General features: G+C 45.3%; 2 protein-coding genes and 1 long non-coding RNA gene across 3 annotated transcripts; 2 read left to right on the forward strand and 1 right to left on the reverse strand.

The window, feature by feature from the left end:
• Positions 1-8,274: 8,274 nt before the first annotated feature.
• TSSK6 (testis specific serine kinase 6) lies at positions 8,275-9,295 on the reverse strand. The gene has a single exon (XM_027678138.1). The coding sequence runs from the start codon at positions 9,180-9,182 to the stop codon at positions 8,349-8,351; it is 834 nt and encodes a 277-aa protein (XP_027533939.1). The 5' UTR covers positions 9,183-9,295; the 3' UTR covers positions 8,275-8,348.
• Positions 9,296-9,381: 86 nt separating this feature from the next.
• LOC113965158 lies at positions 9,382-45,135 on the forward strand. The gene is made up of 7 exons (XR_003533460.1): positions 9,382-10,015; positions 12,987-13,080; positions 16,854-16,956; positions 33,107-33,197; positions 34,082-34,162; positions 41,824-41,954; positions 43,099-45,135. It is a non-coding gene; the product is annotated as an uncharacterized LOC113965158 (long non-coding RNA).
• Positions 45,136-50,900: 5,765 nt separating this feature from the next.
• On the forward strand, positions 50,901-59,253 carry NABP1 (nucleic acid binding protein 1). The gene is made up of 6 exons (XM_027678139.1): positions 50,901-51,239; positions 51,347-51,485; positions 54,538-54,609; positions 56,034-56,106; positions 56,374-56,440; positions 57,265-59,253. Exons 1-6 carry the CDS (start codon positions 51,149-51,151, stop codon positions 57,450-57,452), a joined length of 630 nt encoding a protein of 209 aa, XP_027533940.1. The 5' UTR covers positions 50,901-51,148; the 3' UTR covers positions 57,453-59,253.
• The last annotated feature ends 11,463 nt before the right edge of the window (positions 59,254-70,716 follow it).

Consider the following 70,716-nt stretch of genomic DNA (forward strand, 5'->3'; position numbering starts at 1 on the left):
GAACATTTTTCCTGAACTGTGGCTCACAAGACACTGAACACTGAGATCTTCACCACAACAGACCATCCTGACCAGCAGCAGTCTTCTCCTGACCATGCCTAGCCTGTGCCATCATCGATTCCTTTCCCATGTTGTCCGCTTGCAGCACTTCAGTGCACAATGCTGAGCTTCCTTCCTCAGTGCTTGTGGAACCAGGGGGCAGCCACTGTGCCAGTGCTCTCTGTGTTGTCCCTGAAGCAGAAGCCTCGAGGCCAGCGAGTGTCCCAGGAGCGCTTGGTGAGGTCAGGTCCCTCCTGTGCACTTCATAGTTTAATGAGTGGAAGTGTGGTTTTTGGTGGTGAGGAGAGATTTCATCCAAGCTGCTTATGCTGCAGTAATGAATTGCAAATCTGGTGGCAGAGATGATAAAAGCCATGGGTAATGACATGTTTAGCATGCCCACAGTGAGACTGTGTGTGCTTTGCTAGTTGGCAAACCGTATGCTGGTTTTTGTATTTCTCTGTTACTGGAATGAGCTATAGATCCTGTGCTGTTCTAGCATAAATTGCAGATCTGCAGGGATGTATAGTGACTTAAAATTTTCTTGCCAATAGATTTAGGGGAAGATCTTGCCAACCTGGGCTCAACTTGAGAGATGCATTGTGGCGATCCTTTTGTGGGTGATTATTTTGACCACATCTGAATATAGTGATTTGTTTCATCTGACCATTCATTCTGGAGACCAGCAATACTTCAACTTCCAGCAGAGTTCATAACTGAGGTAGTCAGCATTTTAATGTGTGGATTTGGTTAAAGTCATGATCCTATGTGCCAAAGTCTCCTCTGATTCTTTTCACTCAATATGAAATTCCACATACCCACCAACCTGCTTACTCAAACCTCTGCTGCTCCCCTGCTGTCAGGAAGGTCACCAGCTGATGCCCTCTCTGACTGCTGTGGGGCTGTGTAGTCTTGTTGGTGAAGCATCTGGGGTGCAGCTTTTCCTTCCCCACGGTAAAATCTGAGGCTTGCAGCAAATTTGGGGGTAGAGTAAAACCAAAGAAACGGAGAAGGGTGCAGTGAAAAACACAAAAGTTTTAGGAGTGTTATAGCCAAAATATGAAAGGCTCCAGTTTCATAATGAAATTAAGTTTGTGCTGAGCTGTTGGTCTGAAGTTTAGATGCTGCATGATGTGTTGAGAATAGCATTTGCAATAGATTTAATCTGCTGACAGACTGGTGCTCTGTCCCAAAACCACCAGCACAGTTCTCTCCATGAATGTCTCCCACCAGGCACTGCCTGAAATAGTTTAACAAAAGACAAAAAAATGGTGTTGCTTTTTCTTCTATGAAGATGAAATGGAATAGATGGTGGCTGCAGGAAAGGCTACAGTCACTACTGTGAGTTTTCTCCGGGGACTGTCCTAGACAGTTGCCTGCCCTGAGTGATGCATTTCCCTCATATCTTTATAGTTAGCCATGCTGCTGAGTCAGAAACTATTGCATGTTCAGCTCAACATGCACCTAAATGACTGTCCTGCTTACCCAGACTGGCTGAGCTCTGCCACCCTCTGTGCCACCACTGCTGTTCTGCCAGCTGCCACATCATTCCCCATCCTTCCCCAAGCCTGAGAAGCTCAGGAAGTCGGTCTTGGCCTGGGCCATTTGGCTGCATGATGGTGCTCTCTTCACCAGTAGTAGTTTCCTTCCACTCTGACACAGTGGTTTGTAGATCTGTTGTTTGTGGGGACTTGTTTTTGACATTTCTCCCCCTATTTGTAAGAATATGTTTATCTGAAGGCTGTTGTGTTTTATGTGAAGGTTACTAGTTGGTCCAATCCTCCTCATGGGTCCTTCCTCCAACAATTCCCTGGCTCCATCACTGGTAAATAATTAGAGCTCTCACTATTGAAAAAGATAATTGGCTGTGTAATGCACACAAGGCAAAATTGCTTTCCTCGAGATTTATTCATCAATTACAACTTGTCCTGGATGGTGCAGTTTGAACCATTTTCTGGAGAGGGAGAAATATGTCAAATAGAGAGGAAGCTGTTGCTATAATAAATGACTGGGTGCATATGTGCATGACTGTGTGTTTTAGATCTTCCATAATGGGTATCCTATTAACATGCTAATGAACATGCAAACAAGGAGCCAAGGATTATCATTATTTTTGAGACAATAATGTGTAATTTGGGATTTTTTGCTTGTAATTAATGAGAGTGCTGTCTGGTCTGTTGGTGTCCTCTGGGCTGGTTGTTGCTCTGCCTGGAGGAGGTAGCAGCCCATGTGCTGTGCAAATCCTGCCTCTCCTCTTTCCAAACTCCCTTTTGCCTCCACCCACCAGGTCCTCCCATGTACTGGTGGTGGAACTCCAGCATCTTACCAGCCTTTGGATGGGGGATGCTGATGTCTGAGTTAATGCTATAGCCAAGTCAGCTGCAGTAAATGCTCCAGATGTATTTTTAATTAAGGTTTTAATGGAAATGGTGCATTTCTCTGAAGAATGTAATGACATGACAGTGCTGTGCAGAGTATTATGAAAAAATGATGCTGCCACGTACACTTCCAGTGGGTCAGTACAGTACATGGAGAATAAGCAAAGTGATCATATAGAGGAGGAACAGTCAGGGATCTTAAGGGCTTGGAGGTGCTCAGATCCCTCAGCTACTATTTACTTTAGACTAGTTTAGTAGGATTTGAGAGCTCTCAGCATCCGGTGACATCCGACCCCTCTGTAAATACACTCTTTGAGGGTGCAAAGTGTCTCTCACTTATGAGGTGAGACCTTCTGAGGCAGAGATGATCCATAACACCTGTACACAGGGCCTGTCCCAATAGGGCCCCTGTGATGTTTAGGTGCTACCTGAATATAATGAGCATCTGTCAACTGAGAGGAAAAAATAACACCATGAATGTCTTTCAAGGAATCTGGTGGCTGCTGCTGTGGCTGATAATAATGTGAGAAGGAATGAAGGTGCACAGACACCCCACCCATCCTTGTGTAGCTCTTTAACTTCAAAGAGAAACAGCTAACAACCATGCTCACTCCTGTGCTCTGTCTTTTTAGGTCCTTATGTCATGTTGCCTCACATAAGAGCAGCCAGTAATAATCAAAACATAATGGGCAGATGCAGGCACTGCTTGCTGTCCCACATTTTCATGGGTCCAGTGTGGAGGATCAATTGTCGGATTGGGAAAGATACAAGAAGTGGAGAGAGTTGTATGGAAATTGAATGGACTATGAACTTTGAACACACCGAATGGACTCTCACATCACGGACTGACTGTTATATTTCCCAGTTATACTGTGTTATTTGTTCCTACTGTTATACCCCTGTTTGTCACTGGTTCTTATGAAAATTTTAATGTACCCTCCATGTTAGCCCTTCTTCCCCCTCAGGTTTTCCCGCCTTAAGTTGTTTATCTCCTTGTTCTCCTCTGCTTTCCCGCTCCTCTGTTACTGATTGGCCAAGGTTTGCCGCAGTGCAGAGTGAGCTCTCATTGGCCCTTTCCCCTAGATACTCCAAGGTTACACCTACCTCTCCCTTACCCTCCAATCATTGTTTTCCCTGGGTTGTCAATCCCATGCTCCTCCCCAGCTCTGAATCCTCCCCTCAGACCTACCCTATTTAAGTCCCTGTTGTCCCTTAATAAATTGGCATTGCTTCACCGACCTTCAACTGTGTCCTGACCCTCATTCGCAGTGCCGCGTCCCCATTCCCTTGACCCCTCGGGCCGTGGCAGTCCAGAAAATACAGTTATTTATAACCCTTGCTGTCAAAATCACGGAGAAGTCCGTGTATCTGAGAGAGAAAGAACAGTTGTCACCTTGTAGCACAAAAAATTGTGTGTTTGGGATCACGGGACAATTTGGTGGGGGGTGGGATGTCAAAGATCTCCAGCCCAACATCCTGCTCAAGGCAGGGTCAGCCCTAAGATCAGACCAGGCTGCCTGGGACTTTGTCCCCTTGGAAATCAAGGATGGAGATGCCATAGCTTCTCTGGGCAACCTAGGCTTGCCTTACAATCCTGTGGTGTGAATGCAACCCTGACTGTTGAAAAGGGCTGTTAAATGCAGTTAAGAAATTTGGATCCCTTATTCAGAGCATGGAAAAAAGCTCCAGCCATCTATATTTGTAGTCTATTTCCTTTCACCTATTTATGAGATAAAATGAAATTGATTTAGAAGCAGTTTTGGGAGAGGGAATTCATGTATCTTTGCAGGCTATCAAGTATTGTTGAATTTATTATCGCTTCAAGACAGTCATGATCTGCCCAGAAGATGAGGAGACAGGGAAGTTTTGAACTGTAATGTAAAATGAAAGCCCCTTTGGGTGAGGTAAGCCCCTTAGCCTGCTCAGTGAAACATGGGGAGAATAATATTTACCCCTTGTTATGAGTGGGAGGATTGATGTTTGCTAGGTGCTGTGAAAATGAAAATATTCACAGAAAGCTTCTTGTCTGTAGGGAAGATCATGTGCACAAAGAACCTATTTCTTCAGCAGACAAGTAGGTGTAGAGACTTGGAGAGTGAGGGACAATGAAAAGAGAAGATGAGGAGATCTCAGACTGAAGAAGGGTTGAGATGCACACAAAATCATGGAGACCCATAACTTGGTGCAGCATGGTCTGGAAAGAGAGAAGAGGACTCCAGGTCACTGGGTAAGAGGCTGCTAGCACCGAAGGCTGCAATTATGGAAAGGGTAATGTATTCAAGCAGGGCGAGGTATATTTATTTGCTAAATTGCCTGTTGAAAGCTTTGCCTCCCCAGTGGGGCAGGGTCACTCAGGTACGTCTCCCGCCCAACCTGCCAGTGCTGGCTGGGCCGAGGGTAATTGAAGCAGGTCGTTAGCTGCCAACCGGGCAGCCTGCCTTGGCTGGAGGCACAGACCGAGAGCCCTGGGAGAGCCAGCCCCAGTTAGTGCAGGAATACGTGAGGTGTTTGATTACCCAGCAGTATTTTCCCACAATTCATGAATATACTTATCTCCAGAGTTTTGTAACGTGTCGACTTTTAAGTAGCTGAGTCCTAAAGCTTATCGGACACATCAGCCATGACCTAAAATCTTGAAAGCAAATTTTGCTTAGCTGAAAAGGGAGCTTTAATGTCAGCATGCAGTGAATTACCTCCCTTCCTTTCATTTGCCTAAAATAAGGGCTATATTTCAGGAAAAGTGATGCAGAATTTGAACATAGGAGCAGTGGGAGGAAATCTATACTAAAGGTCTGAAAGACGTTTTTGAATTTATTAACGCTCTTCTGAAATTAAATGGGGTAAAATTGCTTCAAGATGCTTAGAAAATATCTCAAGAAAATACTTACCACTCTATTCTGCTGAAGGTCCTTTTAAGAGTCCCTCTAACTAACTTCAAGACACACATCTAAAAATCTGGAAGGTTTTCCAGTGAGCCTGTTGGTGACATAGGGCACAATGACAGTCAACAAGAGGGCTGTGGATGGGGTAATGCTCGCACCCTGTGGTGAGCTGACAGAAGCTAGGTGGTGGCACATCACACAGCTGCCTCGTACAGACCCTGAACAATTATCTTCTTATCCTTGGAGAAGGATTAAATAAAATATAGTTATTGTGTGTCTTGCATGATCATCAGGTCCCCCGCTGAAAGTTATTTATTCAGGACTGGTATCAGACAGGACCCTCCATTTTCAGATCACACTGCACCACTACGTTCCAAACAGCCTAGGGAGGAGAGAGCCACAGTGTAGAATGAGTCTGGTGGGACTGATCGGGATATTGATAACCCAGCGTGGCTGTTTATGCCTCTGACACATGCTCGTTCAAAGTTCAAGGGCTCTCCCATAGATGCAGGGCACTGTGCTTTGTGGATGGGATAATGGGGCTCATCTGCCAGGAGTCGGGGAAGGGGCACTTCTGTTGACTGTGCACCTCCTGGGAAGGTTAAAAAGCATTTCTAGTCTCCTGAGGAGGAAATAAAGCTGGGAGAGCAGCAGGCTTAGCACATACACAGCCCTCGGGAGTCCCTCCAGTGCAGAGAGAGGAGGGGAGGGGAAGTATGCTGGTAGAGCACTCCCCTGGCCCCACTGCTGGTGGCACAGCCTCTGCCTCATCCTGCTCAATGCCTCTGGTCCTGCCCTCCTCCAAAACTGATATCCCATTGGTGCAAATTAGATAAGAATTGGTTCAGCGTCTTTAATTGTGATTTTTATTTTTGATTTGCATAATTAGACTTGTAATGGACTATTTTCACAGCCTCGGGACTGCTCTGAGGTCGTTAGTGCTGGCCCTGTGAGATTACCATCTGCCTGGAGAGGGCGAGGGCTGCGGGGCAGCCTGATGAGCCTCCCGTGGTTCCTTCAAACCACTCACCACTTGAACCCCAGCTGCTTTCCCAAGCCACCCAAGGGGGTACATCCTTGCAAAACATTAGTCATCTGCCCCAGCTTGTGTCCTCAACAAATGCAATCATTTAGGAGAATGCGGGTGCTGGGGGAAGATTAATAGGGTTTGGGTTTTAGAATGACTCCTTTTGTATTAGCTTTGTCTTTAATGATAGAAAATTAAAAGAAAGGAAAGGAAAGGCAATACAGTAGCACCAGGTTTGTGCTTTCCAGGTTGTAAGGAGGTACTTGGAGGCAAGCAAGGGCTGGAGTGAGGCAGTAGACAGAGATGGACAGGTACTTTGATGTCCTAGGGCATGGATTGGGAGCTCTCCCAAAGGAAGTTGGTGGCTTTGGAGAGGGGTGAGACTGACAGAGCTGCTGGAAGGCAAATAGGAAAAGGAGAGTTGAGCCTTGCTGAAAATTTTACTACCCTGAAATCCACCTCCTTGCTCCCTACATCCTTATGACTTCTCCCCTTCTTTTCCAACCCCAGCATCTTCCTGATCCTTCCCAAGCCTGTTTCCCCAGCCATGTATGGCCCCGTTACTCTGTCTACTTTGGACTTTGCTGCTGCTATGAAGTTTTATTTTGCAGCTGCAAGGAGAAGAACAAAATAAATCGTTCTGAGGGTGGCAACATTCCCTGTAGCCCATGTGCTGAAAAGCCTTGGGCTGGCTCTGCTGCCATAGCTTGTTCTCTTTAAACTGCTGCTTTGGAGAGACACAAGATGTTTGCTTTGCAAAAGGTGTTTCTGTCTCTTCCAGCAGAACCATGTGCACATGTTCCTGTCAGACATGGTGTTGCCACAGACCCTGCTGCCAGGGCTGTGCTGTGTCAGCTCACAAGGCACCAGCAACATGAACACCATCGAACCACCCAACTGGATATTTCCCGTTTTGACTTCAGTTCCAGGGGAAGCTAGATTGGAGATTGTTTAAAAGGAGGTTTGAAGTGTCTCATGAAAGCACATTTCAGATGCCACCTCCTACCTGTAACTAACCCTTTGAAAATGGGACTTGCCAGTAGGGACCCATAGTAGATTTTGGGAGTTGCATTAAGACTAATTGGTAAATCTCAACATTGAAGCTGGACAGCAGGTGTTAGCAAAGCGGTTCTCCTTTACACCTTTATCACTTTCCCATTTCAGGTTCCCGATGGCCAGCGGCATTTCTCATCAAATATCTTTTGGCAGACATTTCAAATGTTGGTAAGAATCAATATGCGAATGATGTTCAATGTAAGGTGCGGATCTTCAAACCCACACCAAAATTTTTGGCTGGGTAACGCTGTCCAGTTTCCTGCAAAGATGCTAGTGTGAATTTGGGCTGTGAATATCACTGTGAGGCTGAAACGGTAGCACACAAAAAATGTGACATTTTCTCTGCAGTAGTGATTTGCAGGACCACTACTTCTCTGCTCTTGCCTGCTCAAATCCATTTTGGTGGTGAACAAGGCTGAGGACAGGCCGAGACCCCTGTGAGAGCAGCTCTCCTCCCTGTGCACACGGCAGCAGTGGGTGGCGAGCACCAGAGAGGGGTGGCTCTGCCAGAGTCTTGCTATTTGTTATGTGTGATAGGGGGCTCTGCCAGAGTCTTGGTATTCATTACATGCATTAGGGGGCAGGCACCATAATGGGCTGCACTGCTGCACCTTTCCACCTGCCCTGGCTCTCTGTGGGAGAGCCCTGACCTGCCTGACGGGGGGTGCAGGCCCCTGCTGTGGTCAGGCAGCGACTGCTGGTGTCAGCACCCCATGGTTTGCTCTGACCACCAGCTCAGCATGGCTGTTCTGTCTTGAAACCCAGCCTGCAGCAGGCTCACACACCTGTTTTGGGAAGGGATCTGACCACCTCCTGAGAGCACATGGCCTTGCTAGTGCTTGAAGTTCAATCAGGCACCCCGTGCCTCAAAATAATCCATAGACTGCAGAAATGCTTTTTCACAACAGCGTTTATTGCACCAAAGTGTTACTGCTCCTCCAGAACCTTCATGGAGGGCTCTCTCCTTCAGATGTCTCCATTCAGCCAGCGGTTCTTGGCCACCTGCCCTGCGCCGGGTCGGCAAGCCGGGATGAACTGGAGCAGTTGGGCAATGAGGGCTTGGCAGGGCTCTGGCAGTGGGGGCAGCTCCTCTGGGTACAGCACCCCTTTCTTCTGCAGCTGAGGCATGCTCTGGATGTTGGTATCATCAAAGGGAACGTGGCCGACCACCATCATGTAGAGCATCACCCCCAAGCTCCACATGTCGTACTTCTTGGCATCGTAGGGGATGCCCATCAGCACTTCTGGGGAAGCGAAGGCCGCTGTCCCACAGAACGTGGTGCTCAGGTCCGGGTAGCCGTGGATCTCCTTGCTAAAGCCAAAGTCACTGATCTTGGCACGGCGGCCGTCGGCGGTGAGCAGCACATTCTCACACTTGAGATCCCGGTGCACCAAGTTGCGGTCGTGCAGGTAGCGCACAGCCCTCACAACCTGCACAAAGATGTCCCGGGCCTTGGGCACGCAGGGCAGCTTTCCCAGGTGCTCCACCAGCTGCAGCAGGGTAGTGTCCATGGCCTCCATCACGATGTAGAGTTTCCTATTGCAGACCTCGATGAGCTCGAAGACGTGCACAATGTTGGGGTGCTGGATCTTGCGCACGATGGAGAGCTCCCGAGGCAGAAACTTGTACACGACGGCTCGGGATGCTCGTTGCCGATCCACCACCTTGACGGCTAAGGGGCCCTTGTGTCTGCTGGAGGTGGCTGCTTTCACCTTGGAGAAGCTGCCCTCCCCTAATGTTTGACCCAGCCTATAGCCCAGCTCATTAAGTAGCCTTTCTCCTCCATCGTTTCTTGGCATGATTTGCGATCCCGATGGGCTTGGTCAGAGCTCATGTCTTGCTCCAGAATTTGAAAGCTGTGATGTCTGGTGCATGGCAGCTCTCGACCTTCGCCTATGGCAACCATTGGTTCCACGGATGCCTCTGTGGGTTCCAAGCCCCTCCCAGGCATTGTGATGGGGTGGAATGTTGCACAGCAACACCTTTGAGACGTGACATGAGCGTCTGGTTGGTCCCCTCTGCTCATGAGGTGCCCACACACATGTTGGGGGAGAACTCTGCTGGGGATGGATACTTCAGAGTTTTTACTCTTTCAGCCTCTTCACTTGAGTTCTAAACATAGGGCTGTGTGGATGAAGAGAGTTTAATTGTTAGTTTTCTGGGATGAGGGACCCATTTGGGGACCTGTACCATTTTTCTGCAGGTTATTAATTACATTAAAATCCAAACTACACAGAGTGGTAAAAAGGAGTGACTTCTACTGGCACTAACTGCGAACTACCTTGGCTGGCTATAAATAATGACTTTTTTATGGTGATGGTGCATGGAGCTATTACTAGGTAGGCTTTCTGACCTTGTGTGATGTGGACAGGGAACTTTAAATGCATCTTTCAGAAGAAAGAGCTTTTCAGTCTCTTGAACTTGGAATTTCTCTCCATCTATTTTTATCAAAATTATATTTTTGAGACAGAGAAAAGGAGATTTTAAAAGCTTTTAGTCAGTTTTACTTGTCATAAGGTGGCTGTCAAATTGAGCAGAGGGCAGCTTGGCTGGGCTACAACATCCACTCCAGAGAAAAGTATCCCTCCCATCGCACGCTGCATCTCAGGCCAGTGTTGACTCCTTCCTACAGGTGCCGCACCGTTGGTTTTCACATATAGTTGTCTCTGTTTTGTGCTGGTTTTTTTAAGCTACTCAAGGATCCTGCCTTTCCTGCAGTGCTCACATGTCCTTTCCAGCTGTACAAAGAAGCCTAGGACCACAAAACCCCTGTCTTCCTATATACCAACCCAAATGCTATTTTTAATTTTTGAATATATGTTTCACTTTTCAAGCTGGTTTTAAAGAAGAATAGTAATCAGCTGAAGATGGAAGAAAATCTTTCTTCTAAGTCCATCTTGTCAGTATTCTGAAGTGACTTGAGGAAATTAAATTATCTAAAAGCCACAAACACAGGTCTATGTGTGCTGTGGGGGTACTTTGCTCTGATGCTAAGAGAAAGTAATGTAACCACTATGTCGAGTTTTACCTTCCTAGAAGTTGTGGGTCCAAACCAAACCACTTTCCCACTTCAGAAGCTATTTCTACATGCCACTTGGGAGTATGGGTATTCAACATGCTGTGGAAGTGTGGTTGCCAGGCATGTACCACCAGGCATGGACCATCAGGCTCTACCATCAGACATGCCATCAGAAGGCCAGGCAAGCAGCATGTACATTACATAATGGAAGATTTGCTCTTGTGCAGGAGCTACCCTGCTACCCTGCCTGGTAGCATTCCAGGTGAGACTGAACAGGGCTCTGAGGAACCTGATCCAGTTGAAGGTGTCTCTGCTCACTGCGGGAGGGTTGGGCTGGAGACCTTTAACTGTCCCTTCCAACCCCAACTATTCTATGACTCTATGCTGGCCACTGAAGAACACTCTCAGTCCATTCTTATCTCCCCTGAAGAGAGCGTGGGCCCATTTGACAGCAAGGACCTTGCCTGGGGCTGATGTCTTTGTGGAGGTTGAGTGGAGAGAATCCCACACGCATGCAGAAGTGCAGGACAATTTACCCAGCCAATGCTCCTTTTCTGTTTGGGCCTTCAAATAAATGCCCCCAGATTTCTTATTTCCGAAGCGGATCAGAAAGAAGCCATTTCCAGAAGTTCCTGTTCAGAAACTGTGGTTACTTAAACACAGAACAATCCCACCTAGCAATCAGTAGGCCAGATGCAGAGAGCTGGATTTTGCTGGATATGCGTGATTTCCTGACATATTTAGCCCTTGAGTCATAACCACAGTGATTTCAGCAGAGGCCTGAGCTGGACTTTTTGGAGGAGCTGGAAACTTTGAGATGGCTAAATATAACTAAACCAACCTGAGCATTTTTACAAGGGAAAATGCTAAGACCAGGTGGCCCTTCCTCACTATCAGAGCACCCCTGGAAAATGCCATTGCATGTTTCAGTGAATAGAAAGATGTGTTTGCAAATGTCTATAGGGGCTTGGATGATGCTCAGTATGTCTTTTAAAATAGGAACGGGCAGTCACATTAAAGGCATGTTCCCAAAGCTTACAGGTAATCCTTGCTTATGGGAAACTCCTTTGAAGCCCCTATAGTAACATAATCAGAAGAGGGAGTGCCCACACTGCCATGGCAAAACTGAAGTGGCAGCTGCAGACCAGGTTGCAATGGTAAGGAGTAATGTGGAGCTCTGCACTTCTGATAATTCTCCATCTGCTTGAGGGAGCAGGTCACTTTTGGGAAGTTTTCTGCAAGCTTGGCTGAGGTGGGCAGTTTCGGTCTCAGCAAGCCCTTCTCTGAGCCCAGAAAAAGCCTTGTGCAGTTAGATGGAGCTGGAGCATCCTGGCGGCTGAAGGGCTTGAAGGAGACATGAAAGAAAGCCCTGGTTTCCCAGGAAGGAAGCAGCTATCGTAGCAAACGCTCCCCCTCCTGTACGCTCCTGGCTGAAGCTCTGTGAGCTGTCTTGGCTGCAAGCATCACTGCTTGCACTGTGCTCCTGCCCCAGAGCTGACAGCATGGCCTGGGACTGATGCAAACAGCTCCAAGGACAGACAGCAAGAGGCATGGATGAGAGGTTTTGGTTTGGTAGGGAACTGTCAGGCTGAGGGGGAGGAAAGACAGCTGAGCTCAGCTTTCTGTGCTGTACTTAGATCTCAGAGAAACAGATTTTTGCCTTGTTGGCTGCTGGCTCAACATTTGTTGGTATAAAAATGCACCAAAAAAATCTTTTTTGCTTTCAGTCCTTGTACCTCAAGCACTGCTAACTGTGATATAAATATTTAGGTCACACCAGTATACTTTAGTAGTGTACTCAGTACCAACATATATAAAAGGATGCTGAGCTTCTGCTCTTTCTAGTGCATTTTTTGCATCAAAGCTGTGTTTGTAGAACTTATTTGTTCCATTGCTCTTGTTAATGAGAGCAATTAGAAGTCAGGCAGCAATTACTGGTAAATGTGGTATGTGAGCAGGAGGAGCTGCTGGTCAGCAGATGCCTGCCATTGATCCGATGACAGACTGACACCTCTCGGGCAGGGATTTCACATGTGAGTGGACACTGTTGAGTGTAATATAGGTCCTGCTGGCACAAGTGTACCAAAATACAACTCCTGGGAATGCAGATGTCCTAGAAGCCAAAACAATACGTATTTTTATACCTTATGCCATGAGGTTGTAAGTTACAATGTGTAGAACAACCTCTGCACTTGCATAGAGCCCTTGAGATTTCTTTAAATACCTCTGTTTCCATACAAGCAGAAATATTTTGCCCAAGGGTTTTAATGTTCAAGACTGGTCAACGAATTCCTAAGTGCCCACTTTGTGGCCAGTCCATGACCAGGCCTTATTGCTTAGCACCCTGTGAACGTGGGAATGGGCAAACTGCTGCACAAGAAGTAAAAATAATGTTAACATTTTTGCTTGACTAAGTCATTATGGATAGCACAAAGAACAACCACAGTTTTTCCCAGCAGATGCTGAAGATACCAAGATCTTTTGGCCAGCAATGGGTAAAGAAAACCTTAAACAAAAGTTTCTATGTTTTATCCTGTAGCTGATTTTATTACCTTTAAAAAATAAGATTGTTTTCCTTTCACAGAGAACGCTGGCCTGAAAAGAAGTGTGCTGCTCGCAGCACTATTTTCCTTCCATCTGGTTGCTGCAGGTGCATAAGGCTGGTGAAAATTTTGCAGGTGAGAATTATTCTGTAATCCCAGGGAGCTATACTACACCCTCTAGGTATCAGGACCAAAGGCAACAAGCCAAGGTGAGGCTAACTTGTAATGGGTACAGCCACTCATCAGCTAGGGCATAGCCAGTAAAGAAAATAAACTTGGCAAGTACTCTCATTTTTCTAGAGATGTTATTTGCCCCTTTCTTGCCAAGAACTCTTCACTGAGCTATTTAAAGGTAATTGATCGCTGGCCTGTGTGATATCTGAGCAGTTGGAAAATGGGGCAGATCCCATGAAAAGCCACTGAATCCATGCCACCTCAGGAGCTGAGTTGCTGTCATTGCCCTAGATCCTTTCCTGCAAAACCAAGCTGTGTGGTTATTTTAGACACTGATGTTGAACAGACCTGGGAATTCAAAGGTACAAACCTAACTGGAAAGCTTTGTCAGTGAGCATTGTGTGTGTATGTGTGTGTGTGTGCAATGGCAGCCTAAATTTGTGGCTCCTGACTGGCAGCAACAGCAGCACAGGCAAGGGAGAAAACCAAAGCTGCAGGTAGTCAGAAAGCTGTGCATGGTAAGGTGTTGCTTTTGCTTTTTCTTTTTTTCCCTCATGTTCCAGGGATTGGTATCTGTTTAAAATACTCGGGCTATGTTAAGGTTTTTATCCCTTTGGCAGATAAGGAGATTTGAGACCTCACATTCCCGGTGTTCAGAAGCAGCTGTGATTCCCACAGCTGCTTGCCGTCAGATCTTGCCCTTACCCTCTTTTCAAACAGAATAAACTAGTGAAGCTGGTCGTGGGACTAGTACAAAGTCTCCAAGAAATTCAGCAGGATGAGAGGAACATCATCAAACTCTGTGGATATTCACTTGATTAAACAAGGCTGTTCTGACACCAAAGAGAAACCTGAGCCTGGCATGCCTCATGTGTCAGAAACCTCTCTTCATGTAAACAAGAATTTAAACTGTGTGAGGGACATAAACTGGGTTTGTAAGCCATCAGAGGGAATAGTCGTGTGGCAGTAGGCCATACCACCAACTCTTGGAGCAGCTTGTGAGTGCCTTGTAGGTGCCAAATGAGATGAAAGATGGCAGGGCTAATGAGCTGGTCTGCAAACAGGATTTTGCAGCTGGCATCGTCAGGCTGCACCTGGCAGGAATCACAAACCTGAAGGCAATAAACTAGAGTGGAGTGGGAGACAAAAGGGGCTAAGCAGGCATTGGTAAGTGTGTTTCTGGAGGAGTAGGAAGGCTCTCCTGGCAAATTTGTCTTTGAGAAGCTTTGCACCAAAATTCTTATGGAAAGAGGAAGCAAAGTGAGATCATATGTCTCCATCCTTGTGGTAAGTGGAAAGTCATGCCTGGCTTGTCAGAGCTAAGGAAACCCAGCTGTGTAGGGAAGCAAGCTTTACTTTTTGGTGCTGGAATGCCTGCTGAGAGGAGAAGGCATGGCTGGGGAGAGAGGGAAGCAGAGAGGAGGACTTGGTCTCAGAGCTCACCACACCCTTTCCTGGCTGGATGTGTTGATCTCCCTGTGTCTTTGTTCAGATGGCTCCTTCCCACCACCTCCCTTCCGAAAGCTGGGAAGCTGTTTCTCTCTTGGCCCATGCTGCAGACACTTGGCTTGGCCTTCAAGTGGCTGATTCCTGAGTGCTTACCAGGGAGATCCTCCAGACATCCTCCCAAGCCAAAGGGAAGGGCTGAGCAGCACTGACAGGCTGCTGGGTTGAGAGAAGCACTAAGCTTGCTCTTACTGCCCCTCCTCAAGGCTGGGGAGAAAGTCCAGGGAGCTGCTGGGATCCTTCTTGGTGCTGGACAGCCAGTAAAGAGGGTGTGGGTAGGAACTGGGGCTCCATGCTGCACATCTCCTGAAAGCAGGGAATATCTCTTTGCTCTCCTTGTTGCTTCAGCATCCGCAAATCTCTTCCTATAGCTGAAAGATTACATGCCTGCCACTGCTGGTGACTTGCTTATCTGTGTTTGTGTGCCTGCTGTCTGTCCCCAGGCAGAGCTAGCTGGTGTTCCATCATGGCTGGCTGTCGGACAAGAAGGAGAGGGCTTCAGGTGAGGATTTATGCAAGGCAAAGCTTTCAAATCCACAGCAAATGCCTCTTGGAATTGGAAATGGGTGGTGATGAGGGTAGAGAGAAAAGTTGGGAAGTGAGAAGCTTTTCTTACCACATCAAGTAACGTCTGTTACATCCAAATACAATTTAGAAAAGCAGGTAAGCCTTTTGTGATTAACTATCCCAAATGAACAATACTTAAATTTCTTCCTGGGGAGAGCATTCTGTATTCAGGAAGAAATTTAGCTGTCTGGCACTTGTTGTAATTAATTTGTGGCCAATTAAGGACTGCAGAATTTGGCCTGTAATTAGGATATGACAGCCTACGGTACACAGGGTAAGTTGATGGCAAAGTGTTATAGCTGCGAAGCACGTGTTTAAATGCTTTTGAATGGTATAGATGTTACCAGAGGCTGATTTCACGAGGTGCTGTGGAGTCATGTTCTAAAACCTTTTCTGAAGGTGCTCAATCAGTCCCTGAGGTGGCTTGTCCCACAGGTCTGGTTAGTCCTGGGTGAGCCAGTCTTGTACCGAGAGACTGGCAGGACTTAGATGTGCAAACCAAAGAGCTTCAGAGCTGTCAAGTCTGATGAGAAAGTTCAGACTGAGCTTTGGAAGACAGTAAGGACAAATTCTAAAGGTACATTCTAAGTGGCAGAAGGAGGTAATCTTGGACCAGATAGTTGGTGTGTGCATATCAAAGAGGAATGGAGGCAGGCAGGCACTTTAGGAACAAGGCTGGAGGCAGCTGACAGGGTCTGCAGGTCTGTTTGCGGAACAGACTCCATCTGTTTACTCCATTCTGCACCTCCCTGCACAGGCTTTTATGGTATTTGAAGCTGAAACTGCCTGAGAAATCAAGCAAGAAAATAGCCATGACCCTGAGAGGAAAACCACCAAGGCAGACCGAGGCTTATCACATGCAGCTGTGAAGGGACGGGTGGTTTGGGTGGGCAGCGAGTATGGATCTGCTCGCACCAGTAGCAGCAGCTCCTGCTTTACATTTGCTGCTCTGCTTTCCAGCAAATGGAGTTTTTGCTGCTTTCCTGCTTGCACCTTTCTCTAAAAGGGAAATGAATGCATTGAAGGCAGAAGCCAGGCGTTCCCCTTGCTGTGCTGGCAGTGGCTGCAGAGCACGGAGAGGGGCTGGGAGGGAGGGATGGTGTGCCTTCACCCCAGTGCTGGGACAGTGGGGTGAAGTATATATAATATCCATGTATGTATATATATATATAATATCCATCTATATTTTATATATATATATAATATCCAAGTATATGTAATATCCATATAATAAGCCATGAAGTATATATAATATCACAGTGCCCAAGACAAGAGTAATACATAATGTCACAGTGCCCTCTTGGGGGCAGGTGTTCCTTGGAAATAGACCTTTATGATTTGTGTGCTGTGGATGTCATTGCTCACCACTGTTGTTTGTTCCTCATGCTGCCTGGCTAAATCATGGAAATTCCCACTGAACTCTACTCCTCTTTAAGAAGAGTTCAGAGTTTTGGCCTTGGGTTTTTATTTTTCTGTTATTTCTCTGCTGCTGATCTGCACATTAAAATGACTGGGGTGAGGAGCTCCTGAGTGAAGATGGCAGTCTGCCCTCAGAAATGAAACCTGCCTTGTTTAAACGCTGTCAGATGAACTCGGCCCCAGCAAGAAACAAATTGTTTTAACAATAGATTTGATTAGCTAGTGTTTGTATTCCTTCACAGTGTGCTCGAGTCCTGGTGCACCTGCTGCTAGACCTGTCTGAAAGCCCTGGCATCACCTGCACAGGAGTGTGAAGAATGACTGAAGCGTTAAATAAGGACATGGGTAAGTGTGGCAATTCCCCGCTGACTGACGGAACAGCCTGGAGAGGAGGGGACTGTGGCCAGTCTCTCTTCCCCTCTAGCTTTTGCAGTAGAATCTTTTGTTAAATGTTAAAGAGGAATAAAATGTAAATAAAAACACAAATTCCAGTAAATATTTGGGATGATCCTATGGGACCGTAGCTATATCACAGCTAATATGGCTCTTGATGACCTACTGTTGCCATTAATGCTTTGAATGTAGGATACTTAAAACCAAATACTTTGCCTGTACAGGAGCCACTCTGACTCACACAAATCGGCCTCTTCCCTCAGGCACCTAGTGACAGGACAAGGGGAAATGGCCTCAAGTTGCACCAGGGGAGGTTCAATTTGGATATTAGGAAAAATTTCTTCACTGAAAGAGTTGTTGAGCATTGGAACAGGTTCCCCCGGGAAGTGGTGGAGTCACCATCCCTGGAAGTGTTCAAAAACTGAGTAGACGTGACACCTCAAAATATGGTTTAGTCGGCATGGTTGGTTTTGGTCAAAGGTTGGACTTGATGATCTTGTCTTTTTTGTAATACAGACCTATCATTTCCCTGATTCCTTGTGTTTGTGGGGTTATGAAAGAATCTCTGCTTTATGGAAGATATGAAATGACAAGCCTTTGCATTTGTGACAGTTTTTCCCCTATGTACACATACAAAGCTGCATGTGTGGGTTTGGGGGTTGGTTTTCTTTTGTTTTGTTTGGTGGTTTTGTTTGTTTTTTTTTTTTTTTTCTGAACAAATCTAGCTAGAAGCCTGCCTGTGGTGAGGATTCAGTTGAAATAGATGTGCCACCTGGCAGATGAGTCCATGACCCTAAAAGCTGGTTTCATTGAAAAGCCAGCCTCAAAGATTGATGCTGAGGACTTCCCTACCTTTTTTTCCTATTTCTAGATCTAGTTTACTTCACATCAGAAATAGAATTTTCCTAAATGCCACACCTGAAAACTTGTTCTGGTCCCTGCCAGTCAGTCTTTCGTGTTGCTGCTTCTCCCCTTGTCTCTTCTCATGTCATTATGTCCCTAAAGATAACACTTTTACAGGGCAGCCCTTGGACATCACCTAGCAATACCAGACAGCACAGTCAGTTGGAAATATGGAGCATGGGCAAAAAAATCATGGTGTGAGGAATGCTTATCCCACTAGGTGCAGTTGGGAAATGCTAAGATAGATCTCCTGTTTTCCTTGATCAGTAGCCCTTTGTTAGCTGGGAGCGGGGAGAAAACCTTGTATTTCTGAGCTCACCTTGCTTCATGTGCTGAAGCCTTTTTCCTTGCAAAGGCGACTCTTGGTCTCCCCAACTCCCTGCTTTCCTTCTAAGCTCTGACAAGGTAGGACACAGAATCTCTTATGTGCTGGCTTCATTTCCTTGGTTCTTCCTTGGCCTCAGTCTGTATAAAGGCATTGCCTGATTTCATTTTGCTGCTCAGTGGCCCTGTTTTAAGGGTTGTTTGATTGCTACTTACTGGATCCTGCTCTCAGATTGGTTTAAATTCAGCAAGATCTAACTGCGTGGCCTGAGCTGGTTTGTGCCAGGCAGGACTACAGCTGAGTATTTTAGGAAAGTATCTGTATTTTAGGAAAGTATCCTTTTTGTGGACAAGGGAAGAGGAGGAAAAACCTACTATTTGAGAGGCTATGATAGTCTTGCAGGGTATGGCCTTGGCACATGGACAAATGATAGCTTCTGCCAGGGACGTGGCTTAAATCTGCTCAGTTCTGGACAGCCTGAGAGCCCATGAGGAGTAGAGTCCAGCCATGCCCTGCAGACAGTGGTTCCAGGGTGAGTGAGGCAGGATGTCCTCCTGCAGCCACTGCCAGGGCACTCAGAGAGCAAAGCAGGGAGGTTGCTGCTGCTCATGCTGTCTCTGCCTCTGGCATGCAGGAGCAGGCTTTGAATTTTAAGCAGAGAAAAACCTCTCTTGTGCAACTGTTTTCTTCCCTCAGAGTTGGTTTATTTATACAGCTTTCAGAATTTTTGTTGTTTTTTTTTTTTTGAGGAAAGAAGTGGATTCAAACCCCCTTTTGCTGTCTCATCAAGCCTGTATCAGCAGGTTGCAAAGGTAGCAAGGTGAGCAGGAGTGCAGTGATGGCATCTCTGGGCTCTTAGGCTCTGCTAGAATTCTGGCAGTGGTGGGAATCAGGCACAGTTGGTTTGTCAAGACAGTAAATGTTTTATTCCTCCCAGATGTTTGTGTGGCAGGTAGGTGTGATAGAGAGGCATCAGTGTGATCATTAAGGTGATATTGTCTCCTTGCATGCTCTTCTTTCTCCAAGTCTCACTCCAGTGTCCTGAATGCATGGGGGGCACGGAGAAGAAACAAGGTAGGGTTTCACCAGTAGCTGTCAGAAGCAGAAATAAATGACTTCAAGTCATATAATGTCACTCAATTTGTACCTGCTTGTGCTGGCCATACCTTGTATTTACATGGTGCCACCAGAAACTATTTTTAAGTGTTAAAATTTAAATGAACACATGGTCCTGCAGGCTAAATCTGTTACCAGTGATAACATTTCCACTGTAGTTTGTTTTGTAGCACCTCAAGAAAAGCAAGTGATTGGAGTGATTTATTTTCAATCCCAAGGAAAAAAATAGCCTTAGAGCCTTTGTGAGCTCCAGAGGAAAAGCAACCACAGTGCTGGGCTGGCAATATCTGCAGTCAGGGAAGTGACTGATAACAACTTTCTCATCTTATCACTTCCCAGATAGGTTTTTGCTATAGGATGCAGACATGAAAGAGTCTCTAGGGTCCTTCTGCCCTACATGGGAACTGCAGCAACAATCCTGGCACAGCCTGAGAAACTGGTCGGCTCTTAGTCACTGTGTAAGAACTCTGTTGACTGATGAGGTTTGAGGGAGGCACAAGGACCCAGGGGGGTGGGGTGAGAACTGCCTGGGATTTGGAGGGGGTAGTATGTGATGTGAATTACACCCACAGCATGAAGGGTCCCCAGGCACCCCTGTGTTTCATTTCACCCAGGTAAGTGAGAAGTGAATTGTTATCCTATGCACACCTGGGTGTAGCTCGTACTTCTGGGACATGGGTCGTGACTGTGCCATGACAGGCTGGTTGGTCACAAAGGGAATGTGGCAGTAGCCATCCAGAGACTCTTCAGATCTTGGTCACTTACCAGTTCCTCGAGTGGCTTCCCATGGATATTGCACAGCAGCAATGACAAAATTAGACCACTGCTATAGACAGGTTACTTCCCTGTGTGACATGCATGTGAGAAGTTGCTTTGGCATCAGCTGAGAAAGCGTCTGAGGGCTAGGGAGCAAGTAGACACCACCTGTGACTAAGGCCTCCCCAAAAGGTGTAGTCAGACTTGGATTATGTGCAACCAGCTTTTCAAAAGAGAAGCACTTGATGATGGCTCTCTTCCCTCCTACCCTCTTCCTGGGTGTCTTACACTCCCAGGTGAAACGCATCATCCCTCTGTAGATTTTACAGCTCCAGTTTCTGAGGGGGAAAATTTGAAGGGGAGTTTCTAGGTCTGAATTACTGAGGAAAAAAATACCTGTTTAGGAGAGGAGGACTTTTTGTATCTCTTTTTCTAGTAGGAAAATGTTCTTTATACTTACAATGAGGGGAATTTCCCACCTAGCTGCTTTGTTTTCAGCTTGGATGTTCTTTTGTCTCCTTACTGGCAGACACAGCCTCTGGCAAGGGAGAAACTGCTGTTTCTCCAGCCCCTCTGAAGTTCTTCCTCACCTCTCAGAATACCAAACATATCTGATAGCTCAGACTTAACTGTAAGATGCCAATCAGGCAGTTTGTCCTCAGGCATGGGAAAAGGCCCTGAATTATGAAATCTTCAGTTATTCTGCAGCCAAAATTTGTGGATTCTCGCAGTGCTGCGGTGACCCCTAGGTGAAAAGTGTCCTCCTGGCAGTGGTCAGGAGAGCATAGCAAGCCACTGCTGGTGCTTTCCAGGCAGTGCATTTGCTCTCTGTAGCCCCTCTCCCCACTCTCTTTTAGAAGGATCTGGTTTTTAGGCACTCTTGCTGTATCTTCCTAACTCCAAAAATAGATGTCTCTGTCTAATTATACTTAATGCTTCTGGGTGCATAATTGCAGAAGCCAGGGGAGAGTGCAGTGTTTTGCTTCCTCATCTTTCTTATCCAGGACTTCATTAATGACAGCTGATTGTCCCATCACCATGTCCCGTGCATGCATGATTTACAGTCTCATCACAAATTGATCAACTTTTTCCTGCTCCTTTCCAGCTTCCTTGTGTTAACCATGGATAGATGATGGTGGCTGAGGCAGACATGGGAACAGGAGCAGCATGTCCTGCAGCTCCCTCTCCTGTGCCTGCCCCTTGAGACACATAATCATCTGCTAAAGCTGGGAGACTTGCTGGGCAAGGCGCTGGGTGGGCAGCAATTATACTTGCCCTGGTGCCTGCCTGCACACCTCCTGGAGGCACTCTTGCCACAGGGCCATTTCACAAGGCGTCCTTGAAGCCGTGAACCTCTTCTTTTCTTCTTGGATCAACCTCAAAGGGCATTTTACTTCCTTGCTTCCTAGCACAGAACTTGTGTGGGCACAATGGCATTTCCAACCCTCTGCCGTAAGTCTCGGAGGGACTTTTCAGTTGCTCAAATCCTCAGATAAAATATTCTGGGGAAACTCTGCTACATGTTTTCCCAGTCTCTGAGACGTGTGATGTGATTTTTGGGGTTGTTCCGTGCAGAGCCAGGAGTTGGACTCTGATCTTTGTGCATCCCTTTCAACTCAGGATATTGTGTGATTCTATGAGGTGGCTACTTTCAGAGACAGGGAAGGGCACAGGAAAGATTGCTTACCCAGCCTGGCTGTTCTTGCATGCATCCTGTGCTGAAGAAAAGAAAAAAATTAGCTGCTGGGTGTTGTCATGGTGTTGCCTCCTGCCTCCTGTTTCACTTTGCTCTGCGTGGGCAGATGTCACCTGTTTTCTTTCTAAGGTGACTGTCAGCAGTGTTGTGAGTCTCAGCTAATGCAGGAGACCCTAACGAGTGACACCTGATGTAAAACCAGTCCCCTGCAGCACTGCACCTGCCTGGGAAGCTGCATCTTAGACAGATTTTGCTTTACTGCTTCTGCCCATCACAAGCCCAAGTATTAAAAACTAGAGCTTTTGATTGAAACCTGCCAGAAATTCTTCTGGCAGTCACTTCTCAGTGACTGCCCAAGCCCTCCCTGGAGACAGATCTCCATCCAGTGTGGATGGAGGTTTGCAGAGGGGATCTGCAGAGGTCAGATGTACCTATCTGCTTCCCATGGAGCATTTCTCCCTGCACAGGGTCTCGAGCTGGGCAAAAATATTGCTGTTGCAGGAGATTTCTATTTGGTTGCCTATCCAAGGGCTCAGGGCAGCTTTTCTCTAAATAGTTAGCAAAGAGCACCTTTCCAGTTGTCTAGGGGGACATCCTAGCTGCTGCAGGATGGGCAAAGGGAGGACATCCCTGCGTGGCAGCAGAAAGGAAAGTTGGCTGGGCTGGGGCAGCAGCGAGGGCAGGGGAAGGTACTGTTGAGAAAGGAAGATGTTTGTGACCGTGCTTCATGCTGGGAGCCTGTGTGGAGGGTTATCATTTATCATCGGTCTTTAAGAGCTTGCTCTACATCCTTCCTTTGGGGAATCAGAGCCACTTTGTAATTCACCAATTTTGGCATTTATAGGATTTATTTTTCTGCCAAACTCTTGTAGGAAGGGGGAATCTGGGGCAGGTAGGTAGCTTTAGGAAGCATAAACCTCTTGAACTGAAAACAAGTTCTCTTTATCTCCTGTTCTAAATCTCTTACTTCTCCAATGACCTCTCTGACAGATCCCCAGGAAGCAAAATAAACATGGGGTTTGGACTGGTTTATTCTGCAGAACAACTACTTGCAAAATCAATGGTGTGTTGTTTTTCGTCTCCTTTGCTGAAGCCAGAAATAGGTCAGGCAGCAAACCAGCATTTCTGAGGCAGCCAGGAGTGACTGGTGTATGTAGGTGTGTTTCAGAGGTGGCCTCTCTCTGGGGTTAATGCTCTGCCTAAAATCCCCTCATCTCCCTTCTGCTAGGAGAAGGAGGAAGTGAATTGTCTGCAGCAGAGAAATGAAACCACTTAAGATTTCCTTGAACAAAGAGGGTAGGTTTTTCAATAGAAAATACATCTGGTACATCCTCCTACAAGGCAGTGTGTCCGTGACACTCAGCTCTGCTTGTTCGTGCCTGACGTCTGTGCTTGGGAGCCTCAGCCCTTCACTCAGCCCCCCTCTCATTAATGCTGTACCTTGCCTGCGGTTAGGCTGTGTAAGGCAGAAAATCTTCTTAATGGAAGTGAATAAAAGAGTCTTGCATTGTATGAAGCTATTCTGGATCACATATGGGGTTGTCAGGTCTATTCTAAGTCACGTTAAAGTTAATATGGTCACAGCAAGACAGCAATATTCACAGCATTTTAGGTCTACTCTTCAGTAAAGTTGTCCCACTTAATTTCCCTTGGAAAATCCTAGCCCTGGTGATTGGCTTTATTTTCTGCAGATCTTTCAGATCTTTGCTTGTCTCTTTTGACTGTCTGGCAGCATTTTCACTGACACAGGCTGTAACAAGCTGCTGCATGGGCTTTCACAAGCAGTCACTGCCTTGGAAAAAATAGGGGTCTTTGTTTTCCCATGTGCCATGTGTCCCCTGAGTGTGAAATCAACCCTTCAGAGCACACAGGGCATGAGGGTGACAGCCCACAGATCATTTCATATTGCTCTTAATTGTTGGGGCAGCAGAGGAACAGTAATTAGACACATGCAATGTTCTATTTCCTACCTATACTGTGGGGTTTTTAATATCAAACTGGCTTGCTTGAAAGGGTGAGTTCCTGGACCTCAAACCTGGAAGACACTGGGCAGCTGCCACTGACGTGCATGGGCTGACAGCTGCAAAAATGTCCCTCTCTCCACTTCAATTCATGTCAAATAGTGGAAGGAGCTTGAGGGTTTTCTCCACCCAAGGTCATAGGAAAGAATTTTATAAAAACAAACAAACCATCAGCCTGTTTTGGAAAATGCAAATGAGAAACCTGCTTTATCACAGCATCTGAATGGGAGCTGCTTGCAGAGGAAAGCTAAGCAAGTCAGAGATTGGAAATGGCTTTCCAGAGCTTTCACGCTGCTGCCACGTGGCTCTGTCACCAAGGACAGATGCTGTGACAGGCCCCTGAGAGTCCTTTCCTTGCCAGCTTCTTCACCAGCTCTTCAGAAGATACCAGAATAGCTCAGATAACACCTAGTGAGCTCGTGCTTCCTTCCACATGCAAGTCTCTTTCAACGTGTCCCATGTTGGCTCTGCAGCCTCTTGCACCCTAGTATGCAAATAGCTCCCTCCAGTTCAGAGAACACACAGCTAAGTTGAGCTTTCTCCAGTGTGACTTTGTAAATTCTCCTCTCTTTGAATTGTTGCATGACAGAGATCATGATCAAACACAGTGTCAGAGGGAAGCTCATTTGTTAGCTCCATTCATGTTTGGTGTGATCAGCGTAACATCACTTCCTCTCTGTGGAACCCATAGGCCGACTACATGCAAAGAAGAGAGCTTTTACCCATTCCTGTTGTTATTGACAGTCATTATAGCAGGCACAAGGAACAGGCAACAAGACTGAGATCCCATTGTGATACACAGTGCATGAACACTGAGTGTTACACTGGCCCTGCTTTGTATCAGGATCTAATTGTAGCCTGTCACAGTCAACAAACCATTTTTTTCTATAATGGAAACCACACTTGCTGTGTATTACACAGTATGCTAAAAGATATTGTGAGAGCAGAAGAAAAGAGCCCCTGACTTCTCATTTATGATGAATTTTGGTTAGTATGTATAATTTATCTATTCAATAAAGGGTAGTTATTCCCATATTGACCTACAGGATTTTAATAAAGGGTAACTGTGGCCTGACAACCTTCTTTAAACACCTACTTAAAAAGTAACAGATGTTAGGCTAGCATGAATAAAATTCTGTTAACAGGTTTGTTTTTTTTTTCATTTTGTGTACCTCCTTAGCCCACCCCAGCAGTGAAGGAGAGCTTCCATTTACATAATTATTAGAATTTCGATGATTAAAGTCCTTGCCCTGCCCAGCCTCAGTGTCTCGATGGTGTGTGATCTCCTCCTTTGCTGTTCTCTCAGTGCACACCTGATTGCCAGCATGCACAGGGCCCGGTTTTTCAGTCAGGGACTGTAAAACTAACACTGTTAACAAAGCCTGGAAAGGTGTGTGGGGTGAGAAACACATGATGGTGTTTCGTCCCTGGGCTTTGCCATGAAAACTTCTATACAAAGGGGTTTGCTCCTGTTTGTTGTTGCTAATTTGATATTTGTATCAGCACTGCAGTTTGTCCTTTATATCCTGGTGTTCTGCAGGGGGAACAAGAAAGGATGCTTCTTGTTTGTGAGCCTAAAGCCCAAGGAAAGAATCTGATGAGAAAGCTTTGATAACAGTGAAGTGGCTGGGGATGGGGGAAGGAAATGGGCAAATATTAGCAAGGAGGATATAGATGAGCATGGGAGTGCTCTGAAATGCCAAGATTTTGTGCGAGTTTGGAATTTGTTTGTTAACTGAATTAAGTGACTCTGAAGCACAAACACTTGGGCAAAAGCAGATCAGCAAAGAAGGCTCCGCATAACAGCAGCTTCCAGCAAAATCCAAACAACAAAAAACCCTGGGAGACCCAGACCTCATGTTCACCTTTCCTGTATTATCTGCAGCATCAGGGGACTCACTTGTAGCTTGATGCACCAAAGATTTGTGCTAGAGCTCCCTTGCTCAGACTGTGCTGCAAGGCAGGGTCAGTGATCAACCTGCTCTTCCCTTGGGACTTCATTTCTCTGAAGTCAAGGGGAGTCTGCATTACCATCAGCTTCACAGACTTTGGAGCAGGTTCTGAAGCTTGTCCTCAGCCAGCTGAACCCTACGCAAGTTCTAAAGCATAATATTTCACATTGGTTTCCTGTTTCCCAAGGCTGTGGACAGCTTTATGTGAAAGACAGAGCTCAGGGACCTGAGGCTGAGTCTGCTCCCAGAAGAGCAAAGGGGCTCAGAGCAGAGCCAGGGCTGCAGGAAGGGCAGCACTGGCTCCACATCCACCTGCCTGCCCCTCACCCTGTGCTAGACCCCGGTGGGGAGCTGGTAAACAAGGTCCTGTGATGCCTCTCACCTGAGTCAGAGCTAAGTGATTTCAGCAGCAGCAGCAGAGGTAGGAGCTTATCATCAGTGTCTCCTCAGGTGTCAACACCCAGAACAGAAGAAGGTGAGGGGATGATGCTGTTGGGCTGGTGTGGGCAAAATGTGGCAGACAGGGTATGTAAGCCGTGCTCTGTTCCATCCCCACAACTGCCCCTGGTCTACACTAGTTCCAGGTGAGCATTCCCTTCTCTCCCTGCTAGGGAACTGGTGCTAGCCTTTTACCTCTCCTGAGTTGGCTTTTAATTCATGTCTCACTGAGAACAAAAGAGTGATATGATGACATATCACTCCTAAGCATTGGCTATTGCTGTTTTCTATACAATTGTTTTTAAGGCAGTAATCATTTTATACAGAGCTAAATCCAGCTGAGTAGTGTTAAAAGGAAGACAGTATTTAATGCAAAAGCACAACCTCCGTAGAAAAGAGGGGGCAGGCTTACATTAGACATTAGGAAGAAATTCTTTACTGTGAAGGTGGTCAGACATTGGCACTGGTTGCCCAGAGAAGCTGTGGATGCCCCATCCCTGGAAGTGTTCAAGGCCAGGTTGGACAGGGCTTTGAGCAACATGGGCTTGAGCAAGGTGTCCCTGCCCATGGCAGGGGGGTTGGAACAAGATGATCTTTAAGGTCCCTTCCAACTCAAGTTGTGCTATGATTCTCTGAAAACAAAGACAGTGTAATGCAACAGACAGACAAGGGTTGTTCTAAATCAGCCTCTTTCCGCTCTGGCCCCATTGTCAGTCAAGATGCACAGGCTGTTCTCTGGCAAAACCAGGTGAAGTTAAACTGACTGAGAAGGATATGTGAATTTGACCATGTAGTGAGAATGACTTCATCCCTCTTGGATAGGCAGTGTGAAATGGGAGCTGAGGAGTGCACAGCTCTCACAAGGATAGCATTCGGAACACAGGTTGATGATTTAGGTGCTAATTGTTCTGGTCTTTAAAAGGAATGGCAGGACTGTTAGGAATCTAGTAGTCATTGCTCTAAGTCCTATCTGATTCAGCTTTGCTATCACTTGGAAGGGATGCTGGAGAACAGCATTTCCCAGGAAAGCTTGAAAGTTAGAAGGAGCCACTAAGGGAGCCTGTCCTATGAGGACAGGCTAAGAGAGTTGGGATTGTTCAGCCTGGAGAAGAGAAGGCCCTGTGGAGACCTCATTGTGGCCTTCTAGTACATAAAGGGGGCCTGTAAAGAAGGCTGGGAACAGACATTTTAGCAGGGCCTGTTGTGATAGAACAAGAGGTAATGGCTTTAAACTAAAAGAAGGCAGATTAAGACCCCATGATCTTGCCTCAGGTTTTGGTGGCAGTGAGATCTTTGTTCCATCCTGCAGCTTCTGCTTTGTTCAGGTCACTCTGGTGTCTGCTCCCTGTGACAGGTGAAGACCTTCAGTATGTTTAGCCCTAGTTTAATGCTTTCCTTGTAGCTATCTGATGAGCATTATTTACCTCTTGTGGGTGTACTTCACTGGTATATTTACATCAGTAGTACGGCTGTTCTGGAAATGGCTACTGTTTTTGCTGTTGGACGTAAAATACAAGAGCTACTGACCAAAAAAGCCCTTCTCCCCTTGCTCTGATTCTATCCTTTTGTGCTTTACAATTGCTGCAATATTTCTGTTATTTCAGATACATTTGAAAGTATAGTATTTTGGCACAGTTCAAATTGGAAGATTAATCCATCACTGGAAAACTCTGGCACGTTTTGCAGCCTGTGAAAACCTTTATGTGGATGTGCTTTGGGTCCCTGTCTCTGCATGAAGCTGGCTCCTGACACGCAAGTCCCTTCTCTGCAGCCCCAGGCTGCCAGGAGAGGGCAGGCAGCTGCCAGCAGCCCGCTGGAGGATGAGAAACCCTTCACACGCAGCTAAGAAATGTAAATCCGCAAAACAGATAAAAGCAGAAAAGCAGAATATCAAGTGACATTGCAGCACGTCCAATGCCTGCTCATCGAAATTACAGAAGCAGAAAAGTAACACAGATTTCCGGCATTTCCAGGAATGGACATGAACTAACAACCAATACCCAAATACCTGCCATGCTTAGGGATCTTTTAAAAAAATGGATTCAGCATCACAGCTTGAACCTCTCTTCACTTGTTTCTGAGTAATATTTCTTTGTTGGCTCCTGGAGATGACCTGCAGGCTCTCTAGGGTGCACAGACATCCAAAGACTGACAAAGAAAATGAGGTGGAGAATTATTTTTTTTCTCCTGACTTCTGAGATGAACAGGGGCAGGTGAGCCAGAACTTCTCGCAGGTGTCCGAGCAGACAGAGGGGTCGGGTTCTGCAGCCCTGGTATCGCTTCCTACAATCAGTCATGCTTCCCTTGCCCAGGTGCAGCCTGCCTGCTGCAGCAGAGATCTGGTAAAGACCCAGTGAGTCCTTCATGTCCCTGCTAGAGTTAAGGCTGTGGGGAGCAGTATGCTCAGCCCAGCAAGAGTTCTAAGTCCTGTTGCAGATTTTCTGTTTTCAGACTTGAGGCATGTTCTTATTAGGCTGATTTTTTAATCTACTCGAAGGTGTGATCGCAGTTGCAGATGAACACATGCACCTATTTGTGTACAGGCACTGTGAACACTGAGCCCCCAGACGTCAGGGTAGAGCTGCTGCAGATTCCTCTCGTGTGCCTTTGCAGCGAACCTCCGGTGGCCCTGTCTGCCTACCCCCGTATGTCTGCGTTAGCAGGGATCTGTTCATTGCATCCTGACATTTATATATTCAAGGAAAGACAGTTTTTGTCAAAACCTATCAGTGAATCTCCTTCTGAGGAACTAATACAGCAAATCCTACAAACTCAGTGTTTTCTTCTGTCTTTGACTTTCCATAGTTCAGTGGCTTATAATTACACACAGTGTGCTGCTACAGGGTTTTCTGTTTCACAGAGGATAGCTGCTAATAGCGCTTCAGTGTTTCCCCTTGCATGGCTTGGAATTTAATTAGAAATAAAGCTATAACCTTATATTAGAACAAGCTTGGTTAGCCAGCTAGATCCCCTACCTGCTGCAAGGCACTGACAGCCACCTGAGCACCTCCGGGTACGACGTCTTGCTGTGCCCACAGTTAGGATGAGAGTGCCTCTAGCCCCTGGCAGAGCTTTTGGGGGCTTGAAGTGACCTCAGAAACTGAGCAACATGTTGGTCCTTTGCAGCTGAGTCTTGTGTGCTCTGCTGCAGCCTGAGGCGAGCTCACTGTGTGATGAAAGAGGTGCATTGCCCCAAACAGGTATGATCCACTGCTCACCTGGAGTTACTGTCTCAGGACTTGTGCCACATTATGGGACTACAGGGTGTTCAGGTGGCAGAGCAGAGCAAGTTCTCCTGTATCTGCCTGCCAAAGATAGTAGAGGAGTGGTGTTAAAGGCAGAGATGCGTCACAGGAAATTGGGCTTCTCACTCTTACATCTCTCCTCTCGTGAAGACCTGAGTGAAAAGAGTGTAGTGTGCTGCAAGCTGTGAAGGACATCTGATGTGAATTACTGGCCACAGAGCAAGGAAAGGGGTTTGACAGGTGTCCAGAGTGGGACCCTGGTTGTGGGGTATACTAAATTTTTCTGCTGCCCTGTAGGTAGGTGGGTGTGTGCTTGTTACCAAGTCCAAACCTAAACAAGTCATCAAATGCCCTGGTTATGTGTAGAGAGTGGGAGGCAGAAGAAATTAGATGGGTTTTAGGATGCAGCAGGGCTTTTTAGGATGCACCATTAGAGAGTGGGTTTTTAGGAGCAACATTGGAAACTGAGGATCTGGCGGAGTGAGTGAGCAAGAGTGTTGTGCAAATCTACTTAACAATACAAAATAATAATGCTAAGACATTGTTTCAGTGCTTTGTGATAGAAAAAATCATTAGCTTACAGCACAAACAAATGAAAGATCACGGATGATTAAAATTGTAATTAAAGCACGGCAATGATACTGGCACCACAGACATCTCTGCAGACTATCTGAACAGTGCATTAAATAAAGTCAATCATTTCTTCATAATAATGGTATTTACAGTAACACAATAGGAATGCTAGGCATTTCACTGCAGGCAGCCTGGTGTTTAAAAATATACTTAAAGCATTAATATCCAGAAAGAATAAGTCTGTGCTGAAAAAATGGTTAACACTACAGTTCAGTTTTCAGATGCCAGGCTTTAGTATAATAATCAGTAGCAAAGGAAATTAAAATGAGGGAGGACGTTGAACAAGGGCTTTAAAGAGAGGATTTGCTATAGAGAGTTTAGAGCAGGATGATTTTGATTATGTTACTGTACTAGATAAAAGGAAGCTGGGGGATTCATAATTGTTAACGTTGCTAATCCACAAAAAAGAATTTAAAGATAAGATGATAGAATATTATTAGCAACTTCAGGCAAAGGTTTCTTATTTCTGGTCATTATTAGTCACCTTCTTTGGATCTAATTAAAAAAAAATCCAACAAGACATAGCTCAGTTTCTGCACACATTAGGAAAGGAAAGCTGAGAACTTCTTTTGCTGTCAAGGGCTAAACTCTCTTCTAACTGGATGACTTTTTGTGTATGTGTGAAAAAGGAGGCTTCAAAATTGGGCTACAAATGTGTTAGTAGCCCCCGGAAACTTTAATAGGTACTAGAAAAGAACCAGTGCCATGCCACGTACTGAGATATTGTGAGGAGATAATCAGGTGCTCCATTTCCCTTCCCTCTTTTGAGGATAAACAGGAGACACTGAAAGATACAAAAATCAAGAAGGGTTAAACCAACTAAAGGAATGCTTAAAATTTATCTGTGTAAATCCTTGCCAATAAATACTACTTTATTTAAGGGGTTGGAACAGTACAGGAGAGAGCATAAAGTGAAGTTCTCAGTTGTTGCCCTTGAATGGCACCAGCCCCATGTGTGTTTGCCTCTTCTCTATTTAAGAATTGCCTCTTCTGTTTGGTATTTTTCTAGAAGAACCTGTACCTTTTCTGTTTTGTTTTTTTGCTACTGCTTACTTACAATTTTGGGTTGTTAGTCTGCTCTGTGATGAGAGATCCCTTACTCCATCCAGTTACCTGATAGAAAAAACAAACACAACCCAACAGATTAAATTTTTAGATTTTTCATCTGCTTTTCATTCACAGGTATAGATCCAACTGATAGCGAGGCTGAGCTAGCAGAGCTTCATTGTTTGTTTGGCAAAACCTTGTCTCTGCTGTTCCAGTCTGCTGGGGCTCTTCCTGCTTTCCATGCTGGTCTCTGGGAGAGCCTCAGCACACAACCAAGACCACTGCAGGGCAGGGATGTGGAGTCAGCAGCCTCTTCCAAAAAAGTACCAGGGCCCCCCGAGGCTGATCCACACAACAGATGTGGAGCAATGCTGGGATCAGCCCACCTAGTCGGTTCCAGGAATAAATTCACCACAGTGGGTACTACCCATCTCTCAGCAGCAAGGCACAGAGTGAAGGAGCTGCTTTGCAGTGAGCCCTATCCAACAGTGCCATCAGTCAGCATGTCTGTGATACCCCATACAGAGGGAACAAGTGCTTTTTTTGACACCACAGGAAGGCTAAACTTCTTGATTTTGGGTGTATCAAACGTTGCTTTGGGCAGGTGGAGGGGCCAGGTGTTGATCTGCACTATACCAGTGGAATGTTGATTATGGTTGAGTCACTCCAAGCCAGAATGGCAGGAACAGACCAGGAACTGGTGAGGTTTTGGCCATGTTTTCAGGCATGTCTACTGGAAAATATAAACAAAGCCACAACTAGTAGGCTCTTTGTCTTGCATGACAAGTTATCAGAAAAATACTGGACAAGAAAAAGACAAGGACAAGGGACCTTAAGGAGATTCCTTACTGCCTATGTTTTGCTTGTGCCTTCAGAAGGCAGGCCTTCCTTGGGGAAAAGAAAAAATGCATTATAGAATTCAGCCGGTTTTGATACCCTTGAAATCTTTTACTTGGATTTTTTTAAAGACTAAAGTGATGGAAAAAAACAGGTATGGTGGTGTACACAGAAAATGGGGAAGATGCACTGTTTGGAGAGTGCTGTTCTCTATAGAGTAGCAGTGAAAGAAAATACAGGCAGGAAGAATCCTCAATTAAGATAGTATAAGGAAGCAAATATTTGAGGAACCAGTAAATCAACTAGATAAGAGCAGAATAAATGTAATTCAAAGACCAATTTCTTGTTGTAGTATGTTGCAAACATCAGAGCACAGCACTGCATTTGATGATGGGCTATACAGCACAAAGTTGGAAGAGAGGCAGTAGCTCTCTCTAAAGCTCACTGAAAGATAAATAAATCACAAAGGTTATTGTATCATACTGTCAGTGAGGTTTTTAATAAGTAGGTGCAATTATTTTAGGCATGAAGAAAATATAAAAAATATCTGCCCCCAAGGGCTGTTATTTTATCAACAAATATGCTGGCAGAGAAAGTCAAGCAGACATAAATATAATAGGATGGAAAACTATGTGCTGGGTAAAAGGTGTTTGCAATCCTGTTAGATGTGCCCAGTACAAAGAAGCACATCCCAGTGGAAGACTTTCATGGAAAAGGGGAAAAAAACCCAAGTTTTACATATGGCAATGAAAATGGGATACAAGGCATAAAACCAGGCACCAATAAATTCACACAAAATGTCAGACTTACTTGGCAATAGAAATATCCTTGGGATGATCTCTTAAGTTGATCAGTGCTGGGACAGGAGTCCCACTTGCAGACTGAGGGCCAGTTTAGAAAGCCTTTGCTCTTACTGGCGAGCATTTAATGCTCATCTGGGGTGACTAAAGGCTCCATCACTTCAATTTCAGACCACGACTGATGATTCAAAATGAATTTTTCACAAGTAATGTCTTCCTGAATAAGGACTGGAGTATTAGAAGCATTAGAAACTTTCCCTGTCAGCAATATGAGTACCAATAGAGGGGTAGTGGGTTAGCAAAGGAAAAATAACATTTATTTATCTGTTACAGAAAGTAAACTTAAAGCAACGGCAAAATGTCTAAAGCAAAGATGGTTAAATGTGTCAGATCAAGCTCTTACACTCAGATTCAAATGGTATAGGTAAGTGTGGGGGTAAATTACATGTGTGACTTGAATTTTAAAGTAGCCCTAGAGACTTAGGAACATGCCAGCCAAGTGCAGTCTAATGGAACACAGTAGAGGGCGGTCCATGCATCTGATTTACAGGGTGTACAGCAATTCCCAGTCTCACACCAAGCTTGTTCTCAACCTGTCAATGAAAACCCTTAATTCTCTTGGTTATCACAGTTCTCTGTCTTTGTACTTATTCCAGTTAGGTTTTAATTTGCAATTTTTAAAACCTGAGCATTGCATCTGGAGGGAGGAGATTTGTGGAGGCTTTTTTATTTTTATTTTTTTTTTAAGTTCTTGGGAGAGCAGTGCTAAGCTCTGTAGCTCTGTACTGAGGGTGCCACCACTGCCCACACCTGGACCAAACATTGCTGTTAATGTTGTTCAGGGCTAGTTTGCAGAGCCTGGCAGCAGCAGGCTTTTAAGCATGTGAGTTGAGCATACTCACAGTTTGAGGAAAAAAACCCTCCTCTGTCTATTCCTCAGAGAAGAAAACCAGCATGGTTACTGTAGTAACCATGATCTTATCTGCCAGCAGACACAGACTTCTGGACAGTCAGTACTGCAGTGGGGAAGTGCTGCACATGCATGACTGTAGCAAATAGGGCTTGGATAACATTTTCTAAGTCATCTAGGCTACCCCTTTGTCCCAGGGCAGGACTGGGTTTGCCTTCACCAGGCAGGTTCTTGTCTAACTTGTTTTTTTTTAAATCTCCAGTGATAAGGAAGGGAATGTTTTTCCTTATCACAGCTGTTGCCTGTTTCATTGCCCGTGGTGTGAAATGGATGGCATTTACATACAATTCTTATATTCACTGGTGTAATTGTAGCTCTTGTCTCTGATTGTTTAACAGATTGAACTAACGACCAGCCATTTGTGTAGTGAACTTTGTCCTCTTCCTTTAAAATTCTGGGAATTGGAATATGACCTGGAGGTGGTGAAGAGCAGAGCTGTCCTCTGACTTTCATGGCTGGAGAGCACCCAGGCAGATTCAGAATCAGCCTTTTTCTCTCTAGTCTATTGGACTGTATTCCTGATTTATAGAATTTATTCTCTCCAAAGCCTGAAGGTAGTATCAAATTGTTCTTCTTTGTGACTCAGTTCCTTCCTTTTGGATTTTAAATATGCTGTCATCAGTAAATAGTAAATCCAGGATAACAGCCGGGTTGTGAGAATATCTAGGTCTTCAGGAAGAAAGAAATCTCTACCTAAGTATTGCTGGCCAGGTGTAACATGTTTATCAGATTAAAGTCAGAGGCCATAATGTCAAAAGAAGAAAAGCAAATGGTTGTCTTAACGGAGTTGATACCAGCAGCATGAATGATTCACTCACTTGTTCCAACAGTTAAGCTTTCCTTTACTAGCACACTTTATTTTCAGCTAAGACAGTCCCCAGTCCATCACTCTGGTTGGAGTTGGATGGACAAGGAGGTTGGATGCAGATGCCACCCTACTGCATCCTGCAGCAGGACTGAGACAAGGACATTATTTAGCTGCTTCATAGTGCTTTTTTATCTTATAATTTGCTCCATTCAGGTGGTTATAAATGTTCACAGACCCTGAGCCTTTATTATATTGATAAAAAGTATGGAAAGGTTTTTTTTAAATTTCTTTAGCTCTTAAAGTTCTTTGGTCTTGCCGACTTCCACTCGGGTTTTTCCCAGGTAAGGTCTGTTGTGTTTGTTTTGCCTGGGCTGTGTTTTTGTTTCTTGAAGAACCAGTATAAAGTTTAAAGTGATGTGTGAACTTGTCCACTTGATCATAACACTTGTCTCTCCCCTGTCTTCTGCTCTGCTCCCTCTGCTTGGCTCTAGTTTCTGGACAGAAATGAGATCAGCCTCAAGGCTTGGTTCTTGAGCAACCTCCATGCTGAGCTTAAGGACTTTAATGGTTGCATGGATACTACTAAGAGCCCTAGCCCCCAGAAACTCTGCTTCTTTTCCCATACTGCCTATTTCTCTAGTCCTTACTGAAATTTTATGTCAGAAGCTAAGCTAATTCCTTTTTGAAGATGTGGAAATTTAATGATTGATCGTTGAGGGTAACTGAGTTTCTTCATGGACCCGTTTCCACTGGCAAAACCAAAAGCCATTTAACACCTAGGGCTTGCAGGCAGTGCTTGGAAGGGCCCAAAAATGATGGAAGCACCATCAGAAAGCACTGAAATGAAAGGCACTCATGAAAAGGCAGGTAGGGAAAACAGCTGAAGCTGTCATCCTTCAGAGGAGGGAGATTCCTAGGCCTCTGCAATGGAGAGGAAGGGATGGGTGTGGGAGAGAGGCAGGAGGTAAGGCCCAGGTCAGGCACCACAGTCCTAAAACAGCAGCCTTGACAAGGAAGTCCAAAACCAGGAAAGATGTTTGAGTTCAAAGCCCTTCAGCCTCGCACCAGACACCCCAGCAGGGTAGCCCTGTTATGCCTCTGCGCAGTTGGGAAAGACAGTCCTCTTCCCAAGGGAAAGAGTGGCCAGCCTTGACCAGCTGAAGCCTCTGCTCATGCTGTGGTGGGCCCTTTGCAAGGAGAGATCCCACCTGTGGATCTGAATCCCGTTTCGCTGCGTGATGTGATCACTGGGCTTAATTTAAGTTTTGACTGGTTGAGATTTGAGTGATTTGATCAGTACAATTCTCCAGAGACAAAAAAGAAAAAGCCATTATTTCCACTTCCTGATACATTTGACTTCGATAAAACAATGGATTAGTTATCACTAAGGTAAAGGCATCAGCTGACCACTGGTTTTGGCTGGAGTACTGTGTGTTTAAATGATAGCAGGGTTATGTGAGCACACAGCACCTTTTTGTTAAAGGTGCCTCCTACTTAATGAAGTGTTACATAAAAACTAAATTGTCCCCAGATAGTTTTAGTCCAGAGTATTTGGGTAATACACAGAGCAACAGCTTATTAAACTGGAAGAAGCTAACAGAAGTAATAATGATGAAAGGGATCCTTGATTCAAAATGCTATTGTGTGCCTTAGAACATTGACATTTGTGTCAATACCGTATTAGTGGTAATCAAATTTCTCATTGTCTGCTGCAATGTAACCAACTCCTTGGGTACAAAACTCCATTAATCATGGATGTGTGCTCTCTGTGTCTGTGACGGTGGGAAGATAAATTAGGTGGCATGCTGCAGATCTGCTGAAAGAGACGAGGGCATGCATTGAGTATAGAAGGAGAAGGATAAGCAAAATCTACTCCTAGATCTTTTTCCTTGACATTTTCCCCTTGCCGAGCCAAAGAACGGTTCAGAGATTGTTGTTTTACTCGCTATTCTGCATAATTTTGTATCATAGTTTTCGTTTCAGAGCAAATGAAAGCATATTTCTGTGCTTAAGGCAACAGAAATGGGGGTGGTATTTCTGTAACTGCAAATTGTACAGGCATTGTCACCATCTTAAAATGGGAGTAATATTACTACCTGTCATAGTAGTCTTGGTCCTGATAGAGACTGCAATGCTGTCGGCAGGCTCTGGAGACCTAAGTCTGCCGTAGCTCTGCCACAGACCTCTTGCTTGATGTTGGCAGGTCACTATTTCACTTTACCTCGTTTCCCCTACTGTTGCTGCAGGTAACAGTACCCCTGCATCCAGAAGGGACAGCATGAATAACACCTTGTTAATGTTCATGAGATAGATCCAGAAAAAGAACTTGGGGGTGTGTTTTTTTTATTTCTGAAGCCATACGAGATGAGGATGTGCTGCACATGGCAGGTGCCAGCTGGCTGGCTGGGGGTCTTAAAGGCTCTGCACCCTGTCTCTGGCTTTCTCATCATGGCTCTGTATATCTTTGGAAAGGCCACTTGCTGTGTGTGCAGTCACATAAGAGTAGCCCTGCTATGCCTCTGCCCAGCTGGGAAGGATGGTCCTATTCCCTAGGAAAGGGATGGCCAGGGAACACAAGCCTTGACCGGCTGCAGCCTTGACCCACGCTATGGGGGGCCCTTTGCAAGGAGTGATCCCACCTGTGGATCAGGTGTGCACTGCTGTGCATGCAGTCAGCAGGCTGCTCTCTAAACAGACATGCAGTTTTTCTGCAGCCAGGATTACAGGCATGGGGAAACTTGCCTTCACAGACCTTTCCCCCCATTAATGCCCCTGTCATTCTCTAGAACCTGTTCTTATCCCAACGATTTGTTTCCATACAGTTTGCCTGTGCTTCAGTCCCTCATGTTATGTGGGTTACCTGAAGGGGCTTCATGTTGGAGGAGGTGATTTCAGGTACTAGACCATTTCAATGGGTGGGGGTTACATGAGGGATCCATTTCACCTAGGAGTGATCATACTTTCCATACCTTCAGTTGCAAAGTGATGACAGTATTTCTTACTTTCTAACAAGTGGCTCTTGGTAATAGAAATGCCAAGTGTTACTGCAGTGTACAGTGTGCTGGGGCTCTGCTCTGTAAGGCAGTTTTGAAATCTTTGGTTGTCCATAGCAACCTGCAGGCACTGAAATATCAGCTTGCACATATGTGGGGGTTTGAAACGCTGCTGTGGCTGGAGGCTCCTAGGAAAAGGCTCTCTGCTTTATCCCTGTGTGGACTTTCTCCTCATTGCCCCTACCCACCCCACAGAGGTTGTAGCTCCTGCCAGCACAGCAGGTTTTACCAGGCTGCAGGTCCTCCCTGGGAGCTGTGCATTGTGCGTGGCCAGAGAGAAACCGGTACCAAGGCAACGTGTGCAGGGCAGTCCCAACCAGTGGCAGCCCCCGTGTTGCAAAGACACCAGTGCTCTGATGTCCACCACTACAGAGCATGTGACAGAGCTGGAGCCACCACAGAGGACCACTGAGTTCACTGGTGATTGATGTATTGTAAAAGGCAGACTTGTTTGTAGTTTAAATTAGGAAAGAGAGACCAGAGCCACTTCATCTCACACTCTCAGGCTGTGGTCTGGGCAAAACTCCCTGTGCCCCAACTAGCAGGAGGCAGGGCAGCATCCCAGGCTGTAGCCAAGTCATTGGTCCAAAGTAGTGGCCGTGTGACATGACTCAACATTACAGTGTTCTCCCTTTGCTGGAAATGTCTCAGATTTAACGGATTGGATCCCCCTGCACCTGTTGGTGACCTTGTCAAAGGATACACTCCTCCTGTGCTTTGGAAAACCCTTGTGCCAGCCAGCTAGTGCACACTTTGTCCTAGTGCAGGGTGTTGCGACAGCCCTGAAAGGGTCACTGCTACGTGTGCTTTGCCACTACCTGTCACTGCTTAATATTCCTCTCTGCTGGGAGCCAGAGCCTGGACCAACTGCTCAGCTTCACCAAGCAACTTTTGCAATATTAGAGTATGAAGACGTTTTCAGCAGCTTCTGTGCTTTTGGCAGCACCCAGTCCCTGCTGTAATTAGGCTTGGGTGTCCTCCAAAATGGCAAAAACTTCAAAGGCCCCAAGCCTAACCTTAGGGGAATGTAGGTGGGGCTGTGATCTCCAGGGAACGTCATCCTGGGAGTCTTTCAGCTCCAGTGGCCAGTTTACATACTCGAGACCTGACACAGCAAAAGAGAGACTTACAGTTTGATGGCTTCAGTCTTTTAATCCCTATTTCTACCAGCAATCCTTTTTCTACAAGTAGGCCCTACTTGTGTAAGTGGTTATCTTGGCTTCAGTGGAGTGTCTTTGACCTGGCTGTACTTAATGTAAACTAAGACTACCTTTGGCATCTGTGGAATCCTAAAAAACTAAAACAGCAGGACACAATTGAGGGTATTGGGCTTTACAGACCCAGGAGGTCACACTGAAGTTTACATTTACTGCTGGCAATTTCAGAGGTTCACTAGCACAGCCACAGCAGATGAATTTCCCTTCTAACTGCAGAATAAACACTGCACGTGGGGTAAATATTAAAGGAATTACTATAACAGGAAAGGAAAGGGAGGAGGGCTTCTTTGTCAAACAAAAAGGATGTCTGTTTACCTGCTGTCCCCAAGTAGCAGGCACTGCTCATTGGACTGTTTTGGAAGTCAAGAGATAAAGCCTTAAAAAGGGACAGCCAACGCACAAAGAAGAGAAGCGCTTTTACAGCTTTTCAAGTTTCGGGTAATTGTGGCCATTGCTGATTTTCATACCATGATGGCTTAACAGTTCTGTGCCTGTGATTGTGCAGCCCAATTCACATGGGAAATGCTTCTTGGAGCCTAATAAGCACTAAGGCGCACATCCTGCGTGCTGCCATGGCAACGGCAGGATGCAGGAGGGCTGGGAGGGCTGGCTGCCAGGAGCTCCTGCACCTTGGCAAGAGAACTGCCCTTTGGATGTCCAAAATGGTTTCATTACCAGCCGTGGAAACTATCTGGTGTCTAGTGACTGATTCTTCAAATGAGTGATACCTCCCTAAGCCGAATGAACCCTTCGGTTGCTGGCTTTAGGTGTGTGCTGGTCCATCTAGCACAGCTGTGTAGTGGGGGAGAGACAGTGCAGGGCAGAGGCCGGCAGCGTTCCTGCAAAACTGTCAGTCCTGATGAGGAAGCCCAGGGAAGCTTCACTGATGGTGTTCAATGTCAGACTGTGTTTTGGGGTTTTGTTTTCACCCTGCTTTCCCAGTTATTGCTGATGCCTGACCCTTTCACTGCTGCCAGGGCACATGCAGGGCAGCCTTCATGCCTTGCTGACCTTCTCTGGACAGGGCTGAGCAGCTCTGGGCTTGTGGCAGGAGGGTTGCTAACAACAAATTTTGTCCCATGGCAAACCCTGATGCTTTGACACTTATTTTCCCCCAAGGGAGGGACAAAGACAGTCGTTTTCCTTGCTGAAAAAGATCATGACTCTGCTGAGGCTGTGGCAGTGTCCATGGGAACTGGGAGCTTGGATACCCCATGTTTTCAATTCTCCTCCATGACCAAGACTTCCAGCAGGGCAGCAACTCCTGTGCTGTGTCCTGGCCAAGGAAACCACATGAAGCCCTGTCTCCAGTAAGGGGGACAGTGGAATGGAAAATTAAATGGGGGAACATGGTCCATATAGGAGAATGGGGGCATAAAATAATTTAACTGTAGTTCCTATGAAGTACTCAAGCAAGTTGGGTAGGAACCTGTTAATGCCAAGCTGAACCAAAATCAATTGTTTGTTGGGTTTTTTCTTTTTTATTCCATTTAACAAACTGAAGCAGTCTGATTAAATTCCCAAAGACCTGAAACTGTTTTGCCATATCTTTATCATGCTTTCGTAAAAATTAGTATTTCCCACTCTTAGGTCTTGATATGAAAGCAAGTGTTTTGCACCAGCCACCACTGCTGATTTCAGTTGTTCGACTTAGCAATGGAGTTCCTGACTGTTACAACTGTTGCTACTGGGATGAGGGGAGTGATGGTTGATACAAAGCCTGGGGCTTTTTATAAAGCTCTTAAGCTGGTCTGTGATTTGCACACCATGCCAAATCCACCCCATGAACTCAGAGGGTGGCTATCAAAATGATGATCTGAGTGCGTTACACTTCCCTCTGCCGAGAAGTTGGGTAACCTGTACCTGAGGAGCTCTCCCAGAAAGAGCCTGCATTGTCTTAATGCCAGCATGGAGTGGCTTGTGTGACATATGCTCCACGTGAGTTCTCTGCACCCTCCACAGGTGCATCATTTGGCTGAAAACAGACAAGAATTATTGCTAATTACGTGTTGCTCTGCTACCTGTTAATTAAGGGGAGCCGCAAAGTTGAGATATGTGTTCTCTGGGGTAGTGACCACCTGACTCACTGAATGCAGAGGTGGAGGATAAAAATTTGATCAGAGAGAGAACTTGGAATGGCTAATACAACAGTGGTTGGTTGGGGTTTTTAAACCTTCTTCAGGATTTAATGATATTCATGTTCAGAAATATAGCAACATTGATTTGCAGAAATGTATGTAAATGTCACAGTTGCCACCGCTAGGGAAGTGAACACACTGCAGCAGGAAAAGCTATTTCTTTTTATCTGGCTGGAAAAGCAACCTAGTTGTGTTGGCACAGATGCATTTTGGAAAATGAAACAGCAGGGAAGGAAATGACACCATGGTTCTACAGGTGTGCAGAAAGGCCATCAGGAGGGAGCTCCCTTGCTCAGCAGGCTTCAGAGAAGGCTGAGGGGAACTGCAGCAGTGGCTCTCACTGCTGGAAATTCAGCTGGGTTTCCTGAGGGTGAGCAGTTGTGGCAGGGGCTGTGCTGAGAAGGTTTCTGACAGGCTAAACAAACCTCTTGATCTCAATGTTATTGCCCGATAGTCCTTGTGCATTGCAGAGGGGCAGGGATGGTCAGATGCACATCTCTGGCCATGATTTCACCATAGTATCTAGGCTGACAAATGTCACGGGGAGTTTTCTTAATATAACGTGTCCATTGCCGAGTTTCGTTATAGTTCCAATATAAGGTTGGCTTTCAAAACCAGAAAGGTACCATCCAGCTTCTAAAATTAACATCTGGTTAAAGCCTGGCTTAAATGAATGCTTTAAAAACTCTTGTTATATCATGAGATAAAAATGAGCCTGAATATGGAAAACCTGTACAAAAATATTTGTGATGTGTTTCACTATGTAACTTCCTTGGCATCTGATGATAATCAGGATCTAACTTACTTATGGGGTTAGTGAACCACGTTATTGAGGTGTTCATGTCTCTCAATTCTGCATCACAGCAGCTGAAGCTCAGTCATAAGAGAGCGATGACTAAATGACAACGAGCAGATGATGTGTCTCCTAATGATCCTATGGGAAGTAAGCAAGCTGGACTAAACAGGAGACTTCCTGTGGACACACAGATGTCCCAGTAAGTACTTTCTCAGTCAGATTCTGTGTGTGAGTTCCTCTGGGAGGGAGAGGCAGATTGACTTTACCTGTAAAATGCACTGAGGATATCACAGGAAAATATTTTGCATCAGGGAACGAAGTACTACTCCTACTTCTGTCAGTGGTGAGATCATTTTGATAGTTTGCTGTTTGCTTCCTTTGGAAAGAAATAGCAGACACTGCAACACAGTTGGGGAAATGTAGATTTTATTCCCAAATCTATCAAGTCCCAAACTGAGAAGGTACCCACTTGCCTTAATATCTCCTCATCTGTTAACCACATAAAATATCCATTAATTTACAATCATTTCAAGAGGTTACATTAATATAGCATTGATAACATGCTTGGATTCTATCCAACAGAAGATGCTAAACACGTATGAGATACTATTAATTTCATCAGTAATGAAATATCTGTAATACAAAGTAATTTTCTTGTGTGCTGATTTCAGTATAGTCTAGCTTGCTTGGAGAACTTAATGAAACTGTGGCATCAATAGATAATACAACTGCAAACCGAATAACCTGGAGGAGTTTTTGGTCCTCCAGCTACATGAATTTTTATCTAAATTTGCTTGTTAAACTTAATTCCAATAATTAATTACCATTTTGCAGAAAATATATATTTATTAAGTATTATCTAATATCACTGTGCAGCAAAGACAACCCTTCAAAAAGCTTTAAATACAACCTCAACAAGAAATATACTTGGCAGCACCAGTGTAAAAAAAACTGCACCATGGTAAAAAAAAACACAAAAAAGCTAGTCCATACAAGAACCAAATGTTTAGCCCTACTTTACATAGTAACAGGAAAGGAATGGAGTGACTTGCTACACAACATGAAGGCATTACCTGATACTGTACTATTATTAAAACCTTTTATCGGTCAAGGAGACCCAGCAGAACAGAAACCATAGTTATTTCATGGTAAGACTAGTTTTACAATAGTGCACCCAGTTGGCAAACCTCTTTAAATAAAAGCAATGAAAGCATCTGAAGCCTTGGGATAACCATTTTCCCAGCAGTGAGGAATCATGTTCCTCTTTCCTAAAATGAAGCTGCATTCACTGAGACATTGGATACAGATTGTTTTGTGTGTTTTTTTGTTTTTCTTTTTTTTAGCCTGGGTAAAATTCTCTTTGAGCACGTGGTGCTTCTCCACTGGCACTGCCTTCCCAGAGGAGCTCCTGGAGACCTAAATCAGGCCTCTAAAGGTTAACCTGCGGGAAGGCGGAGGATGCCGGGAGGGAATGATCACCCAGCTGGTCTGAGGCTGGTGACGTGGGCTGGTAACCTGAGAGCCTGTTGCACAGCTTCTGTGCCTGGAGTTGCTGTGGGATCAGAAGGAGCTGCCTGGCTCTGCCCTGGTTTATGCAATGCCCAGTCCCCTCGGCCACACTGCCCTCCTGAGTGGGAGCCTTTTGGCTGTGTCTGAATTCAATGTGCAGCGCCTGCTTCCCACTAACTCACTGACTGCATGGTGCTATTCTGCCCTGCCCTGCCTGGATTATTCGGGAATATCTGGGAACATGTGTTCCTGAACTGCCTGTTATCAGCAAGTCCAAGAGCTGGGAAGCCCTAGGAAGCTTTCACTGTACTCCATTTATTTTTCCATTCCCTCCCACACACCCTACCACTACACCAGGCAACAACACAGGATGCCGTAAATGGTTCCTAAAAACATGTCATCGCTGTCAGTAAGGCTTTTTAAATTCCTGTTTTAAAATATCCCAAACTACAATTTGGTTTCAAACAGTACCTTCACAGAGGTGCTTATCCCACAGGATGACTTGGAGAACCCATCTGATTTCAAATAAATTCATGGCTTTAAGAAGGAACAATTTCCTTTGTTATCCCATCTGGGCAGGCATGTTGTTGTTATATATGGTCAGAAAATGGAAGTGAAAACGCAAAAGCTGTGGTACAAAACCTCTTCTTGTTGCCATTGGCACTTGAAATGTGCTGCATCGTCAGGTTTGATGTTCTGAAAGAACATTTTTTTTATCTGCTGATCCTTTTTTGGCCCAGGTGGATGATTCTTAGGTTCTTTCCTGATGTCTTAAATAGCAGTGATAATGTGCAGCCTATGGAAAGCTGCAGCAACTGTTAGGTACTCATTAGTCACTGACACAAAGCTTTGTACATCAGAATCTATCTACAGGTGCCACAGGGAGAAGGCAAGAAAGAAAAATGTGTCATACTCTGAGGTAAACAGCTTTATTCCCTATTAGTCTGCCAGAGGCTGAATTAGTAATTTATGAAGCACTTTGCCACGATGAGATTTGTTTAGTCCACTTAGGATTTGTTTTTCACTGTTAACACAGAGCTAAACAACTGAGACTGTGTCTACATGCTCTTCTGCAGATAGGAGCTTGCTCCGTGCCTGGTGCCTGCCAGCTACAAGCCACATCACCGGCAGCATGGCAGTGTTGTTTGCACAGCATGGAGGGTAGGGCTAATATTCCCACAGTTACTCATCTCTGCACCCCCACTTTTCCACCAGGTGCTGTAGCTGCTTTTGATTTGTTAGCAGAATGGCAGGCTCGCTGTCTGCCAAACAGGAATGTAGTGGTCACACATGGAGCACTGCCTGGGAGGCCAGGGGGAGGGCTGGTAATGGCCCTGAGCAGGGTGGGGCTCATCGCATCTTCATCCAGCTCTGTGTCAGTGTGGACAAAACGTGGTTCTTCTGCCTAGGGAATACATCTGTGGGAAGATAGGTTTTTTCCCATTTTTAACACACCCTATTTCTTATTAAGATTTGAGAAAGGTAAAAGTCCATACTGTTAAGACCACCAACAAACTTTCAGGAAAAAGCAGACACTGCCACAGGAAAAAAAAAAAAAGGAATATAGAAAAGAAACACAAATCCCTATTACAAAAAGTAAATCCAAACCAAATTAAATTTTTAAAGCCTCCTTCCTGGACATAAATCCCCTATTTTTCTTTTGAAGGTCAGCATTAGATGATGCAAGACCAACACTGAACTTCCAGGCCATTAGCCTCTTTGGAGCCAGGCAGCAGACAGGGTGATGTGGTATGTCTGCATACCTCCTCCAGGCACCGAAGAGGAGGTGAGAAGCAAAACCCTTCCTACAGTGGAAGGAGTTATGAGATCCTTCTCATCTCCAAGGGAATGTGCTGCTGCCACAGGGGTGCCAGGGGACAAACTCATGGACTAGCCTGCAGGAATCACTCCTGACAGAGACAGGGCTGGCAAAAGGAGAAGGCATTTGAAAGCAAAGCCTTTTGAAATGTTGCCTCCCCCGACTAAAACCGATAGGAAAGGGCTGGCCTTGCTGGTATTTGAAGGGTTTCTGAGCCACTTCAGACAACTCCCTGGTGCCAAATGCCCTGTGCAGAGTCACATGTGTGCGAAACAAGTGACTCAGCTCACTGGGGAAGGCAGAGGTCTGTGCAGAGCTCGGTTTACCACTGGAACTGCCTTAGTCCTCCGACTGGAAGCGTTTGTCTCTGGCATCAGCCAACCAACCATGGCAACGGGGTTAGTTTAAGGGATCACTTCACATTTTTGTTTGCGTAAAGCTGGTATCTCTTTTCCCTATGTGAGCAGAAGTTACTGAACTGGTTTTCCTGTGAAGAGAGTGGGAGTTATTCTGGCGCAGCTGCAGAGGGAAAGTGTTAATCCCCCCATCTGCCCTTGCTAAACTTTCTAAGTAAAGATTAGTTTGATGAAGGAGCAAGGCTAGGAGGTCTGGTTTTTTGCTACAGCACTCGCTAGAGATCCAAGAAATGGCAATTGTTGAGTGGTAGTGGGCTTTAAGCCATCAAATCTTTGAGACTTGTGCACAGGAAAAGACAAGGAGGCACTAGCTCCTATGCTCTCCATCTGTGTGGGGCAAAGTTAGATCCAAAGTCCTCTGGTCCAAGCCCAGATTCACAGCTGAGTAGGAAAGTTACCCTAGAACTACCCCACATCAGGGATTTCATATAAGTCATCTGGCTGATGTGTGTGGGATTCATCACAAGAGGGAAGTGAAGAACTTCCATGAACACCTTGCAGGACTGTGTTCTCAGATGAAAACATCTGCTAAAGTGTGCAAAGCCCAGGAAGAAAAGGCTACATTAGTGCTGCAGGACATGCTTGTGGCTCCTCTGGAAAGAATAAGAATGCTGCACATTCTGATTGTTTACTTTGCTTACTTGCCTTTTATTTTTTTTCCCCTGTGGTATTTACAGTGCCCTGGTACTCATTCAGCTTTCTTAGCTAACAGGTGGGGAAGCAGACAGACCTGCCTGAAATCCTGGCATCAGACACTTGGCAGTCCTTCCTGCTTCAGGCATCTTTCAGGTACATTGCCCTGAGGCAGGGGGGAAGCAGACAGCTTGGATCTGTGTTCCTGTGCCAGGACAGGACCCCAACAGAGTGGGGGATTCCCTACTGCATCTGTCCCACTGACTTCTGCAGGAAGTTCCTCTCAAACTTGTGTGGCTTTCCCAGGAGTCATCCATATTCCCCTGGGGCTGAAAATGGTGTGCTCAAGAGATGCTGAAGGCACCAAACCACTGTCTTCTAGGGTCTCCAGACTGCCAGACTGCCTGCCAGCTTGCTAAACAGGCACTGAAGTGCCATTAGGGAGCTGAAGTGTCATCAATGTTAAGAAACAGCTGACTGAACCTGTAGCTTAATTTAGGAGCTCGTCAGACATATGGTAATGGCCTGGTAAGGCTTGGTTAAAGGTGGCATTTGCAGGCTTCTGTACATTTTTAATCTCTGTGTACAATACAATATTGCACATTAGCTTTTGCTCTTGTTGGCAGATTTCTTGTGGGAAGATCTATTTCGGGACTTCAGTAGCACTGAATACAGAGCAACTGACAGAAATAGGGAGTTTGGACCAATGTCTCTGCTGGCATAACTCCATTAGAGCCAGAGGGTGAAATCGCAACCCTGTTGAGATGCATGGGACTTCTGCCAGGGTTGCGACTGCTGAGAACTCTTTTAACAACTCAACCCTGATTTTGCTTTGGAATGAAACCTCCCTGTGGATCTTAGCCTAGGAACACTTGCATCTTTCACACAGAAGAAAAATGTTCTGCAGCAAGCAAATGAACTTGGAAATGATTTTAACTTCATCAGTGGAACCCTTGCAGCAGACATTCATTGCGGGCTAAATTTGGCTTGTGTGGTAAGACACTGACTGAGTGGTACATAGACATTCATCTCCCTCAGAGACGGAAAGGCTCCTGCTTTGGCTGCAGTCACAGTTTATTGGACGTGCTCCCTGTTACTCCCATGAACTGCACAAGCAAAGTTCTGGTGCTCTCAGTGTGACCCATTCATGCAGTCAGTGCTTATCAACAATTATTTTAAGACCAGGAACCGTAGATACTGACAACGTATCTCTCTCTTCTCTTTACATTGTATATTGCTGTTCTGGCTTCTGGGCTTCTTTTTATGCCTACCCATTGCTTCAGGGTATTTGTGAGTCTGCTGGAAGGTCTTGGGGCTGAAGACAGACCTGCATCAAAGCCCTTTACTGTGTAATACTGACTATACCCCCAGCAAGGTCAGAAAGCTGGTGCTCCTATCACCCACAGCTGTGCCTTGATAGCCTTATGGATCTGAGGTTAAAAATGAAGCAGGAAAAAAGGTGCTGGAAAACCAAAATAAATTAATAAGAATTCTGGTTTCTTTATAGATTATAAAGAAGCAGCGTGGGGAAAACTGTTTTGCTTTGCAGGTCACCTTCACAGCAAACAGGAATCATTCAATCACTGCTGGATAATACTAAGGGCACTCTCAGAGGTTGGCAATTGGAATGATTAAAAAAATATGAGCAAGATTTTAAGTGTCTCTTTGTGAAACAAACAGAGCAAAATTGTTCATCAGTGGTGGAATAGGTACTGTAAACATTGTCTTAAATGAATCTGGAAGGAATTTGTAAGAGAGAAGATGACCAGCTCTGTCTTCCCAGCACAGTCCCAGCCCCTCACAGAGGGCAGTTTGTGACCTTGCCTTCCTATTACACACATCAAGCTTCCTGGAGCTCTGTGTCTCTTTTTGCATTTGAGAAAACAGGAAATATTTCACAGCATCACAGAATCGATGGAATTGGCTGGTGAGCGAGCACAAGTTGCCAAGGATGGTGTCCAGTTGGGTTTTGAGTATCTCCATGCAGGAAGAGTCCACAACCTCTCTGGGCAACTGGTTCATTTTTGGGCACTCTCACAGTAAAAAAAAAAATTTTTTTTTTTGTGTTTGGGTGGAAATCTGATGTGTTTTCATTTGTGCTTCTTATCCTGTCAGGGAACTCTACTGAAAAGACTCTGCCTCCCTTCTGTTGCCTGTGCTTGGGATGGACCTTCCCAGTGCTTGGAGGAGGTGATCTCTGAAAGCCAGGCATCTTTTCTGGACACCTATGGTCTCCGGGACAATATCAAAAGCAGATTTCTTGGTAGAAGTCTGCTGTTCAAAACCAGAGTTGTGGTCCTGCCTTTTGCGCCACTCTCCTGTCTTAGGGTCCTGAACTCCACCATCTCACGGTCACTGCACCCAGTGCTGACCCTGCTTTCATATCCCCAACCAGTTCCTCCTTGATTCTGAGGTCCAGGCGAGCACCTTTGCTTATTAGCTCCTCGATCAACCATGCCTGGGAGCTGTCAGAGCGCTCTTGAACTCCCCTACGTTGCTTGGGCCCTGCTGTATCATCATTTCTAATTTAAACCTCTTCCTACCAGCTTTAAAATGAACCTTAGTATAAAATAAATCCACCTCCTTCTGTACTCACTGTCAGCCCCTGTGCTCCCTGCTGCAGGCCTGGGGCAGCATTTGCAGGTATACTGACTGCGAGGTGGCTTGGAAGCCCAGATCTGGTATCCTTTGCATGTCTCGAGCTGCTCTGTTACACTGGCACTTGTCTTCCTGGACAGATGTTCACCTGAAAGCATCTTATCAGTGACACATGGCTAGAAGCGTGTCCTTGGTGAAGTGTTTTTTAGTATTTTTTTTGCTTTTGAGCTAACCACCCTCATGACTTCCTCTCTGCCCGAGGCTTGTCATAAGGTGAATATTCTTTTTTTAACTGTTTTTTTTCCTTGCAAAATGAAGGGTTCTCCTCGAGTCTCCGATGAGATTTGCAGTAGGATCCACCTTCTTTTTTTCTCTTCTCCTACTAACTCAGAATGCAAGAGCTGGGACTAGTTGTGGAGGTTTTCCATAGGGTTGCTCTTCATGAGGCAGAGCTGAATATGGGCTATGGCTGTCTTGTCCCAGATATTCTAGTACAAAGAATCAGGTGTTTTGCAAAAGCCTGGTGAGTGATCCTACTGTGATCCTACAGGGTCCTACTGTGCTGAGAACACAGGATACAAAATTATTCTTTCCCAATGTCTCTAAATAATTGGGCCAGACAAAAGGTAGAACTGAAGGCAGAAAAAACACGTATCTATGGAAAAATGCTACCAGTTCTAAAGAATAAAGTACTTTTGTCCAACCTTTGTCACTCCTGGAGCTTGGTTGGAACTGCTTCCCACGTGACTAAATTAATGGCATTAATGTTGATCACTGAATACAGTTGATCACTGAAAATTTTAGTGTTACCAGATTAAGGCTATAGAGCCAGCCAGGAGACAGGCCCTCAAGGGAGTCTGTCATCCCCCTCATCTGCACTGACTCAAGGATTTGGGATAGAAGCGGATTAAACTCTTGGGGGCTTCAAGAAAGCTCTCCTGTGGCTCACGTCTCCTTCCTTTCAGATTCCTGCAATCAGTGTGTTTTATTCTGAGCCCCGACTGGCACCCAGCAAAGCTGCTCTGCTGCCTACAAAGAAACATTGCACAACATTTGTTGGGCCAGAGCTCCAGCGTGGCGGAACGCATGGCCAGGCATTTCACAACTGCTGTCATCTATGGATTTCTGCTTACAGAAATAGAAAGGGAAAGCCCAGCTAGCTAAGTTTGGCTCTGAAAAGGAGAAGCAGAGTGCACACACACAGCTCTGCTACTTTTCCTAAGGGGGGAGAGCTGAATTACAGAACCATCTGGACGTCTCGGGACCCTTCTGCCACATATATCATAAGGTGGCTTGTCCACCACCTCGATGGCTTTCCACGTGGAAAAGCTGCCCTTCCCTCATGTTTTACCCTGCCTATAGCCATGCACAAGAGAGTTACATGTCTCTTCAGGAGGCTGCTGGCAGAGTTCAGAATACTTTAGGCAGCCTTTTTAGTGCCCATCAGAATTTAAGCTCACGTTTTTAGCATAGAAAAGTTTAAAGCCGGGCACTGCATAACCCCCAGGCTTTCCCTACATCCCCTGAGATTTGGTCCTAGGAGCAGAATAATGTGGCATTGGGTCCCAGGGGCAGAATGAGATGGTGCAGCCCTGCCAAGTCCCGAGGTACCACAGCCCTCCCACAGCCTCTTCTGCTTGGGGAAGACCAACACCAGACTTCCTAGGAACAACAACAAATAACTCATAAATATTATAATTTTTTTTCTCAGTGAAGAAGGACGGGAACAGCTGGGAAATCACCCTCCAGGAAACCTTTGTGACGAGGCCCCTCTCGGTGTCACCGCCGGGGCTTAAAATGGCGCGGAAAGGCAGCGAACCGCTCCTCAACTCCCCTCTGCCGCAGCGGGCGCGGTCCGGGCGTCGCGGGGATGCTCCCCGAAGGGCAGGCAGTGGGTGAGCGAGGGGTGAGGTGCGGCCGGGATGCCCGGGCAGGGAGGGCGCGCTGAGGGCGCGCAGCCGATGAGCCGGACCAGGCTCGGCGGCGGCAGCGCCCTTAGAAGCAGAAGATGGCGGCGGCGCGCGGCCCAATCAGCGCGCGGCGCCGGCTCGTGCCCGCCCGTTACCCATTCCCGGCGCTCCGCGTGCCTCGGACGGTTCCATTCGCCGCAACCGCCCCCGCTCGGCCCCGGTGTGGTCGCGCCCGGCCGGTATAAAGGGGAGCGCGGCGCACGTGTGCGCCTCAGTGCCGGCGGGAGCGGGAGGAGGGGTGGTGTTTGTGCAGGTGGTGTCGGTGTGTAGAGGGAGCGGTGGGGGTCGGGCGTGCCGCACAGTCACCGCGCAGCCCCTCGGTGCTCGTGTCCCCGTCCCCTGTGAGGGTCGCCGGTGCCCCCCTGCCCGGCCCCGCGCTGCCGCCGCTCCCCCGCGGGATGCGGGCTCGGCCCGCCCCGCTAGCCCTCACCCCCGCGCCGGCCGCAGCATGAGCGCGGCGAGCGACACGTATTTCCTCATAAAAGACATAAAACCCGGACTGAAAAACTTAAATGTCATCTTTATTGTGCTGGAGATCGGTAAGTGGCGCCCGGCACGCCCCACCCCCGGGCCGCCCAGGCGTGTCACGGCGGGCGGGGGGGCCGGCGGCGCCGTGTCCCCCCCTGAGCCGCGCTTCTCCCCGCAGGGCGAGTCACCAAGACGAAGGACGGGCACGAGGTGAGGTCCTGCAAGGTGGCGGACAAGACGGGCAGCATCACCATCTGCGTGTGGGACGAGATCGGCGGCCTCATCCAGCCGGGGGACATCCTCCGCCTGACCAAAGGGTGCGTACGGGGCCGCCCCCGCCCGCCGGGCCGCGCAGCCCTTTGTCCCCCGCGGGGCTGCGGGCGGCTCGGCCGCCTCCCCGGGGCACGGGGGGCACGGCCCGCCCCCCTCGGACCGGCTCCCTGTTACCGAGCCAGCGCCCTGAGGTCACTCGCCAAATTAAACCCACCTTTTTCCAGGCCAGAACATGCCTAGCGTGAGCATATAGGCTAGAAGGGGCTTGGGTTTGTAAGGAGGTGGTGGTGGCGGCGAAGAGACTTTGTTTGGCTTTAAAAAAGCTCCTTAGGAAAAGATTTCTGGGGCGGGGGAAATGCAACAGTCGGTCCTGGTCTGTAAATCAAGCAGGGGAAGTCAAAAGCATTGGGTTTTTTTTCCACAGTCAGTTCTCTAGCAGTCGGCTCCTTAATGAAAGGAGGGGATGATTACATCTCCCATGCAGAAAAGTTGCTTTTCATTCCAATGAGTTTAATGAACATGGCAGGCAGAGAACAACCTTTTCAGTTTCACTGTAAAAATTCATGCTAAGGCTACACTGTAGGTTGTTAGTTTGGTTAGGTGCAAATAATTTCTCAGAGGTGATTTAATTTAAAAACCAAAAAACAACCCCCTCAAACTTATATTTATTAACTGTAAGAAAGAATACTAGAGTCAATCTGAAAATCCTTTTCCACGTCACTTAAACTGCCAGTAGCAAAATGATAGTCACTTTTATTTGAGTTCTTCATGTCAGTTAGCTTACACTTAGAAATCCATTACACTGATCGTTTGGCCTACAGCACTCTAGGAGATGGTGGAACTACAGTGTGTGTAAGGTCCTTTTAATTTGTTTTTATGAAAAAGCAGGTGAAAGGTTACTCAGTGAGTCTGCTAACTGAGCTGCTCTTAAGTTGTTCTTTTGAGTGTAATTCTTGGTCGTGGCCTGAAATTGTGTGACCCTTGCCACCAAAACTACAGCTGCTTCCTCCTATGCAAATGTCCTTTTACACGCAATGGGCTGACTCCTCAGCAGAGGTGGTTCTGGGGAAGGCTGCTTGCGTGGAGAGCACGTGGAGCTCAGGGATGGGTGGAACTAAACCAGAGCTCTGGGACAGCACAAAGCCCTGTGTGTAGATGACATTGAAACAAATTAAGAACAATGCTGTTCAACAGTGTTACTGTAATGTGCCCTGTGACTGGCTTACTGTAACTGCTCTGGTGTTTCTGTGCAACAATGGGAGAGTCATGGCATCCTTTAATGTAAAAAAGTGAGTTTGGCTTGTATGAATTAAATTTGAGCTGACAGCACGATTTCTAGTGGGTGGCAAAGTCATGCCTTCATTTACATGAATTGCATGTTCCCTTAGGACTGTGTAGGGAGTGAAATGGCAAAAGCTAAATACATTCCGGTTTGGCTCTCATCTTCAGAAAAATGCCCTCGTGCTGGTATATGGAGTTCTCCAAACACAATTTTGGACTTAAATAGGATCAAGTGAGTGATGTTGCCATTGCAAGGCAGGTAAATTTCAGCTCTGTAGGCTAATCTGACTCTTCAATGCAGGATGCCCACTGTTACAAGCAGAAAAGCTTATCCAGGCCCCATGTGTAAATGTGCCCTTTTCCTTTTTTTCTCTCCTTTTTTTTTTTCTTAAGCTGTAGATGCATTCCTCTTCAAAAGCACACTGTTGCTTAATTTTGTCACTGGCTGATTACCCTTTTTACAGGAAGCTTTTGCAGTTAATATTTCTAAATTTGAAGTTAGTGCTGGAGTTCAGTGCTTTATGGCCAGCTCTTTTTGAGACAAAAACAAGTGCTTGCATACATGGAATAACTTTGTGCTTGAGGTTGTTAGTCCCATAATTTGCTGGGTGTTGTATGTTTGACTTACATTTATTATTTGGTAGTCTTTTCCTTCGTGCTCTGCCACAAAACTGCCCAACTAGCAGGTTATTAAAGGTTAAGCATTGGGGGAATCTTTAAAATGAAGGGTAGCACTATGAAGTGAAGAACATTAATCCTGCTTCTGGATGGAAAAGTCCTGAGATAGTATCTCCAGTTATAGTGCCTATGCTTTCCTGCTGAAGTACAGAGCAGGTTATCACTGCGTTGGCAGTGCTGTCCTCTCCTGCCACCCTGACCCCTCCCTGGAGCCTCTTCAAGGCCCTGTGTGTGGCCGGATGGCTCCCAGTCCCAGCAGATAAGGCAAAGGGCAAGAGGAAGGTTTGTTATCTATGTTCCAGAGATAGACCTGGGGCATAAGGAAGTGGTGACTTGCCCAGATTATCTGTGACTCCCAAGAGTGCAATTGCTGAGGCTCCCTATTCCTTTGCTAGAAGACTCGTATTCCTTTTAGCTCCCTTGCACCATGCCCGGTTTCTGGTCTGTATTTTCCTTATTATCTACACCTATGTGATGCCCCTCACTGAAAGGAACAATTACACAGAAAGTTTTGCATGACTCACATTTCAGTGCTTGAAGTCAAAAATGACTATGAAGACTAAAGTGCACTCACACTGTCTTGTAAGGGAATGTTCCTGCAATCAAAATATTATTTCATTGTGTTTCTGTACATCAATTGGAACTTGATGGTCAAACTTCTGCCTTTAAAAAACCCCAGTCTGGTAAGGACCTGCACTGAAAACCTAAGCACTTCCATTATGTGCTTTCAGTAGCAGTAGCTGTTCTCCAGTGAACAAAGGTAATGCTTCCTGGCTCCTGCTGAAAGCAAAACTGAGAGTTGTCACTGAACGTAACACAGATACCACTTTTGGCAAACTGCCTTTCCTCTGCAGGGCCAATCATAAGGGTTGCTCCAGCCAACCAAAGAGCATCCAATCTCAAAATAATTGGCTGCTTTCCTGTAATTGCCAGAGGAGTCTGCTGAGCTGCTGATACCTTTTGCTAGAAGTAGTACATGGGGATCTATAAACTCTTAGTGTTGGTGTCCCTGGGAATTTTTTTAGTCCATTCATGCTGATAGGTAATGCTTGTTAGCTCCTGGAAGACAGCATGCTTTCAGTTCCTCTGTGAACTCATTCACTAAGAGACCACATCACTTCTCCTTTCTTTGGCCAGGTACGCATCTCTGTGGAAAGGATGTCTGACACTTTATACAGGACGAGGAGGAGAACTGCATAAAATTGGGGAGTAAGTATTGCGTGTTCATACTTTGTCTCCTCTCAGCAGAGTGTCACGGTAAGTATGAGATGTGGTGGCTCTTAGTAAATGGAAGTTAGGGCAGCGAAAGTGTGTTGTTGGTTGGTCATGGATAGGTACAGCACAAGGCAGCCCTGATACGAGTTTCCAGATGCCACTGTGGTAATGAGCCCCAACCCCCTCTAGACTGTAGATACGTTGAGGAAAAGTAGCCTCCCATCATTGGCACAGATCTGGCTATTACCTAGGAGGAGGAAATGTGTAAATAACAAGGGTCTGAATCTGCATTACTTACCTGGGCCTCAGCTTGATTAACAACTTCATTTTGGTGCAAGCCTTCTGTATGTGTATCATGCTTGAGAAACAGGCAGTGCAAAGAAGGAAGACCAAGATAACTCCAGTGAATCATATCTAAGCAGAAACAAGCCTCATTAAACCTGCTTTAAACTGCCCACAAACTGGGGCAACAGCTCCTGACTAAGAACAAACATGAGTAACATACTTGAGCAACAGAAAAAATAGCAACGTTTTCTAACGAGAACAGTACTTCCACTGTTGCACAAAGTTCTGTGGGAAACCTTATAGTCACCAGGGAAGGGGGCTCTGGGGTGGCCACATCTCTTCTTGTATGGTTCAGAAATGCCAGCATTCAGCTGGAGTTTGTGCAAGAGAACCTGTAGATTTTATTTGGTGTAAATCCATCACCTCAGAAATGTCATCCAGTTGGCTTACTCTCCAGCAGGCTGGAGTGATGTAAGTTCCTCATCTGGGTTGTGCCTCCCAGCAGCAGGTGGGAGCTCCACTTCTGCTTAACTGTGCTGTGTAATGATTCAAATCTCTCTTCCTCTCTGCCATAATTTCCATGTGGTGAGTTGATGGGCCTATTCCTCCAGAGTCCCCTTCCAGAGTGGAAAAGGATGCTTTGAATTTCATTCCCTGTGTTGGACTCCTCTGCTATTATTGTTAATGGGGCACTGCATAGCGTGGGAGCATGTGGGAGTGCTTAACTCTTTCCTAGACATGTAATGCAATCCCGGTCTGGGAGCAGGCTGGGTGACTCTGTGCCTCAGGTGACCTTGTGAGTGGGTTCTGGACAAGATTGTGCAGCTGGAAGAGAGGCAAAGGGAGCCCTTTCATCAGCTTTTGTTTTCCTTAGGCCAGTTTACCTCCTTGAGTAAAGGTATACTTGCCTCTGCTTGACTTCACACCAGGAATGATGTGACAGCCTCACCACAAGCGTATAAAGGGATCAAAGAGCCTTTTAATACCTATGGATGTTCTCTGACCAGTGGGTCTGGATTAATTACTTTTAGGTGATGGGATGTGTCAAGAACATATGCTCTTTGTATTGTGGAGTTGAGAACTCTGTTAAAAAATGGCTTTAGGACTTCCTCATAATCCTGATTTCTCCCCAGGTTTTGCATGGTATACTCAGAAGTGCCAAACTACAGCGAGCCCAACTCAGAACACGTCGGGCAGAACAAACTGGTATGTTAAACTTGTCTGAGGCTTCTGACATAAAGTGCTCTTTGTTCTGAATACTTCCCACTAGGCTGTGATCAGATGTGACTCTCCTGGAAAAATGAACTTAAAGTGATATATAGCTAAAAATGAGCCAATAATTAAAGTAGCAGATAAATTCTATGTGGAGCCACTGTAAGAACACAGGAAAGAAAACATCAGCCACTTTCTGTAAAAATGTGAATTTTCTCTCTCTGATCCCATGTCTTTTTTCTTTTTAATGTTTCTCCAAAGGCACAAGGTGAACAGAATAATATTTCTGCATCAAGTGGTATGGGTACTTGTACTTTTGGGCCACTGGGTAAGTTTTTTTCATTTTGTAGAAGTGAAAAGATGAGAAACACTTGAAGGGAATAGAAAGAAATTTATCTTACTAAGGGTTCTCCATTCTTGGGATAAAAGTGTGCTAGGCTCTAAAGTTATTCAAACTGGGGCCTGAATCTCAAGCATGTAAACAGGAACATTTCCTGATCATTGTTTTCAGGACTTCTTCCCTAGAAGTGGAAGAGATCAGAATATTCAGGGTGCCTGTATCATGACTAATCCTAAATTGTTTTGATGCTTTCGAAGAGTTTTTGCAGCACTTGAAATTCTGCTTTTTTTTAAACTGACCAAGACATTGGCTTTAAAAGATTCCTTACTTTAATCTTGTTAGTCACCATGGCTTTCTTGCTGGGTTAGCTCCCCAAAGCAGAAGTGGTAGTAAGTAATCTGAATTCCAATATCTGATTTGTCTATATCATTTTTTTAAATATATATTTTATTTAAACATAGAAGCTTAAATAAGAAAATACTTCAAGGACTTGAGCGGGTGTAAGCTGAGAGGGAACCTTAGTCTGCCTACACGATGTCCAGACTCAGTACCTGGTGTTATAAAACTACTACTGTGACCCTTCTTGCTTTAGCTGAGGAAGAGGGATGGAGGGGAAGTAGTTTGGGAGGGGAGAGAAAGGTAACCTGTGGTTTGAAGTCTTGCAGTGCCAAGAACCTCAAAGGACCACGCTTCTGGTCCTCAGGGTTTGCTGGTTACTGCAAACTCCGTGTGTTCCCTGTTGCTAAACTTATATAAGGGAGCAGTGATTTCAGTCCGTGGAACTTGTAATAACCTTTCTTCTGTCTTTTTAGGAAATGGTTTACAAACTGGACCTGAAGCAAGTGGATTTCCATTCATGTATAATCACGGCCACATTTATGCAGGTAGTGGGAGAGGCAATGGACGAGGACCTGTAAATCCAGCACCAGCTAATAGTGTTCAGCCTCTTCCTCCTGCTGTCAGTAATGGGAGGGACCCACGCAGGGCCTTTAAAAGATGACTATGCCAAATGTGGTTGTACAGCTTGCTTAAACTCTACACTCTACTTGAACACTTACTGCACTTTTATTTATAGTTAACTGTGAACCAGTTTGTCCTTTGTGTGGTTTTTTTTTTACCTTTTGGTCTATGGAGCAAACTTGATGTGATCTATTTCTTGTTTTGCTTAGGGAAGCACAGTGAGTCTTCCCCATACATAAAGGGGTGGGGGGGAAGGTGGATATAAGAAAGTAAGAGTAACAGGTTGAAGTGTCTCAATTAAAACTTGGTGCCCTTTGCTAAACGTGAGAAAACTTCAGTTACATACATGTATTTCTGTTTCTGTTGGTCAGCCATGTAGCCTTAATAGGTCTGTTACGTCCTGTGCACATGTGGTTTGACTTCCATTAGAGTTAATGGGAGTTCTTCGTATTGGAAGAGAAACAAAGGGGAAGAGCAAAGATGCTCTGGTGAGCTAGGTGTCCTTGGAATGAATACAGCTTGTAAAAGCAATAAGTGTAAGCAAATAGTGGTGCCAGACCTAGTGGTGTCTCTGGAATCAGGGAATGGATAACTCATATCAACTCAAGTTGAAGACATGGTGAGTGTCTTGAAGCTTGATTCTGATTCCAAAAAGGTGTACACTACTTGAAAATTCTCTATACATTACCACTGTCAAGGAAAGTAACACTGATTTTTGATGTGGAGAGAAGCTTGCATATTCATTCTTGCTTTGCATGAGATAGCAGAATATAGAAGGATCTAAATTCAGACAGTGTTGGGGAGTACGCTGTTTGTAGACGCTCCTTGCAGAAAAGCTCAAGGTTACTTTGCAGGAGTCTGAATTTCCAGGAGCGGACTGTTTCCAAATGGTGCATTACCCATCTCTTCGACAAGGCTGCCTCCTCCTCCTTCCTTCCTTCACTTTTCCAAATGGAATTACATATTAGATGAAGCTGTATGTGTGGATTGCAGAGGTACCGGCCAAGCACACAGCTGTACTTATGCTGTTAAGCTTTCCTTCCTCTGTTTTATATGAAATACGAGTTATCCCTTGAAGAACCCCACCACCTCCATGTCCTGGGGGGAAAATAGCTGATTTTATTTCTGAGATCACAAATGCCTTGACTCTAGGTAAGAGTCCAGTGCCATATTTCAGATCAGGTTCAAAAACAACTCGGAAACTGAGGTGTCATACTGGATTCATCTGTTTAACTCTTCTTAACTGACCTCTCAAATAAAAAAATTGCACTAATCACATCAAAACAAATCTAACTTTCTTTCTGTCAAGCCATAAAGACTTCATGACAAAAGGCTATTTCTGAATTGTGAATTGTTTCTGTGGTCTTTCCTGTTATTTGAATCTGCCACTGTCTCTAATGTTTACAAGTTGTTTACATTTGATACTTCTGCTTTTGGTACTCTGTCATGATTTGTTGAAAATTGCTTCTAATTGGTGAAAGTTCCTTGCTTGGTGTGAAATACTGAACTTTTTTTGAAATGCAAGCATCAGTAACAACAAACTTCTGAAAAGAGGTTTAGAGAGACCTGTATGCCCAGACACCTGAGGGCTGTTTGTCTCTAGTATGGTGCTTTTCTGGTACCTGCTTCCAGGTGGAACTAGTGAAACTTGTTTTGGACACAAGAGGGTGGCATGCCTCATGAGATCACCCCTGGGTGCTGCTATGGAACAATGTGATAATTGGTGAACCAGAAAGCGTGTAGTGACTTCTGCGGAAATGGTGTAAGGAGGTGACGTGTAACTCAGGGACTTTACATTGCTTACTTATTTAAATAAATGTGTAGTCTAGATGTATGGACAACCTTTTCTGCAGTGTTGCATTAAGACATTTCATATGCTTGTGAGAAGGAAGCCAAGGAGACTTCTAAACCTGGGAAGCACATACGACATGTTCCAGAGGTAAACAAGATGTAAGTATGGTGTGAGAGCTGTGCTTCCCGGTAGTTGCTGTAAAGTTAGCAAGTGATGACGTGGTGGGGACTGGGTACTCATTGGGGTATCTGCACTGTGGATCTCAGGTCCTGGTGATCTTCTCTGCAGCATAAAAAAGTTGAAATAGAGGGGAACCCTGTGTTAGTGTGTGCTGAGGTACCTGATGTTTGTAGCTCTATGCATTTGAGCTTTTATTAAACTAATAAACAGAATACTTGTTCACAAATTCCAACTAAAAAAGTGAGATGATTGCTGCTGATAAGTGGCATAAGATTAAAAGCTTATGTCAAGTGGATGATTGATTTGCACTTGGGAGGAAAAAAGCAAGAGGCTGGTCTTCATGTTCTCAAGGTTAGTAGCATTCCTGCTTCCCTGTTTCTTACCTGAAACTATTGCAGTTTATTAATAAATTTTTACTTCTTTACAGGGGAAATCTGTGCCCAGAAAAGTCACGTGGACTTAAATATAACTTTTGAAGGTCTGATCTTCCAGTGAACCTAGGACAAAGTTGTTTCGCTCAGAGGTGTCACTGTCAATATAGCTCTCAGCTTGCAGAGGAACCTGGGATCCTGCCTTATACCTGTTTGGATCATAGCACCTTGGTTCATGGAGAGACAGAGATACACACACTTCTCTATGCAAACAAGCAGTTGTCCTGAGTTACTCTGACACTACAAGGCACTTCACAGGTGCCCAGTGGTTAGGTCATTAGGGAGTCTCTGCAGATGTCTTCCTAAGATATTGAAAGATTAGGCTGCACTTAGGGTAGTCTCATTCTAGAATAATACAGATTTCCAAAGGAAAAAATAAGGCCCTGGAAGGTGTTCACCTACCCAGACACAAACTGTCCAGTGCTGAAGTGCAGCTAAGTAGTCCTGACACACTTGAGCCACAGCTCAAGCCCAGCTCTCATCACCCCACAACAGCTGCCCCCCTCTTAGCTGCCCTGACAAAAGGACTGATGGCAGATTGCAGTGAAGTGGCAGTGGAAAGAATTTTCCTGTATTTCTGCTGCCATCCTCTGTTTTCTTTCTGTCCATCCTCTGCATGAATCTTTCACCTTGATCCAAAAGTGGAAAAGCAGTCCTGTACTGTGAAATACTGTCTTAGCTTTGGATACATGGCAAAGTCACACACTCCATGTCCACAGTGAAAATGGGAGTGTGCTGTGACAACAAATACAAATGCTGGACTGAGGCATGTGAAATGTAATCTGCCTTCACAAAACTCATTTAATTAGCTTTGGCCATAACCTGAAGCTAGCAGGTTGCAGTCCTGTGCACTCCAAATAATGCTGCTTAGCAGCATCACAGATTCCAGGAAGGGTATGTGCAGGGGATGCTGCTTCTGCCAAGCAATGAGTGGTATGAAACAAGTTTTCTCTCAGTGCTGTGTCTGCACAGGCACCCTCCTCCTCCTTAGCAGCACTGCAGAGGTGTCCTGTTGGGATATGCATTCTCTGGACAGGGGAGGGTTTAGTAGACAAGTGTGGTTCCCTGAAACCCCTTGGGGCCTTAGGTTTCCCGTAGACATTAAACCTTGTGTTTTGTAATGACCTGGCTGTGCTACAGTTGTCATCTGCAGCTCATGTACATATCTCAAAAACAAGGGATCTTTCCCTGTTTTATGAGGCAGTTTTCATCAGCAGCTCCTGAAGTGCTTCGTTAGGTCTAGGAATTAGGAAAAGCAATGGGGTTTGGAGTGTTTCTGGGGAAATCTGGGCTGCTTCATGGCCCTTGTGTTCTCACCTGTCAGGTTGTTCCCCTACTTCTCTTAAAAGGTTTTAGGTTTACCCTGTCAAACATGCTCTTTGTTAACCTCTGAGCCAAGCAGTTACACTGCTGAGTGTGGTCTCCAGAAGTGTTTTCCCAGGGGATCCCAGGAGGTGCCTTGCTGTATCCATGCAGCCCTTGCTGACAGCTAGCTCTGGAGTTGGAGTCAGTTATTTGGGGAATTTCTTCTCAGTCCAGCACCAGTGCATGTTCCTGAGGAGATTACAGGGCTGTGATTCCCCATCTGGCATCTGATGAGGCTCTGTTAATAACTCCAGAGCTAATGATGCTCCGTGTCCCAGGGAGGTGCTCCTCTTGCTGTGTGATGCTGTGGAGTGAGCCCAGCCTTTACTGCTGATGGGTGCAGCAGCCCCAGGCACCCCAGGAACTCATTAAGAGATGCTCTTTCTGACTTCAGCCTTAATCATGCTACTGATTCCTTTATTCTTGATTCCAGAGAATTTGAAATTGTTGTGGCTCTTTATAAGGGTTCTGCTATTTAATTTATTCTGTGATGGACGTTTGTGTGTGTGCATGTGTGTAACTGGGGATGGAAAAGATTAATCCTAAACAAGCTGTTGATTAAATTACAGAGGATGGAGTTCAAAGGGATTAGAAAAAGTTTGGAAGTGACTAAGGGGAACTCTTAAGGACTTCATTTAGCTTTTTCATTTCTCTAAATTGCTGATGATGTTTTTCTCAGGAAGAAAGCAACCCATTATAAGGGCTTCATCTAAAACTGCCCTCCCACACCCCCAGGTGATAAAGACTGTCTGGATTTGCATGTGACCTAGGGAACAAGGTTGGGGAAGGAGCAAAACGTCAGGATTTAGCTCAGAAAAGAAAATTCTTGGGCTGTAAATGTACCTTCAGAACTAAATGCTTCCTTATTATATGTGTAAATGGGATGCTACCTGCTTTGCAGAGTGGAGAACCCAAAGTAGTGCAGTCACTGCAGGGCTGACTGGCTGCTACATGTTAGATAAGTTTGCATATAAAAGACAAAATCAGCTTAGTACACCGTCAGCTGTGACTCGGCAGGAGTGTAGTTGTATGTTGTAGTGTAGCAGAGCCCTCCACCAAGCTTTCTTCAGATTCGTGGCCAGAGGGTGAAATGGTCTTGCGAAGTAATGGACAGCTATTTGGGAAATTTGGAACCACGCTTGTACAGCTCTGCCTATGTCCCATGGGAATCACCAGGAGATCCCACTGACTTCAGGATAATTTGAATCAGGTCCTGTGCAGGCAGTAGCTTCTCATCTGTAAAACCAGATCTGTAGGGCAGATCTGTCAGATGCTAAATTAATGATTTAGAAAGGTGCTGGATGCTGTGGAAAAGCTGAAAGCCACAGCCAGTGCGTAGATTTTTTTTTTCTTTCTAATTCAGAAGCCTTTTAAGCATATGTATTTCTAAGCTTGGATTCCTTATAGTTAGGTAATTGTGTTTGCTCTTTTGGGTTTGCTCGTTTTCCAGTGGTGCCAAGTGCTGCAGTTCTGTGCCCAAACCTGCAAGCAACTCGCTGCTGCCTCCCTGGGCCCTGCCTGCAACTGCTGCTTCGAGTAGTATTTCTGTGCTGCAGTCACACAGCTCAGGCTCTCACGGTACGGGGTCTGTGGGTATCTGCATCACTCCAGAGCAAGCTGTCCCTTCCACCCCAGCACCAGGTACTGGTGCCTCTGAATACGCGGGTGGAAAACTGTGGCTCTGGACATGGCAACTCCTGGAGGTCCAGAGGCATAAAGACTGCTTGTGTGGGACCTGCTGGTGGAGCTTGCTTTTATTCTTTGCTGAAGGAAAAAAACCCCATATCCTGCCAGGTGGGAAGTGCAGCTATTGGCAATGGATCAGTTAGAGCTGGTTCTTTTGCTTCTGTCCTGTCCTCCTGTGCATTCCCACCAGGGAAGGGGCAGGGTACCCCAAATCAGGAGAGCAGGAGGATGTGAGGGCAAGGTCTGTAGCAGAAGGGCTGGTGGGGCCCTGGGGGGCTCTGGCTTGTGGCTTCTGGTACCTGTGTGCTAGGTAAATTTTTTAAACAGTTGGATGATTATCTTTCAGGAGCGGCTTGGGGATGGGGGGGGAGTTGATTCTGGTGTGGGACAAGCACAAAGATGCATTGTATGATCTCCTCTAGCTGGTTCCACCATTCTTTTCTATGATTTATGCATTAGCTTAATTTTTGTAATTTTCTTCTTCCTAGGTTGATTAATACTAAATTTAATTTTCTATAATCAACTTGAGCATGTAACTTGAAGAGATGAGGTTTAGGCTGATTGCAGAAAAAAATCTACCTATCCAGCCTAGCTTGAATAAAGCAAAAGCAAAACTATTTTTATCTCTAAATTATGCAATATTTTCATGGAGCTCTGCAGCCTACTTATATTTAACCTTTGAAAGGAGTGCTCTATTTTTTCAGACCACCCAATGCAAACTTTGCAAATAGGTTTTTTAATTATGAGAAACCCACCTGCATGCCATCAACCAAATTATTAGTGAGGCAGAGTAGGATAACCAATAGTGCTGTCAGACTTAAGCTGAATATGAAAAATGTTTAAATGCCAAGAACAGAAGTTGCCAGGAAATAACTTTAAACACCAGGTGCTGGAGGAACAAATTAATATGACTTATTTTATTTTTAGAAATAGTGAGTTGAGGCCTTATGCAGATAGACATTTCTAAGTGCAGCAGCAGTGCTTGGCTATGCAATAGAACCGACAAAATCAACACAACCTTCTTTTAAAAGAAAAAGAAAATATCTATTTTAGTTTAACAAAGCCTTAGGTAGGGAGAGAAAATGAACTTCATAAACTCTGTACTGTTTGTACGACTCCAGTGAGCTGTCATTGTGCTGTTGCTTATCAGAGCTGTCTGTGATGTGGTTTGGGATGACCTTGAAGCAAGAAACCCTTGTGCAAAAACCATTCTTGCAAGCCTTTCCCTGGTACACCCAGTCTAGTTTCATTTTGGCTGTGCTTTACTGATGGCAGGGTCCATTGCTAGGGACAGTGAGTGTAAATGTTCTTTCTGAGCTTATTTTCCCCAGTAGTATGGGGAATCAGAGGTAATTTCTGGAGGAAGTGGGACCCAAAACATCAGTAAGTCAGTATCTGAAGCCAATAAAAGGGATGTGTCAACTTGGGAAAATTGCTGCAATAAGCTTCCTGTAGCTTTTTTAGCCAAGTGGATTTGCAGAAGTTCTCTGTACAACTTCATCAGTGTTGTAGCTGAAGGCAAGTTACAAAAATCTGGGTCTTTCTAGTAGATATAAATGGCTGGAAGCCACATTGCAAAAAAGAGGTGGATGTCTGCTGATTGAGCAACAAAAACTGGTAGTACATCTGTAATTACCTTGTGTTTTTCGGGATATGCAGCCTGTTTTCACTGGTCTAATTCTGATTTAGTTTGGGTGGTATGAACAGATGGCTCCTTCCATGGCTGTGGCTGCTTTGATGTCCAAAGCTGGTGAGTTGTAGTTGTTATCACAGGCTTCTTCATCAGTCCAGACATTGAGGTGGCCCCTGAGGGGTTAGCTTAAGGGACTCAGGTGTTTTGTGCAGCAGTTTGGGAGATGTGTGTAGCCTGTGATCAGAAGTAACAGCCTGTCAAAGGGCCCCAGCTGTCAGCAGGGTGACACGCAGGAGGAGGTCTCCACAGGACAGTATTTTTAGGTACCACAGTCATTACCTCATCTTCCAAAAATATTTGGTTCGCTCAGGATGTGAGGTCTTTGGGTTTAGGGTTTTTTTTTCGTTTGTTTCTTGTAAACTTGAGAGATCTCTGCTGTGCAGCTCTGTGGTTTCTCTGACTGCCTTCTCTTTTACCTGTCCTGAGAAAATCTTCTGATTTGTGTGTCATGCCAAGCCTTCCCCTGCCTGTTGCTTACCTTGCCTTGTGAGTACTTGCACTGCTGCTTATGCCAGTACTCAACATCTTCAGGTTTGTCTCTAACATGTTATTACTCCTTGGGTGTTTGACAGGTCTGTCTCATTATTTCTGCTTGTTCCAGCTCCTTTGTGTATTACCAAAGTAATTTGCAGCCCTGCCCAATTAGAGCCCCTGTTTCCCTCCCCAGGTAGGTATGACATTGCCTGCCCTCAAGAATAAATGTGATCTTCCTGCAATCCCATTGATTGAATCCGCTGAGGCTGGAGAAGGCATTTCCTGCATCACTGTAACAAGTTGTTCACAACTCCCCGTGTGCTGGGCTTCAAATTCAGCCTTTCAAAAGACTTTGATAAAGAAGAAAGGATCATTTTTTTCCTGACTGCTGCAAATGAAAAAGCTTTTCACTTGGGAGTCGTGGGTCATATTTATGGAAATGGGGAGAGCACTTGCAATATTTATAGCAGTTACAGAGGCGCTTGAATCTATATTTTATTGATACGTATTTACGTGCCCACAGAAATCTTATTGCACAGTAGTTGAGAGAACTTTATTTAGATTTAGTATTTTGAAGTCATCTTTTAGTGCTTCTTTATTATCCATGAAGTGTGAGATTCAATATTTCAAGTAGGACTGTCACCAAACAGCCGGAGGTTTTTAAAAGATTTTTATTTTACATAAAGATAAATGTTGAAGCCACATTTTTCAGAGGCACCATCTGTTCCATGTTGACCTTAATTTTCTGGATGAGTGCTTTTCTTCAAACATTTTAAGTCTTGTCTACATTTCATTTGGTTGGGAATGTTTAGGTTATTTGTTGAACAGGAAATCAGATATTCAGAATACAAACACACCATCACATTGCAAATTATTCCCTTTGTATAATTTAGCAAACTGTGTCGTAAATACTCTGCAGACTTGCTGGGGTAGCTCCATGTCTCTGGCATCTGGCAGGTCGATCCTGTGTGGAGCTGGATCTTTTTTGGGTGTCACCATCATCCCTTGCACTGGACAGTGGGTCCCAGAACACTGAGTGAGAACTGTGGAATAACTTTTTAAAGGGTAGTTTCTGGGAACAAGGGTAGGGTAAGGATTTGTCGGTTGGCTTCATGGCCTGTTCAGCAAAAAACAATACTTAATCCCACTAAAAAGGGGTTGCTAAAATAGCTGAATGACTACATGTACATGGTTCCCATGGGGCAATACCCCCTTTTCTTCCTTCAAATTCTTCTTGCTTCCTTGTCTTCAGCTGAAATAGGCTTATAGACTATTTTTACCTCCAGCCTTGCTCTGTGGTTTGTCTGAACTCCTGTGGCTCCAGTGGTTCAGCTGTACCCTGACACTTCCCTGGGCTTTCAGAGCCCTGCCTTTCTGTGTTCTCCTTCTGCCCTGGATCAGCTTTGCAGGCTGCATACCTTGTCCCATCCAAAGCTCATCCCTTGTCATAAAAGCTCCTTGGCACTGCCTCAGTGTCATTCCAGGGGCTGCAGCCCAGGCCCACGTAGCTAAATGTTAGGTGTTCTCTATTGATAGGTGGTCGATCTGGGCTACTGCTGGCCTGCAGCAGCAACTATTTTAGTGACACAATGTACTCTTGGCAGAGACAGTAACATCTTTGTGGCTTTGGATTGGAAGTGGGACTGTAATTCTGCTGGTTTTGTTTTTCTTGTTTGTTTGGGTTTTGTTTGTTTGATTGTTTGTTTTGTAATTTAGTAGCTCCTTTTGCCCCTGCAAAGTTTGTAGCCTAATGCAGAAGGGATACTGAGACTTTTTTTAACCTTCGCTGTATGGATTGGGAAATAAAACTTATGATATGGTAGAAAAAGTGATACAATTTAAATTTCTGTGTGTGCTTCAAGAAATTCCCAGAGAGGAAAGCTGCAAGGACTGTACTTTTTTAAATTCACCAGCTGGTTTCTTTACAGCTCTACTATATAAATGCTTAGTAAAGCCCATTTCAATGAGATGCCAAGATGTGGGGGAAAAGAGCTGAACCAACAACAAAATATCTGCTTAAACCAAGACTGATCTGTTTCTGAATGCTGAATCACAGAGTCTGTCTCACCAGCCTGGCTGGTTTTGGAAATACCTATTGCTACACCAATTTTTGAGGGAAGTGATGGATAGGGAGGTGGGAGGAGGAGTGGCTGCTGGACCTGTGGCTGATGCTAGTGGCTGTTTGCTATCCAGAAAACCACATAGTGCTCTGCTGCTGGATATTTAGAAGGTTTTTAGATGTTTACATGGTATGTATTGTGGCCAAGGCCCCATGGAGCAAAAGCAGCATGTGGCCAGAGCAGAGGAGGCAGTGGGTCAGGTCACCTCCTCTTCCTCCTCCTCACCCTGTCCAGGACACCAGGAGTCTCTGCTGGGAAGGGGGGATGTTGATATCTTGTTTTAACTCCAGGTTCTTTTTCTAATCTGTGCTATAAAATAATTAAATCTAGAGTTGTTAAGTTTTGTCTCTCCTGGTTATCTCTAGCATCTAGATTTATATCTGTGGATGCAAGTACAGGAGTGATTAATAGTGGAGAAAACAAAGTCTGCTCTCCCTCTACCATAGAAATAAATATTTTTCTGCTTTCTGAAAAAACACTGAGTCTTGCAAATGGAAAAGGAGAGCGGTTTGGGTTGTTTTGATCTTGTTTTGAGGCAGTGATTTATAAAATAAGGCAAATTGCACAGCTGTAAATGGATTAAGAGTAACTTACCATAACGAACTGCAGTATTCTGCACCTGTGAGATGGACTCATAAAAGGCAAGATATCTGGCTTAGCTGCCAGAAGGTCAGCTCATAATTATTACTGTAATTAATCTCAGGTGATCTTTTTTTAATCTACCCAGCAGTGGCATAAGGAACTGCTGAAGAACCTCATTACAGCGTGACTCTTCAGCAGAGCAGGGAGCTGTTCCTGGGCTCTCCCAGGGGTGGACGGGTGGTTGAGAGCTCAGAAATAGCACACTGGGCTGACAGTAGCATTTAGGACCTCAAATACCACTCTAGGATAGCTTGAAATATCAGAACTATCAAAGAGTTGGACGGTGCATTTGATGTGAAAGTCTTGGGCGATACAGTGGCATCCCAGCATGCTAACTGCCCTGGCAGCAACCCCCACTTCATGGGGGATCCCATTCAAGAGTCACAAACAAAATCTGAACGTTCCAAGATAAAGCCTGAATTTGCAGCTGTTGGAGACTATGGCAATAGTGGGGTAAGTGAATGAGCAACAGCTGTGTCATTTTCATAACAAATCTACTTTAAAAACAGTATTTCTTTCTTTCCAACAGAAAAATGTTTAGTTTTACAAGATAAAGGTACAGTTGTTTCCATGCATTTGACTTTCTACAATTGCTTAAGAAAACACCTATCTTTGGTAGCATGGTAGAATAAATTGCTTGGTGCATGCTCATGTCTCTGTGAATAGTTCCATAGCATGAAGCTTGTGAGGTTTGAAATAAGTCTTTTGAGCCAAAACAACTAACTCTTATGTGATTTAAGAAAGGCAAATACTGCCTTTGCTTTGGTCATATCTCCACCACATGAGTAAGTGGGATGACCAAAACTACTCTGACCTGCTGGGTGGCAAGTTAAATATGAAGTCACTGTAAAACTATTTGGAAGACTACAACTTTGTTTCTTCAGTTGGAAAGAGAGGGTTGAAAGCTGAGTGCTTATCCCTGGGAACGTCTGAACCACCACCACTTGATTTTTAGATGTAAAAAAAAAAGTATTGTGAATCTCGGGGGTGAGGGGGCAGTATGCCTTTCACTGGCACATAGGATCAGTTTACTACAAGCAACCTCCTCCACTAAAACCTTCAAACATGGCATCACCATCCGCAAAATCTGTGCTCACTTTTTGTTGTTAGTACTTTTATGTTTGTTTTGCAGTGAAATCCAATGCCCTGGTGCCTGTTCAGTTTTTGAGGGAGGCTGCTGTGCAAGTCTGTCTCATGTGGTGAAACTCCGATGCTGAAAAATCTAGCAGAAAACTAGCAGGTCAAATGGGGAAGCAAAACTGATGCTGCTTGTCAGGGTGAAACAAGGTGATTTTGTCTATTGCTTGAATTTTCTCTATATAACTGGGCTAACCCCAACGTAAAGATCAGGAAGATGAACTGGCAGGCAAGCGGGGCAGCTAAAGGTTGTCAGTGAGGGGTTCACAGGGAGGTTATTAAGGTCTGTAGAGAAGGCAAACACAAGCTAATGTTTTTTGATTCTTCTGGTCTGCAGCAAGAAAAGAAACCTTCACCTCTGCTGATCCAGTCATAGCTCTGACACTTGCTTGCAGCACCCTTGATGACAAAATGAAGCCCCTGACCATAATTTGCCAAACAGTGCTGGCTGCCCAGGTCTCACTTGTCTGCTATTAAAGCCCTGCCTCAGCAGGTGCTCTGGTCTCTCATGAAGGGCTGTAGGTGCTCTCCTCACTGGGTTGGGCCAGCACCTATGTCCTGGGGCTCCCACTGCTCAAAAACAAAGCTTCAAAATGGTTGCTTGATGTTTGGAAGAGAGTGGCCGAAGAAACAGCAAGGTTAGTCTCCTGGGCTTCTGAGAACTGTTTTTATATTCTCTTTTCACAGTAAAGAATTAAAATTGCTACTTTGTTTGTATCCATAGTTTTTATAAAGCATGCTCCTCTGTAGGGAAATTGCCACAAACCCACATGTTCAAAAGCCAAACATCATTTTTCCCTATTAGAGCATGCTATTATCCCATGTAATCTCTGAATTATAACTAATGAATATAGCTGCACCTAATTATTGAGCTAGCTACAGGTGAGAAGCAGTTTTTAATGAGACTTTTGTTTGATAGAAATAAGTGGAGTCTCCAAATGGCATGTCCTTTCATCCAGAATTATTTACCAGGAACCAGGTACTGTAGGTACCTAGTAGGACATAGGTTGTGTTTGTATAAAGCAAAATGTAATGTGTGGTAACTTGGCTGACTGCTCAGGAGTAAAGAGTGCTGTTTGGGAAGAGGCTTTCAGTGTTTTACTAGGATTCCCAAATGTAAGAAACTTGTAGTGCAGTGATATTGATGCTTTGGTAGCAGTGATGTGGCAAAAAAAGCCACTGCTTAGAGGCTGGATGTCTGGGAGAGATGCACTGTGTCCATCTAGTGCATTGGAAACCCCTAGAGCAGAGTACAGGTACAGTTTGTGTGCAGCCCTAAATGCTGTTAATTCACTGCGCAAGTGATTCTGATCTAAAGCAGGCCGGTCCTGCTGTGCCATAAATCATTTTTTCCCTCCCCTAGCTGGCATTAGTGTTTGGGATACTTTAACCAAAATCTGAGAGAGAAAAGGATGTCCCTTTTGCTGGTCTCAGTGAGACTGAGACTGAAGAGCAATATATTCTCACTATAAAATTGGTGTCACAACTTGGAGCCAAATTTAGTCCTAAACATCATTTATGGGTTCATCCAAATGCAAACAAATAGTTTTCCCACTATTATGGAAATAACTTGTTTACTTGCCATCTGGTTATTACATGTTATTTTCTTTTTTTTTTTTCCCCTCCAAGATAAAATGAAGATCTTTTTATTAGCAACTACAGTAAAATGTGACTGATTTATTTCTGAGAGTTGCTGTTTGCCAAGTACACTGCTGCAGCACAAGTACTGTTTGTTATGACATTGTACTGAGTCACTTGTTGATGCTATTTGAGGGAGAAAATTT

The sequence above is a fragment of the Neopelma chrysocephalum genome, unplaced genomic scaffold (assembly GCF_003984885.1).
Source record: "Neopelma chrysocephalum unplaced genomic scaffold, ASM398488v2 Primary Assembly neopelma1_44, whole genome shotgun sequence".
In the NCBI taxonomy this organism is placed as follows: domain Eukaryota; kingdom Metazoa; phylum Chordata; class Aves; order Passeriformes; family Pipridae; genus Neopelma; species Neopelma chrysocephalum.

Bases quoted from the DNA above. Each gene is read 5' to 3' on its own strand.
- TSSK6 (XM_027678138.1), bottom strand. From the start codon at position 9,182: ATGCCAAGAAACGATGGAGGAGAAAGGCTACTTAATGAGCTGGGCTAT.
- NABP1 (XM_027678139.1), top strand. From the start codon at position 51,149: ATGAGCGCGGCGAGCGACACGTATTTCCTCATAAAAGACATAAAACCC. The intron at 51,240-51,346 runs GTAAGTGGCGCC...TTCTCCCCGCAG, and splicing joins CTTTATTGTGCTGGAGATCG to GGCGAGTCACCAAGACGAAG. The intron at 51,486-54,537 runs GTGCGTACGGGG...TTCTTTGGCCAG, and splicing joins ATCCTCCGCCTGACCAAAGG to GTACGCATCTCTGTGGAAAG.